The 71,563-nt window shown below is 47.2% G+C and overlaps 3 protein-coding genes across 8 annotated transcripts; 2 read left to right on the forward strand and 1 right to left on the reverse strand.

Moving 5' to 3' along the window:
• Positions 1-26,511: 26,511 nt before the first annotated feature.
• LOC123080024 (U-box domain-containing protein 45) lies at positions 26,512-30,945 on the forward strand. 2 transcript variants are annotated; one of them, XM_044502879.1, is made up of 6 exons: positions 26,512-26,666; positions 27,521-27,598; positions 27,924-28,109; positions 28,258-28,365; positions 28,525-29,732; positions 29,843-30,945. In XM_044502879.1, the coding sequence occupies exons 2-6, from the start codon at positions 27,548-27,550 to the stop codon at positions 30,702-30,704; spliced, it is 2,415 nt and encodes an 804-aa protein (XP_044358814.1). In that variant the 5' UTR covers positions 26,512-26,666; positions 27,521-27,547; the 3' UTR covers positions 30,705-30,945. The 2 variants fall into 2 exon arrangements, with proteins under 2 accessions (XP_044358814.1, XP_044358815.1); XM_044502880.1 differs by lacking the exon at positions 26,512-26,666 and adding an exon at positions 26,704-27,348.
• A 423-nt stretch (positions 30,946-31,368) lies between these two features.
• On the forward strand, positions 31,369-33,750 carry LOC123080025 (OVARIAN TUMOR DOMAIN-containing deubiquitinating enzyme 4). 4 transcript variants are annotated; one of them, XM_044502881.1, is made up of 6 exons: positions 31,369-31,846; positions 32,434-32,579; positions 32,675-32,715; positions 32,882-32,980; positions 33,069-33,213; positions 33,328-33,750. In XM_044502881.1, the coding sequence occupies exons 1-6, from the start codon at positions 31,807-31,809 to the stop codon at positions 33,400-33,402; spliced, it is 546 nt and encodes a 181-aa protein (XP_044358816.1). In that variant the 5' UTR covers positions 31,369-31,806; the 3' UTR covers positions 33,403-33,750. The 4 variants fall into 4 exon arrangements, with proteins under 4 accessions (XP_044358816.1, XP_044358817.1, XP_044358818.1 ...); XM_044502882.1 differs by having other exon boundaries at positions 31,392-31,846; positions 32,458-32,579; XM_044502883.1 differs by having other exon boundaries at positions 31,398-31,846; positions 33,069-33,233.
• A 1,816-nt stretch (positions 33,751-35,566) lies between these two features.
• On the reverse strand, positions 35,567-39,482 carry LOC123080026 (pentatricopeptide repeat-containing protein At2g13420, mitochondrial). Of its 2 annotated transcripts, XM_044502886.1 has the most exons (3): positions 38,804-39,482; positions 37,158-37,244; positions 36,776-37,053 (listed from the first exon to the last, which is right to left on the reverse strand). In XM_044502886.1, the coding sequence occupies exons 1-3, from the start codon at positions 39,404-39,406 to the stop codon at positions 37,033-37,035; spliced, it is 711 nt and encodes a 236-aa protein (XP_044358821.1). In that variant the 5' UTR covers positions 39,407-39,482; the 3' UTR covers positions 36,776-37,032. The 2 variants fall into 2 exon arrangements, with proteins under 2 accessions (XP_044358820.1, XP_044358821.1); XM_044502885.1 differs by having other exon boundaries at positions 35,567-37,244; positions 38,804-39,472.
• Positions 39,483-71,563: the final 32,081 nt, after the last annotated feature.

Consider the following 71,563-nt stretch of genomic DNA (forward strand, 5'->3'; position numbering starts at 1 on the left):
CCACTTGGGGGCTACAAGGAATTGATAAACTACAATTGGACAAAAGAGAAAAATGGTAGTTACCTCATATCGCTCCTTCATCAAGTTTACCAAACTAGCTTCATAATCACGGCTGGTATTCAGACGGTTCAAGAAGCCAGAGTGAATGTCTTGAGCATTGAGATGGGCGTAGCTTGATAAACCGGCATTCCATTTGCTTTTGCCGATAGCAGAGATATCATCCTTGGCAGTATGCTTTGACAAAGCTACAGGATTGCCAGGAGTAGTGTGGCCAGTGCCAGTAATCATAATATCATCTTCTTCTTCATCAGCAGCCTTCACTGGAGTTGGCGGTTTATCAGTGTCCTTAACTGGACTGACCGGTTTGTCATCAGTTCGGACAGGGCTGGTTGGCCGGTCAGCACAGCTGGTAGTGTCAACTTGCACTTGTTCAGCAAGGAAGTCATGGTCTTGAGGCGGTGGATCGTGAAGCATGGCATCAACATCGGTTTCTTCCACCTCTGGAGTTGTTTCCGGTTCAGCAGCTACATTATCATCAGCCGGTTTGTTTAACCGAGCTTTCTTGCTGGGTCTTGGCTTGGCGCTAAGAAAGGATAAACATAAGGATCAGTACAGTATGTAAAACACATCAAGAGTAAAGACATGTGCATAACTCACCCAGGAACTGTTTTGAGGGGTGGAAGCTGTGTGGCCGATGACTCGTCAGAGGATGAGTGAGAAGTACCCTGATAATTTGAATCAGACGGGTTAAGAGGCTGGCGAAAACAACCTGCTTTTGAGCATGAAGTATCAATGGGATAAGAGACCTATGCTTGGCGTTTCTGAACCGGACTGTTCGGTAAACCGGCAGAGGTAACTACCTGGCCGTTGTGCCGGGTTGTACGGCGAGCCTCATGCTGCTGCGTCTTCAAAAGAAAGTTTGGGTCCAAATAAGCAAGAGGGTGAGAAAATTTTACTTTCCGGTTTGCTTGACGGATTTTTGATGTTGGCAGAGGATCTGAATCGGAGGAAAGAAGGGTTACCTCTACATCCTCAGCATGACTGCCTTCAGCGTCGTCCTGATAATAATCATTGTCAATGACATGTACGAAAAATGAACCAAGAGAGTCAAGTTCTACCTCTGGTTCCGGATTACCCACATCATCATCGGCTGGTGGATCGGAGGATGCAGTAGTCCTTCTCTTGGCAGGTTTTTTAATAACCTTGGTCTTTGGACAAACTGGCTTGACCGGTTTCTCTTGCGGCTTCGCCGGTTTGTCTTGTGACGGTTTCTTGTTCCAGAACGGATCGTCACCCTGTCAGAAAATAATCACACTTTTAGAGAATATTTGGACAGAAGCAACGTCAGATAAAAAGATTATATGATTCTTACAGTTGGCGGTCTGTTGAAGGTGCAGAAAGGGAGTAGTCCGGTTTGGGCACAGACAGCCTCCGGTTCGTTCAATATCTTTTTACAGCTTCAGTGACTTCTGCATCTGTGAGCTGAATATCAATATGCCGCTGAGCATCCTTCAAACTCCCCGTGTACTCACACATCAAACCGGGGTGCTGGCTTAAGGGCAGAATGCTCCAGCTTATCCTGCAACGAGCAAGATCAACTCCTGTCAAACCGTTCGCCATGAAGGCTCTAAGCTTTGAAAGTTGGGGAGCATAGTTGGCCCGTTCTCTTGCTGTCAACCTCTGAGGAAACGGGTGTGTGTTGCTCAGGCGCTCAGGGCGGTAACCTGGCAGGGGGTTTTCGTCAGATGGAGAGGTATCCATGCAGTAAAACCAAGTTTGGTTCCACTCTTTGGGGTGACTGTGGAGTTTGGGATGGGGGAAGGTGACTTCTTTCCTCTTCTGAACCGCCATTCCGCCCAGTTCCGTATTGGGTCCATCTGAGAACTCGGTGAGACGGTTTAAGTGAAAGAAATCCCTAAACAGTTCGACTGTAGGTTCCTCTTGTAGATAAACTTCACAGAATACTTGGAAGTGGCAGATGTTGGTAATAGAGTTGGGACCGATCTCTTGAGGGCGCAGCTGAAAATTGGCTAGCACATCTCGGAAATTTTTTGAACCGGGAGGGCTAAAACCTCGTCCGAGATGATCAGCAAACACGACTACCTCTCCATCCTTGGGTGTAGGAGGATTTTCCGGGCCAGGGACCCGCCAGTGGATGACATCTTTCTTGGCTAAAGCGCCCGTTTTAACGAGGTTGTTTAACTGCTCCTCGGTTACTCGAGAGGGAGCCCAATTGCACTCATAGACTTGTTTAGCCATGACAAGGAAAATCTGAAAAAGGATTATTACCGGTTTAAGATTTACAGTGGACAACTATACAGCGGTATGAGGATACAAGCATATTGGTAAACCGGATTTGGTTATTCGTAAACCGGAGTCTGACAATGGAACGGTATAATGCATTGACGGTTCAACAGGGGACTAATGGTATCTACCGGGTCATCATTTTTTCTGTGAAGTTAAACCGGCCAATCTGGTATTCGAAGTGTGTAAGTGAAGGAAGAAACAGGTTTCACATCTTGCTATGGTAATTTCAGATCTACCGCGCGTAGGAAAACAAAATATATTCCGACCTAAATTCCAGCGTACTAAAAGTTCACCAAGTTCAGATGAGTTGGATATCAAACAGGTGCTGAAACTACTACCGCGCGAGATCTATGTGGCTTAAACTACTACTGCGCGAGATCTACGTGGTTTTTGGATCTAATCCATGGATATAAATAAGGAAAAAGAAGGGCGGCGATGAGCACTGATGAACGACAGAAACCCTAAAGTGCAGATCTATGGTAAGAGAAAGGGCAGACTTACGGATGCTGTTGAATAGCGGCGGCGCGCGGAGGAGCTCTGGTACATTCAGGTCAATGCAGCGGCCAAGGTTTGTGCAGCAGTCGAAGGTTGACGGCGGCGGCCGAGGTCGAAGGGTTGGGCGTCGCGAGGATGAAGATGAAGCGAAGAGGCACGAGGGGGAAAATGGAAAGACCCCCTGGCCCTATTTATAAGGGAGATAAACGACATATGCGAAAATCGAGGAGCCGGATTTTTGGATATGAGGTGATGCTGTCGCCTCGATTGTCGAAGGCTCGTTAATGACAGGTGACGTCACGGCGGTTTACCATGATCCTAGAAAATGATGTCATGGCGGTTTACAAGATTGTCTGAAGATATTGAAGAAGAAATTTTCTTAAGTATTGAGGATTGACATGAACCAGTTCAAATCAATCTGGGGCCTAATGTTGGGGATATTACCACTGGACGTAAACCGGCCAGGAGAGGCCGGGTTAACTTCATAAGTCGTTCATCTGTATCTGAAGCCCATGAAGACAGACGGTGACGCTTCATGAAGGCCCAGGGCCCAAAGCCGGTTTAAGGCCTATAGACTCAAACCGGCATTGAGATGTAAACTTGTGTTGTAAGATATAAGTAGCAGAGACCGAGCCGGACACGATTATGAGTCGGCCTTGGAGTCTGTAAACCGACGGGCATCAACCCATGTATATAAGGGGACGACCCGGCGGCGGTTCAGGGACAACAGACAACAACTCGAGACTCAGGCAAAGCGTATTCGCTCCCTGGTCATCGAAACCCCATCAATTCCATCACAACTAGACGTAGGCTTTTACCTTCATCGTAAGGGGCCAAACTAGTATAAAAATCTCTTGCGTCCCTTGTCCGCTTTAACCCCTTTAAGCTAACCCGTAGCGATGGCTCCACGACTAAGTCCTTTCTCTAGGACATCTGCCGTGACAAAACCACGACAAACCCTCTCCACGGGGTCCTGTTCAACCACGCCTCCACGAGCTAGTGTTCATCCAGCCCTCCACCGGCTACTGTTCTACCAGCCCTCCACTGGCTACTGTTCAACCAGCCCTCCACGGGGTCCTGTTCATCCACCAGCTCGATCGACCGGGGTATTGTTCATCCAGCGGCAACGGCCTCTACTACCACGGGGCCCTGTTCATCCAACCCCCACCGGGAACTGTTCATCCAAACCCCCTCAACAACGCTCACTGTTCATCCAGAGGCAGCATCGATCGGCTTCAGTTAGCAGCAGTAGCGAAGGAATCACACTCGGGTTCAGTTAACAGCAAGGGATCGATCGATCGCTCGGGTTCAGTAACGCGTAGCATGCAGTGCAATCGCTCGGGTTCAGTTAGAGCCCAACACCTCGCTCGGGTTAAGTTAGAGCCCAGCGCCTCGCACACACGCGCGTACGTACGAGAGAAACGCGCATCACTCGGCCCCCGACCACCCACCGTAACCGGGAACTCCCCGATATTTTCCTCACCCTCGCTTCTACCATGTTTTTCTGTCATGGACGGCCCAAAGAATGTCATGCAGCTGCGTCTCTGGCCCGCCCATGACGAAAAGCCCATTTTCTGTCATGATTTGTTGTCATAGAAGTAGTACCCCACAACATCTATGATGATACCGGGTTTTGTCACAATTATAGTCATAGAAGTGTCATAAGTATGACAGAAAAAAATTCATTCGGCCCAAAATGTCACGGATGTGTCTTTTTTTGTAGTGTTATGTTGAAGCTGATAATGAAAAAGCACGTCAGGATGCTCTTGACCTCCTGGATGAGGAGCGTGGCCTTGCGGCGGCTTGTTCGGCGATTTACCAGCAAGATTTGCGTCGTTATCATAGCCGCCGGGTTAAAACCCGGACCTTTCAAGAAGGTGACTTGGTGCTCCGGCTCATCCAGGATCAAACAGACATGCACAAGTTATCCCCACCTTGGGAAGGGCCCTTTGTGGTCAGCAAAAATCTAAACAACGGGTCATACTACCTCATTGATATTCGAGAGCACAAGGACTCACGCAAGTCTGAGGAAGAGACCCACCGGCCGTGGAACATTGGTCATCTTCGGCCTTATTAAACCCGAGCCACCGGCTCTTGTGATGTACATACTTCTACCAATGTATATATTATGATTAGTATAATAAAGCCGGCATCCCTGATTATTCAGGGCCTCTGTCGTTTCATTTCTGAGTATCTGAGTCTTTATTGTCAATTCATAAGATCACTTGGGGGCTTCATGCTCATTGAGAATAGCTATGATTACCCTCCTGATCCGGCTTGCACACCTTGTTACAAAATAACATGGGGGCTTCCTGCTCATTGAGCATAGCTATGACTACCCTTCAATCCGGCTTATACGCCTGGTTGCAAATAACTTGGGGATTTTTTTGCCTAAGTTAAACGGTTACCAAAGAGAACTTGTTACAATGTACAGTTCAAACATAGGTGACCTGCCTTGATGGCTTGTTAACAATCACTTGGGGGCTTCCTATTCAATGAACATAGCTTTATTTACCCTTTTGATTGGCTTGGACGCCAGGTGTATTCACCAAAAATCCCGGTTATCCTGTCTTTGTATGCCTGCCACTCTGACCAGGTAATCCTGGAATGACTCACCGTACTCTTGACAGTCAATCCTCTAAAGACCCTGAACTTGTCAAAGTTAAAACGACGATTGGTCATGTGAGGCCCGGCTTACAAGTTTGAATTAAGGATTAACTCAGTGGTTGTGCGGCCTTTGAATAGCACTTGATATTGAGGCTTGGCAGCCTATGAAGGCCTTGTTTTTCTGATTTGTATTTACTTTGAAAGTTTTTTTGGTTCATCTTTTGTACCGTATTGATATATGGTTTAAAATCAATTCGGGCCATGTCGCCTTGATCCTTATGATTCATATTTGAATCTATCCGGAGTTTTCATAACCCGGCCTGGTTTGGACAATAAGTCGCCAGTGTGCTTTGATTATGCGCTTGGAGTTCTGCGCTCTAAGTCTTTGGGCTGTTACCCTTGCTGCATATGGCGTGGTAAGCCGGCAGTATGAATAAATTGCACAGGGCACTGCGCTCAGTCTTTTGGTTGTTACCCTTGCTGCATATGGCGTGGTAAGCCGGCAGTATGAATATATCACAGGTATGTTATTTACTTGTTATGAATATACGAGGTTTTGAATAACCTGCCCTGGTTATGGACTATACAGTCACCAGTGGATTTGTTATGAGGCATTATGACCCGCTGATACGTCTCCAACGTATCTATTATTTTTTATTGTTCCATGCTGTTATATTATCAATCTTGCATGTTTTATAATCATTTTATAGTCATTTTATATCATTTTTTGGTACTAGCCTATTGACATAGTGCCAAGTGCCAGTAGTTGTTTTCTGCATGTTTTTTACATCGCAGGAAATCAATATCAGACAGAGCCCAAATGCAACGAAACTTCACGAAGATTTTTTATGGACCAAAAGACACCTAATGGGCCAAGGCTGTGCTTGGGCTGCTCCCAGGGGAGCACAACCCACCAGGGCGAGCCAGGAGGCCCAAGTGCGCCCTGGTGGGTTGTGCCCACCTCGGGTGCCCCCCGGACCGCCTCTTTGCTCTATAAATACCCCAATATTTCAGAAACCCTAGGGGAGTCGACAAAAATCAATTCCAGCCGCCGTAGAGTCCAGAACCACCAGATCCAATCTAGACACCATCACGGAGGGGTTCACCACTTCCATTGGTGCTTCTCCGACGATGCGTGAGTAGTTCTTTGTAAACCTTTGGGTCCGTAGTTAGTAGCTAGATGGCTTCCTCTCTCTCGCTGAATTCTCAATACAATGGTCTCTTGGAGATCCATATGATGTAACTCTTTTTGCGGTGTGTTTGTTCGGATCGGATGAACTTTGATTTTATGATCAGATCTATCTTTTTATATTCATGAAAGTTATTTGAGTTTCTTTGATCTCTTATATGCATGATTTCTTATAGCCTCGTATTTCTTCTCTGATATTTGGGTTTTGTTTTGCCAACTTGATCTATTTATCTTGCAATGGGAAGAGGTGCTTTGCAGTGCGTTCGATCTTACGGTGCTTGATCCCAGTGACAGAAGGGGAACCGACACGTATGTATCGTTGCTACTAAGGATAAAACGATGGGGTCTATCTCTACATAGATAGATCTTGTCTACATCATGTCATCATTCTTATTGCATTACTCCATTTCTCCATGAACTTAATACACTAGATGCATGCTGGATAGCGGTCGATGTGTGGAGTAATAGTAGTAGATGCAGGCAGGAGTCGGTCTACTAATCTTGTACATGATTTCTATATAATGATCATTGCCTGGATATCGTCATGATTATTTGAAGTTCTATCAATTGCCCAACAGTAATTTGTTTACCCACCGTTTGCTATTTTCTCGAGAGAAGCCACTAGTGAAACCTACGCCCCCCGGGTCACTTTATCATATTATTTGCCTTTGCATCTACTATTTCTTTGCTTTTATTTTTAGATCTATTAAACCAAAAATACCTTGCTGCGTTTTATTCTTATTTATTTTATTTGGCGTTCGATCTATCAATCTACTACAATTTTATTCACGTCCGTTTGCCAATTTCTGGCGCCGTTACCCGGAAGGGATTGACAACCCCTTTAACAAGTCGGGTTGCGAGTAGTTGTTATTTGTGTGCAGGGGCTGTTTACGTTGTGTTGCTTGGTTCTCCTACTGGTTCGATAACTTGGTTTCATCACTGAGGGGAGTACCTACCGTCGCTGTGCTGCATCATCCCTTCCTCTTTGGGGAAATACCGACGTAGTCCTAGCAGACATCAAAAGGAATATCTGGCGCCGTTGCCGGGGAGGGATTGACAACCCCTTTAACACGTAGGGTTGCCAGTAGTTGTTATTTATGTGCAGGGGTTGTTTACGTTGGGTTTCTTGGTTCTCCTACGGGTTCGATAACCTTGGTTTCATCACTGAGGGAAATACCTTCCGTCGTTGTGCTGCATCATCCCTTCCTCTTTGGGGAAACACTAACGTAGTCCTAGCAGACATCAAAAGGAATTACTGGCGCCGTTGCCGGGGAGGATCTTCAACATATACCAGGTGCCTAATCACAAATCTCATCTCCTCGCAATTTACATTATTTGCCATTTGCCTCTCGTTTTCCTCTCCCCCACTTCACAAAAATTTGCCGTTTTATTCGCCCCTCTTTTCGCTCGCCGTTTTCTCGTTTGCTTAAGTTCTCTTCTCTGTTGGCATGACCGATCCCAAAAAGGCTAAGGGTTTTCTCCCGAGTTTTAATGCTTTGGATAGCCCCTCTGTCCTCTCTAAGCTCATAAATAATGATGCTATAGAAGGACTTACCGGGGTTCTTAAGGAAAATCTTAACAATTTTGATGAAGACGATCCCGGAATTTTTCGTCATTTACTTGATGAATCTTTGAAAGATGCTTGGGATAGGCTGTTGAGAATTCGAGCTAGCTATGTGCCCCAATATCAGATAGAGATATACTTGAAAAGTTTTTATGTTGGTTTACCTTCTTCCTTCAAACAAGTTTTGGATTCTATATTTGAAAACGGTTTTCTTGGAGGGGATGCCATTGATACTTATGAAAAGATAAAAACCATATTTGGGCACCCAAAGGAGGATAAGGTTGAATCAACTACCCTTATGTGCTTTCATCAAAATTAAATAATCAAAGAGATGAAGGCTAGTTTAGATACGAATCTTCGCAACGTACTTAATCTTTCTTCTACTATCAATGGCCATGTGCATTCACAAAATAGAAAATTAAATGCCATTGATAGGAAATTTTCTCTTTGCTTTCGAAAGGACAAGGATGACAATACTTAGATCCTTTGCTTTATGCCTAGCTAAGGGCGTAAAACTATAGCGCTTGTTGGGAGGCAACCCAATGAATAAATTTTATTTTTGCTTTCTGTTCTTGAGTGTTTGCACAATTATGCTACTGTTATGATTGTGTTTTTTGTGTTTTAATTAGTGTTTGTGCCAAGTAAAGCCTTTAGGATCTTCTTGGGTGATAGTTGTTTGATCTTGCTGAAAAACAGAAACTTTTGCGCTCACGAACACAATTGTCAAAAATCACCAGAGAGTACTAAAATGCCAATTCTTTTTGCAGTAGATTTATATACAAATTGCTCAGGTTGTCCTAATTTTTCAGAATTTTTGGAGTTACAGAAGTATTCGAAATAGTCAGATTGCTACAGACTGTTCTGTTTTGACAGATTCTGTTTTCTTTGCGTTGTGTGATTGTTTTAATGGCTCTATGGTTTTATTTGATGAGATTTTGCCATAGAAAAGTTGGATTACAGTAGATATAATGCAAAAACAAAATATGAATTGGTTTGATACAGTACCTATAGTAGTGATTTGCTTTCTTATACTAACGGATCTCACGAAGGTTTTGTTGAGTTTTGTGTGATTGAAGTTTTCAAGTTTTGGGTTATCTTACGATGGATGAAGGAATAAGGAGTAAGAAGAGCCTAAGCTTGGGGATGTCCCGGCATCCCAAGCTATTATCCAAAAGAGAGCAAGCAACTAAGCTTGGGGATGCCCCCGAGTGGCATCCCCTCTTTCTTCTAACGACCATCGGTATTTTACTCGAAGCTATATTTTTATTCGTCACATACTATGAGTTTTGCTTGGAGCGTCTTGTATGATATGATTCTTTGCTTGTTCTATTTTGTGTTTTAAGTCTTGATTCCTTGCTGTACACACCTATTTGAGAGAGCCAAAATTATGTCATGACTTGTTAGAATTGCTCTCTATGCTTCACTTAAATTTTTTATGAGCTGTGAACTTGCTCTAGTGCTTCACTTATATCTTTTTGAACACGGTGTGCTATAGTATTTTTAAAGAAATGCTCTCTTGCTTCACTTAAATTTATTTGAGAGTTAGTAAAATTTTCAAGAAATTCTCTCTTGCTTCACTTAAATTATTTTGAGAGAAAAATTATGCTCATGATCTTCACTTATATCTGTTTGAGCTTATCAAAAGCAACACATAAAAATTAGTCCCAAAGTGATACGTATCCAAGAAGGATATAATAGGAACTTTCATGAAGATCATTGGACAAAATAAACTTGATTCCTTGTAATAGTTTTGAGATATGATGATGTGATATGTGAGTCATGTTGATGAGTAATTATGCTTTAGTAAGAATATTGGTGTTAAGGTTTGTGATTCCCTATGCAAGCACGAAATTCAATAGTCATGCAATGAAATAATATCCTACTTGTGGTGCATTATTCGGTGTTAATTATGCTTAATTCTCACTTATGAGATTATTCGTTTCTTGGTTGGTCGCTTCTCAATCTTTTGCTAGCCTTCATTTTGCACTAAGTATGATCTCTACTTGTGCATGCAAAACCTTTAAACCAGTTTTGCCACATCAGTCCACTATATCTACCTATATGCGGTGTTCTTTTTCCGTTCTAAGCAAATTTGTATGTGCCATCTCTAATTTTCGAAATAAAATCCTCTTTTGTGTGTCCATACTGCTCGCGGAGCGGTGAGGGGTGGCTAATATTTTCCATGCTAGACGTGTTATTCTCAAGATGAGTGTTTATTCACTTGCCATTGCACGAGAGTAAGGCAAAGGTATTAGGGATGCCCAGCCCCGAAATGAAAAATATATTTACTTTATGTTGTCAAATAATAAATTCCTTGGAAAGTGTTGGTATGGAAGCCGTGGATTCGGCTGGCCATGGAAAGTGAAAGTATGGTGGAAAAAAGAATAAACTTTATTTTCTGTTTGGGAACCGCCTATGATATATTTAGCATGGAAAGTGTTGGGAACTCTAAGTCGTTTCCGTTGGTGGGAAAGACACACCTCCCAAAATGTTTTAATCTCTATGTTTTTCACTTTGAGCTCTGGCACCTCTACAAATCCCTACTTCCCTCTGCAAAGGGCCTTTTTTTATGTTTTGCAATTTTTATTTTGAATTTGAGTCTCCATCTTCTTTTATAAAAGCACCAACTAGGAGGTAATATGATCGTACTTGAGTATTGGGTGTAGCTAATATGCGAGTGAGTTTCATGAATGGATCAATGATTGAGCATGATGGGCTATGGATAACTTAATTTAGCGTTGATATTTTGAAAGACATGGTTGCTTGTTGATATGCTTGAGTATTTAAGTTATCATGTCAAAACTAGACTATTGCTTGAATCACATAAAAGTCCAAATGTCCATGCTATAAAGAAAAGAATATGATATAACATGTTAGGCAGCATTCCACATCAAAAATTCTGTTTTTATCACTTACCTACCCGAGGACGAGCAGGAGTTAAGCTTGGGGATGCTGATACGTGTCCAACGTATCTATAATTTTTTTATTGTTCCATGCTGTTATATTATCAATCTTGGATGTTTTACAATCATTTTAAAGTCATTTTATATCATTTTTTGGTACTAACCTATTGACATCGTGCCAAGTGACAGTTGCTGTTTTCTGCATGTTTTTTACATCACAGGAAATCAATATCAGACGGAGCCCAAATGCAACAAAACTTCATGGAGATTTTTTATGGACCAGAAGACACCTAATGGGCCAAGCTGCGCCTGGGGGGTGCTCCGAGGGGAGCACAACCCACCAGGGCACGCGAGGAGGCCTAGGCGCACCCTGGTGGGTTGTGCCCACCTCAGGTGCCCCCCGGACCGCCTCTTTGCTCTATAAATACCCCAATATTCCAGAAACCCTAGGGGAGTCAACGAAAATCAATTCCAGCCGCCGTAGAGTCCAGAACCACCAGATCCAATCTAGACACCATCACGGAGGGGTTCACCACTTCCATTGGTGCCTCTCGGATGATGTGTGAGTAGTTCTTTGTAGACCTTCGGGTCCATAGTTAGTAGCTAGATGGCTTCCTCTCTCTTGCTGAATTCTCAATACAATGGTCTCTTGGAGATCCATATGATGTAACTCTTTTTGCGATGTGTTTGTTGGGATCGGATGAACTTTGAGTTTATGATCAGATCTATCTTTTTATATCCATGAAAGTTATTTGAATTTCTTTGATCTCTTATATGCATGATTTCTTATAGCCTCGTATTTCTTCTCCGATATTTGGGTTTTGTTTGGCCAACTTGATCTATTTAACTTGCAACAGGAAGAGGTGCTTTGTAGTGGGTTCGATCTTACGGTGCTTGATCCAAGTGACAGAAGGGGAACCGACATGTATGTGTCGTTGCTACTAAGAATAAAACAATGGGGTCTATCTCTACATAGATAGATCTTGTCTACATCATGTCATCGTTCTTATTGCATTAATCCGTTTCTCCATGAACTTAATACACTAGATGCATGCTGGATAGCGGTCGATGTGTGGAGTAATAGTAGTAGATGCAGGTAGGAGTCGGTCTACTAATCTGGGACGTGATGCATATATAATGATCATTGCCTGGATATCGTCATGATTATTTGAAGTTCTATCAATTACCCAATAGTAATTTGTTTACCCACCATTTGCTATTTTCTCGAGAGAAGCCACTAGTGAAACCTACGGCCCCGGGTCTCTTTCTCATATTATTTGCCTTTGTGGTCTTCTTTTCCTTTGCTTTTATTTTCAGATCTATTAAACCAAAAATACAAAAATACCTTGATGCGTTTTATTCTTATTTATTTTATTTGGCATTCGATCTATCAATCTACTACAATTTTATTCACGTCTGTTTGCCCATTTCTGGCGCCGCTACCCGGAAGGGATTGACAACCCCTTTAACACGTCGAGTTGCGAGTAGTTGCTATTTGTGTGCAAGGGATGTTTACGTTCTGTTGCTTGGGTCTCCTACTGGTTCGATAACCTTGGTTTCATCACTGAGGGAAATACCTACCTTCGCTGTGCTGCATCATCCCTTCCTCTTTGGGGAAATACCGACGTAGTCCTAGCAGACATCACCCGCCCTGGGGTAAACCGCCAGGGCACATGTTATTTGCTTGGGTGCAGGGAATATGATAAACATGGTCTGCATGATTGATGATATTATAAGCATAAGTAGCAGATCTTCGACATTAGATCGGCAGTTCAAAAGTGTTATGCAAATAAACATGCACGATGGCATGGCAGATCATTGTTTTCAAACTAGCCTATTACAAGGCATCCTGCGGCCCAAAAGAATAAGTGTTTTAATATACACAACATCCCATGCTGTGGATGATAAACCGGCCCTTGCATCAGTTGTCTTGGCCCTGGCGTGTTGAAGATTCCGGGTTATCTTGTGTCGGCTCTTCTTCTGCTTCTTCATCACCTGTTAGCTGGAAGTCAGATGTGGCCCAATTGATCCCAGTCAAAGCTTTGAAAACAACTTCATCATCTATAAGGGTTGACGGGTCAACGTCAGGAGCAAACGTATGCTTACGTGTTGGCGGGATAAGGTCCACGGCCTCATGAACCGGCGCCTTCACTTTGGCATTTTCAGCATCATAAACCAGATTATATTTGGAGATATCAGTTTCCTCAGCCAGTTTGCTTGCCAAAGGACACATCTCCCTTACTATATTGGTAAAATCATCGGCACTAAAGGGAGACCCATCTTCTTTTAAGCTAGGGAAACCAGTGGCTAGCTCTTCCGGGTCAAGTTCTGCTTGCCATGCCTTTGCCCGGCTTAGTGCGGTGATGGCACCGGCTCTAGCAGCTGATCGCTTTAAATCCTCAAACCTTTGGGGCAGCACAGATAGTTTCTCCAGCACTTCCTTAATGAGGGAAGGTGGATGTTTCTTATGAGAGGCAGCAGAAATAGCCCGTTGAGCGCCAGTGAATAATTGCTCTACAAGAGTGTAGGCGGCTTTTAGCTTCATGCGCATGTCTGAGCCAAGGTGGGAAACTCTTGAGCCTGCATTACCAAAGATATTGATAAGCCGGTTGAATGATAATTCAAGGCATTGGTGATGAAAGATTGAAGTGCGGGATTACTTACCAAAGATGGCGGCTGTCATGCTATTGATTTGATATTTTAAACCGGACAACTCATCAGTTACCAGTTTAAGGGTAGCTTCGGCATCTTCTACTCGTTTCAATAGAGCTGCTTTCTCGGTATCCCAACCGGTTCTCTCAGCACTGAAGCCCTTTTTCAGCTTTTCAATGTTTTACAAAGCGGTCTTCAGTTCTGACTTGGCCTTTGAAGTTTCTGCTTGTTGGGACTGGATGTTTTGCCTCAGATCCACCACTTGAGATTCTTTCATGTTCAGTTCAGCCTACAAGATAAGGCGAGTTAGCAGCAATATATGGTTATGATAATCACTTTATTTGAAGTCCCAAGCATAATACAAGTATTTTACTTGGCACTTGGGGGCTAATGTCATTGCTCTTTTTCAAGACAATTCTATGATGACCCGGCTAAATTTCTACAAGTATAGTCGGTTCATGGGGGCTACATACTTGGATTTCAATCATAGTTTTGGTGATAAGTCCCAGCTTAGCCATGCCGATTAAGCCGACCCTTGGGAGCTATAGGTGCAAAACTGATCACTATTATTTGAAGTTCCGGCTTAACTTGTCAGTTTAAGCCGGCCCTTGGGAGCTACATATGTGAAGTTGAGAACTACAATTTGAAGTCCCGGCTTTAGCTACGCAGCTTAAGCCGACCCTTGGGGGACACTCATTTTGATTCTCCAACTACAATATGCCATGACATGAATGTAAGACTAAAAAGGTTATCTAAAGTCTACATCATATTCAATTTTCTCATATCCAGTAGACTTGGCGGCTGGCAGTGATTTATTTATATGGAGAAGATTGTAGTGTTTATCTCAAAACGCTCCTTCATGAGGTTGACCAGGTCGGCTTCAAAGTCACAGCTAGTGTGAAGGCGGTTTAGATAGCCTGAGTGGATCTCCTGAGGATTGAACTGGGCATAACTTTCCAAGTCCAGGTTCCATTTGCCCTTATCAATACCTGAAATTTCTTCCTTGGCGCTGTGCTTGGATAAGGCGGTGGGATTACTTGGAGCTATATAAGCTGTCCCAGTAATTGTTACATCTTCAGCTTCTTGAGCCGACTGAGCGGGGCTGGGCGGCTTAGTATTCTCCGGATCAACAGTTATGGAGTCCATAGTGACATGGTGCTCCTCTAGTGGCGGATCATCCATGGCTGCTTTAGAAGTCTGATGCAAAGACTCGGACATTGTTTGCTTCTCCGGATCAGCAACCTTGGGATCTTTGGCCGGTTTATTAACCTTCAGCCTCTTGCTGGGTTTGGCCATAGCACTGAAAGTGAAACACATGAAGAGATTATTATACCAATTGAGTAAGGTGTTAAGGCAAGCAGGTTTAAATGTTCTTACCCAGGAACAGTCTTGAACAGAGGAACCTGAGTCCCAGTTGAATCGCCAGATGAAGAGTGAGAAGTTCCCTAATAGTTCAAATTAGAAGGGTTAAGAGGCTGTCAAAAAAGATCCGCCTTGCGAAAAGCTAAGTCGGAAATCTGTGAAACCTCTAGACGACGCTTGCGGGGTGACGGCGTGTTGGGTAAGCTGGAGGAGAGAACCCCACCACCGCTGTTCCGGGTTGTCCAGCGAGCTTCGTGTTGCTGCTTCTTCAAAATAAAGTTGGGATCCAAGTAAGCTAAAGGGTGAGAAAACCTTACTTTCCGGCTTGCTTGACGAACTTTCTGTCTTGGCAGAGGTTCTGAGTCGGAGGAAAGGATAGTTACCTCTTCACCATCTACGTGGTTGCCTTCTGCGTCATCCTGATAGTGATCATTGTCAATAATATGTACAAAAAATGATCCAAGGGAATCAAGTTCTACCTTCGACTCATCATCGTCCAAGTTAAATAACTCGGAGGGTTGGTCTTCTTTTTGGCAGGCTTTTTAATAGCCTTATTCTTTGTCCGGGTCTTCTTGGCCGGCTTATCCTGCAACATCCTATTCCAAAAAGGAGAATCGGCCTGTGGAAACCAAATGGTTATAAGGGGGCAGTTTAAGTGAGGAAATGATTAAACCAGAAATTGTTTAAAAGCTTACAACTGGAGGCTTGTTGAGAACGCAGAAAGGATTCAACCCTGTTTTGCTGCAGTCTGCCAAGCTCTCGTTCAGCAGGGACTTGGTCATATCATTGATATCATCATCAGTCAGCTCTGTTTGGTTGTGGCGCTGGGGGTCTTTGACGTCTCCAGTATACTCGCACATTAAGCTGGAGCGGCGGCTTAAGGGCAAAATTCTCCATGCGACCCAACATCAAACTAGGTCGATACTAGTCAAGCCATTAGCCATTAAGACTCGGATCTTTGAAAACACGGGCATATATTTGGCCCGCTCGTCTGTGCTGATCCGTTCCGGGAGGTGGTGCCTGTTGCTAAGCCAGTTTTCACGATAACCCGACAGAGGATTTTCCCCTTCTGGAGAGGTATCTTGGCAGTAAAACCATGTTTGGTTCTAGTCCTTAGGATGACTGGGTAACTTGGCGGCTGGGAAGGTGGCTTCTTTCTGCCTCTGAATTGAAATACCGCCTAACTCTAGGCTGGGTCCGTCTGTAAAATCGGTTTGCTAGTTCAGGTAATAGAATTCCCTGAACAGCTCTACAGTGGGCTCCTGTTGAAGGTATACTTCACAAAACACTTGAAAGTTACAAATGTTTGAGACAGAGTTTGGCCCGATGTCTTGGGGATGAAGCTGGAAGAAGTGTAGTACATCATGGAAAAACTTTGAGCCGGGTGGGGAAAAACCCCGGAGCAGATGATCAGTGAAGACAATCACTTCACTTTCCTTGGGCTCAGGAGGGATTTCTATGCCTGGGACCCTCCAATGGATGACATCTTTCTTGGCTAAGACGCCCATTTTAACATACTCGTTCAGAGTTTCTTCAGTAACCCGGGAGACGACCTAGTTGCATGAAGTGACAGTCTTAGTCATTTTGAGGACGAAGGCCTAGAAAGAAATGATTCCGATTTACGATTATGCTGTTAAGCCGGCTAATGATCAAAAATAATTGTTACAAAGGTTGACATGATTAAACCGGAAGGCAATACTGGGTTATACGGATTATGAATATATGCTGGCGGCTTAAAAGGGGACTAATGCTATATGGAGGGTTATGGTTTATCATGTAAGCCGCCCGTATGGTCGCAGTGTGACAGATCTAAAAGTGAATTTTTTGCTAAGTAATGGACAAACAGATTCCACAGATTGATGCTACGATTTCGGATCTGCAGCAGTTTAGAAAACAAAATAAATTCTAGACCTAAAGTGAAGGCAGTGGAAGAACTCATCTGTTCGGATGGATCTTATATGGAAAAGGTATCTATGGCGATTGGAAAAAGGATGCTAAACTACTACCGCGCGTATTCAATACCATGTTCAGATTCAACTACGTGATCTAAAGAAGGAAAGGAAGAACAGAGAAGAACTCCAACGAATTGGGCAAACCCTAATGGAGATCTGCTACGTGAGAGGAGGAGTACTTACTGATGCCGCTGAACAGCGGAGGTGCGCCGCAGTGCTCTGGTCCGTTCAGGTTGATGCAGCGGCCGGAGTTGAGGTAGTTGACGAAGGCCGACGGCGGCGGAGCTTGGGCACGCAGAGGCGTTGTGAAGAGGAAGACGAAGATGAGGGGGCAAGGGAAAAAATGAAAAGGGCCCCTGTCCCTATTTATAAGGAGGTGGATAAATGGCACGCGCGGGAATCGAGGAGGCCGAAAACAAAAAAAATGATTAGGTGGCTGCGCAGACGCCTTGATTTTTGGGAGGTCCATTAAATATAAAGATCTGTTGAGATGTTCTAAGCCTCGTGCGAAGTTAATGCGAGATGACGTCATGGCGGGTTAACACAATTCTGTGAGCTGACGTCATGGCGGGTTATAACAAGTTCATAAAGTTGACGATGGAAGATTCTGCTAAGTCAAGTACTGAAGATTGATGTGAAGAAGTTCAAATCAACCTGGGGCCTAATGTTGGGGATATAACTACTAGGTATGACCCGCCCAAGAGGGGCCGGGTCATGCCATTGGCGACTTAATGATGAAGATGGCGGGTCATGAAGCAAGCCTATTGAAGGTCCAAGACCCAGAGGCGACTTGAGGCCCAAAGGGATGAACCGCCATATGTTTAACTTGTACTGTAAGACAAGCTTAGTTGGAAACCAAGCCGGTCACATTCGTGTGAGCCGGTCGGAACTCTGTACGCCGCCGGGCATCAACCTGTGTATATAAAGGGGTGACCCGGCGGCGGGTTAACTCAAGAAACAACTCACCGAGAACTAGGTCAAGCGTATTCGCTCCCTGGTAATCGAAACCCAAGCAATACGACCTAAAGCAGGAGTAGGCTTTTACCTCGTTGAGAGGGGCCGAACCTGGGTAAACTCTTTGTGTCATTTGTCCCGTTTAACCCCTTCAAGCTAACCTAGTTGCGATGGCTCCACACCTAAGTCCTTTTGCTAGGACATCTGCCGTGTTAAGTCCACGACGGGAGGAGTACTATAATAATATATCGCTTTGCGTACTTCAAATGATTAGCATCATCCGGGAGTTTGTTAATCTCGTTACCGCATTTCTTTACTACATAGAAATTTAAAGATATGCAATGAGGTACAAAATTAGATACGGAGATATTCGAGTTAATATCCCTCTCATGCACGTGGCATACTGATAACCATGCTTGTCTTTTTTCCCCTGAGTTAAGTTGTGTTTGTAATACTTCCCCCAAAAAAGTTGGGCCCTTGGTAGGAAAATTATGATGAGAAAGCCGAAATTATCTCATTTTACGGATATTACTATTTCACCATGCCTTGATTTTAGGGTTAATTACAATGTGATATCATGCTTTTCCTGTTTTGCCTTACTCCTTAACTGTAACGCCCATTCTTCTAATTTGTACGGGCTACGTCTCCCTTATCCGTTCTCCTCATCACACTTCGCACCTCTAGTTATGGCTACGTGTTGCGTTGTAAGACAAAAGTTTGAACATGAGTGCATCATATATTTCTTTTTTTTTTGAATGAAGGCTACTCGGGTTATCTCCTTTCTATCGTGAGTTTTTCCTTATTCTCTTAATGTGACCGACCATATAATTTTATAATTCATCTCGTCTCAAAAGGCTTCTATATATCATTAGGCTTATGTGAAGATGACGCAATGATCCAACGATGCGAGAATGGTGGTTTCACTTGACACAAAGAAGTCCCGTTCATGATTGAACAAACAGAAATGCGAAACGGAGGGGGGGGTCAGCTAGGGGAGTTCCGTTGACATGTTATTGATAAGGCATACCTCAAAGCTCATTGCATCAGCTGGTAGTTATTAAGGGTGGCATGAGGTCCAAGGATGACGTATGCTAAGTTTGAACATTAATGCATCATATATTCCTTTTTATTCTTCTTTTGTTTGAATGAAGGCTACTCGGGCCATCTCCTTTCTATCATGATATTTGCCTTATTCTTTTGTTGTCACCGACCATATAATTTTATGATTCATTCCATCTCAAAAGGCTTCTAAATATCATTAGGCTTACACAAAGATGAGGTAATGATCAAATTATGCAAGAATGGTTACGCTCGACACAAAAAAAACCCGTTCATGATTGAACAAAGTGAAATGGGAGGGGGTGTGGCCAACTAGGTGAATGCCTTTTACTGGTTTTTATAGAGAAGGCAGACCTCAAAGCTCATTGCCATCAACTGGTGGTTATTGAGGGTGGCATCAGGTAAAAGGATGACATATGCTCACCCAAACATGAGGAGGTCTGTGTTGACAATGGGATGTACGAGGACACAATGGTGCAAGCAAATACGACGGCCATGACCCATGGGGCCATGACGAGGAACAAAGAAGGTATACCGCCTCTAGTGTTCATCTTTTCTTCCATGCACACGAAGATAGTGGCAGTGATAACAACTCTGTGGACTTAGAAAGAGTTAGTTTTGAATCAACTATAATTAATGTTTGTTGTGGTATTTTCTCATCACTTTTGGCAATGGAACTATCGATTTTACCGCCATTCACTCGTGTGTGACCATTGGACAACTGGTGTTTATGGGTAACGAGGTTGATGAGGAAGGTGTGTTGGCACCTAATTCTGAGACTCATCCCGAAAGAGCTTTGCGACTTGTTCGCTTGCTTGGAGGCGCCTAGCATTGGATCTGACAAGACGATTGCTTGCCTCCTTCCGAGGAAGGCTACAAGGAACAAAAATCAAGAAGGTGGAGAAGGCTCTCATGATCAAAGGCAAGAAGAGTAATGTTGTAGGAAAGACGCTTGCGGCTGCTTAATGGATGATCACAATCTTCTGGGCCACCCTCATGGCTTGTCTTTGTCTCCGTGGATTAAGAGGCATCCATTGTCTTAAGCCGAGGCGTTCTCGTTAGGGGTTTCTGTATGACACAAAAGTGTTTTTTGTTCTCTTTCACTAATGAAGGTTCGGCGACGGGGTGCATTGTGGTGGTGTAAGAACTACTATGGTTTTCTTCATGAAAATTGGGGGAACTCCTCTCACTAAAAATAACAGAAGTGTGGGGGTTTATGGTTTTTGCGTGTTGTGTATGTTTGTCAGCTTGATCATGAGGTTATGCACACCCGGTTTCTCATTAATTAACCAAACAATTCTCTTTTGTTTAATTAATCTATGAGGTAATTTTTTTACCATGGTTTCAATTTTTTGTTGTTGCGAGCACTGTTTCCCCAAGTGTGATCTCACATCCCTGGGGCGGTGGCGACTTTAAAATTGCCCCCCCCCCCCCCCCCCCCCCCGCCCTTTTCTACTTCACATATAAGATTTATCTGAAGTCAGACTTCGTAAAGTTTGACCAACATGTATCATGAATATGACTTTCATATTATTAGATGTATCATGAATATGACTTCACATATATGAAAGTCAAATTCACAATATGAAATCAATATTATTAGATGTATCATGAATTTGACTTTCATATTGTAGTATTGTAGATGTTTGTATTTGTTTCCATACAAACATGGCAAACTTTACGAGATCCGACTTGAAACAAATCTGGTATGCAGAGTAAAAAGTACACCAAAACCACACCCAAAAGAAACATGTATTATATCAGACCAAAAGGTTCAAACCGAAAATCCAGATCTGGATCCGGTTTACAGGCTGAGCGACGACGGTTTCGCGCGCGATGACACCATCCATAATACATGCTGAGCACCACCCAATGAGGGTGAGGTGACCCAGAGAAAGAAAGAAACCCAAGTGGAAATGGCCAAATGGGGCGGTACGTAGGGCCAAGCGCGAGAAGTCAGAAGAGCGAATAGTTTTGTGGCGCCATGTCCCCCGCGACCCCCCAAGCCCTGCTAATGGCTGTCGGTGGCCGGGTCCGTGGCGCCATGTTACGCCACGCGATTGGCAGTGCCCTTGCCTCGCTTGCTCGACACTATTTCCCCTGGCTGGCTAAATATCTGTGGAGGAGGGACTTCCTCCAAGGCTCCAACTCCACACGATCGATCACCACCAGACCAGAACGCAGCAGGAATCTTGCATGTGGCGAGATCGATGCCCCGGATCAGGAGAGGGTTTTGGCGCGACAAAAGCGAGCTTTTTATTCCCTCCGGAAACGAGATGGGAGATCCGTACATACATCGTGAGCCGGGCGTGCTTGCCTGATCTATCTCGTTCCCCCGTAAACTACATGCTCCTACGTGGGTTCGTAGTGCAGCCAGAAAGATGCCTGCCGGCGGCGGCAGAACTGGGTTCCCGGTCTGACACACGGTGTCAGGGCCGGCTGAAGTGAAAAGAAAGGCAGAACATTTTCGTGCAGCCGCAGAGGAGTGCATGGCGGCAGGATGAAGGAAATGCGGTTGCATGCAGTGCAGGCGCAGCCACGAGGTCTGCGCGAGGCCGGCCGGTACGTGCATTGCATGCATGAGTGGTTTGGTTGGTTGGTTTCGTGGTTTCCGTTGGCCATCTTGGGCCAAATCAAATCACCCACCATCGATCGATGGTTGGAGAGAGGGTGTCGCGCGCGTCTCCGTTGCTTCGAGTAAAGGCGACGGAACACACCGCCATGCCGTTTCGGCTGCAGCTGCATCCGATGCATGCATGTCAGCATGTGGCGTAACGTGCTCGCGCGCGTGCTCTGCCTCGCCGGTTTTCGTGTGCCGACTTAGGCTCGTGTAACTACATACGTCGGCGAATAATACCGCCATGCCGCCATGAATGAGAACCATTGAGGTGTAAGTCGACTGAAAAGATAATTTGAGCCGTCCGACTTGTTTTCAGCCGTCAGCCGTCCAATGCAAAACAAACGGCCAAATGACCTCCTTCAACCTCCTGACGTTATGTTCATCTTCTTTCATACCACCCCATGGACCACCTACCGAACTGCCAGCCACCGTCGTCCGTGGATGGCGGCGCTCCCATGCTAGCCTCGTCGCCCGCCCTTCCCTCACGTCGTGCTGGCGCTGCCCTCAGGCCATCCCTCTAAACCGGCGAACGACCACATTATTTCGCCGAGCCTTGCACCCCCTCCCCCCCTCGCCCTGAACCGTCAAGTTACTTAATCGTATATGTCGGTTGCAGCTCGTTCCTAGCCGAGGCCTTGCTGGTGTCCTTGGCCCCGGCACCGCCGTAAGCGGCTTCGGTATTGCGCGTCGTCGCCTATTCCTTCTCCACCGAATCGACTGATGCAAATTGAAAATCAAGACGACTGACGTCCAATTAAACTGTTCTAAAATGTGTGAGGCAAGACTCTTTTTGAAAGGATTGGAAGAGAGGAAAACAAATCGTAAGGCCTCCTTTGATTTGTACAAAGTTTGTAGGATGGGATTTCTATAGGAAATTTTCCTTTAATGCCATTTGGTTTGCAGGAATGGTTGCTATCCTTCACTTTTCGAAGGAAAAAAAAGCATTTACTCCGACCAAGTAGAAAATTTTCTATCCTATCCAATAACATCCCTTTCCTATAGGAATTGAGATGTATGTCATTACATTTTTTATGATTTTTCTATTCCTATCCTATGAACTAAAGGAGGCCTAATTTCGGATAACGAAATATAAAGTTAGCACAAAGTTGAGACATTTATTTTGAAACGGAGGGAGTAGTAAATTTTTCGGCAAAAAAAATGCCATCCAAATTAATACTCCCATGTTCCTCCATGCAAACAAAAACTACAGTTTTCGCTGGTGTTGCCCCTTGTGCTTATGCTATTCTGTCGCTGCTGGTCCAAAGAAAAACGTGCCGCCGGGCGGCCCCAAACAGTGGCGACAGCGCACACGCTACAGCGCCACGTATGCCCCAAAGGAGAGGACGAAGGGGGAGGCGCGGGCGCTCCGTGATGGCCGCCGCGTGTACGGCCGGGCTGAGCTGTCCCATTGATGGCCGCAGCCAGCTCACGACGCGCCGCAGGGCGCCCGCCCGCCCGCCAGCCAGCTTGTCCACGGCCGGCCGCGGGGGTCAGCGAGGGCCATCAACTCGGCTCGTACGGCGCGCGCTGCCGGCCGTCCACGTGTGCGTCCCGCCACGACACCCGGCCGCCGGATCCCCAGGATCCCGAACTCATTGATGGCCCCTGGACCGTACGCCAAGCAGAGCCTATTCGCCGGTGGCGTGGCAGGCCAACGGAGCGAGCAGATGCATGGCTGGCTGCCATTGAGGGGGAGGAGAGCGCACACCGGAAGCGTGCGAGGAGGGCGGCGGCGAGCGCTGTCGGCGACACGGACACGGTGGCCCTGCTGCAGGCACAGACAGCAACCCGTCGGACGGGACAACGAGAGACCAGTGCCCAGTCTACCCGGGCTGGGCTACTGGAGCCACTGTTCTGCTGTGCTGCTTCCTCGCATCCACCACGGCCAGGACCAGCCTCGCGTTGACCCTGCGCTAGTGGCGCCAGTAGCAGTAGCAGCTGGGTGCGCGGGAAATGAGACGGAGGGGCGCCGACACTTGGCGTGGGGCGGCAAGGGCCAAGCGGCAGGGCGCCGCCCGGTTTAACTCGCTGGCCGCCGCGTGCGCCACTGCCGCAGATGCATCGATGGAGGGGGGCGCTTGCGCGGCGCCTGGCTGGCCGTGGCCAGTTGGCATCCGAGCATCTGGCAGTCCCAGTCACGCTCCGCTCGTGGCTGGCTGGCGCCACTCCCACTCCCGCTCCCGCTCCGCTTGCTTCCATTTAAACGCGACATCTCTCTGCTGGAGTAGCATCTCGTACGAGCGCGTTCATTCATTAATCCATCCATGGCTCCGATCAGCCCGAGCCCCGAGGCGAGCAGCTGGGCCGACTGACACCGGTGACGTAGGCCTAGTACGATCCTCAGCATAGAATACGTGGCGCTGCCAGCGGATCGCATCGACCCCTGATCTATGCGCCGGCCAATGCAACGCTGGCACACGCACAAAAACCCAGGGTTTCTGACATCTACTATGAGTATTGTCGATCCAAAAAGAAAGAAGAAAAATGAACTGTGATTAACTAGTGGACAGCATGATAATTCAACAGAAATGAAAGGATGTGGTTTGGTCTCAAGCGACTAAGATTTAGCCAAGTCTCAATCAAGTGGCATGACATGTACTGTAAGAGAGAAGACAGAAAAACTGGAAATAAAATTTTGCACGGATCTCAATGTAACACCTCATCGACTAAGACTTCGTTAAGTTTTAGTCGACTGAGACTTAGCAAGAATAAAAATCTAAACACCGGTAGTGGACACTACTATTACTCGCGTCAAGATTGCTGTTGGCGCAGAAACATCCAGCACTTCCAAAAGTAAAAAAGTAAAAGTAAAGCAAAGATGAAAGCATAAGAATGAAGACCAGCTAGCTAGGTCATGAGATAGACCGGCTAGCTGACATATAACAATGCGCCGGATGCGCAATTCACATCATGCAATTGCAAAATGAGTGGTCAATTATCCTCCCCTCTTCTCTTTTTCTTTCCGTCAGTGTAGTGCAGTCCATGGAACGATGACCATCGCACCCAGGGCAAACAGTAAACCTTTCTCCACATTCTCTGCTTTCATAAACTTATAAAAAGGTTCGCTAATAATTCCTCGACACGCTCGTCCCTGCCTCCAAGTGCCTGTCGCTTAATAAGGCCAAATCGCATCTCATAATTTTAGAAAAACACATGCGAACTCCTGGCCACCACATACCGGCGCCCTTTTTCCAACGACAAGTTAAATTAAATACGGATTCAAATCAGGTCGGGTCGACGCCATGATTTGATCTGCGCGCGTCGATCCAGGATCAGCTCGAAAGCAAGGGCTGATCTAACTCGGACGGTTTTTAAAATTCCAAAAGCGGGGCGCATGGAATCACCGGCCAGTGGAGGGGCCACTCAGACACATAACTAATCAAGCATTCCCTGGATTAATTAGTGCGTGATAATTTAATTAGCAGGTCAAGATCGGTTTCTTTATCTCCCTCCTGTCTGGGGCTCCGCTTGGTCTCGTCATCTGATGGGATCAAAGATCCCCATACAAAAAGGCCCCAACTTGGAGAGGGAGAGGTGGGCACTATGCTGGCACTAGCTACTATAGATCTCTGTGTTGATCTCGGTTTCACTTGTTAAATCTGGGGTCGCAATTAGTAGCTTGCTGCTGTGCTGCTCCATCACCAGTGGATGGACACATTGTTTAGAGAGAAGATAGATGCCAATGCCATGCCATGGAGGGTGGCAACTTTTGGGCACAAGGCAAGTTGGGCTTGCGCTTTGGGGAGTGACACAATCATGCGTTGCTTGCCCTGCAACTTGCGCCGAGCCATCACAGCAGAAACTAACTTCTACTCCCTACGTACCGAAATATATATATGTCGCTGGAGTAGCTGATATAAATGAATATGTATTTTCTTTTTCTTCTTCTTCTTCTTCTTCTTCTTCTTCTTCCTCTTCTTTGTTGCTGTGAAAACAAGATGGAAACATGACAGCAATTTTGACCAAGCTGGCTGTTTAAACATCGGTGTCATTCATGACAAGGGAAATGGCAGGAGAAAGAAACTCGACGGAACGACATGCCATCCAAGTCATCTCGTTCCGATTGGGATCGTTTCCTACTACATGTATTTGACATGTCTTCATAAAGATATCTCAGCTACACGGACCCTAATCAAGAGGAAACTAAGAGCCGAAATAAACCCCTCATCAATCTTTTCCGGGAATCTCCTACGTTTATATAAACAGAAAGGTATGTACTTTTTGGTGCAATTATTGATAACTATATTCACATGAAATTCTACAAATACGTACTAGTATTTGTTATGGTTATCCCAGTACGGTTTGCTGTTGCAAATCATCTCAACAATAAAAATATGGTTGCTTGCACTCCATGATTTGCCTTCGAGATAAACAAGACAAAAGCACATCCAAAACTCCCATAATCTAAGGAAAGAAAACACACACACCCAAAAAAGGAGGGGGGCACCCAACCCCCAAAGTTTCAGCATGAAATTTGTTTTAAATTTTTTACAAGGCACACTTGTGGGCCAACACATGCACACTAACCAACCACCGGACGTCCACGTCTCTCATATCGGGCGAAACTAACAATCAAGCTTATATTTATTTCGATGATGGAATAGATATCTTATCCGGGTCTCATCAAGAGCATAATAAATATGTGGAATGAATAAACAGGAAAGCTCCAACCGTATTAGTTCCACTAATAAAGCATTTAATTAGTTATAAATTAAATGAAAACCCCAGAGAAGAGAAGATGTGGCATATCCCATTCTTTTTTTTCCCAGTCGCTGCCCCCCTGCCCCTGACATCTGAATAAAATCCACCACTCCAACGCCCCCCCGCTCTGCATTATTCCTCTCCTCCCCTCCCCCTCCTCCTCCTCCCCCCGCCTCTCCCCACACCACGCCGCCCGCCGCCAGCCGCCGCCGGCGACCGAACGAGGACCCGCGGGGAGAGTTCCGGCCGCCGCAGCGGCCCTCCCGAGGCATTTCCCCCCTCGCTCTCTTCGCTCTAGACGGTGCGTGTTCTGACTCGTCTCTTGCCGCCATGGATCGTTCCTCGCCTCTCTTTCCCCCGCTGTTCGGTCCGGGAGCTTAGGATTTAGAGTAGGCTTTGCCGGGGCGGATGTGGCCTGAGCTGGCTGCGTGTCTCTCTGTGCGCGTGTGTGCTTCTCCGCTCCTTTTTTTCCGCGCGAGCTCCGCCATTGGGGATCTCCGGGGAGGGAGCCTGCCGTGTTCGTGCGGCTCCACCATGCTAGTTTTACGCAAAAAAAGGCCTCATCCCGATGGATTTCTGGCATTTCATTTGAGGAGCTCGCTCAAATGGCAGATTTGCGGGGCTGAAAACGATGTTTCAGAGCGCTCCTTATCTTGTGGCCGGCCTTGCCCACTCCGGAGGAAACTGCTTTAAATCCCACACTGCTTGTCAGGCCGAGAGAAACTCGAGCGAGCTGCCGACCTCATCTTAATTTCTTCTGAGTTTTTTTTTCTGGGGGACGCGGTGACCGAAATGCGCGGCGCTGGCTGACTGGCAGTGCCCGTGGCCCCTTGGATTTGCTGGGGAAAGAGGCGAGCTTGGTCAAAATCATGGGCTCCAGGGAGCTCCGCGCGTCTCAAAATTAGCAATGGAAAGGTCGTGCTTGCTTGGTGGTTTTCCGAAAGGTGCCTCCTGGAGAACACTGCGTTGTAGGCTTGCAGCGGGTAGATTTTTTACCATTCCTATCCCCTCTTTTCGTACTGGTTCCGGGAGCGTTGCCTTGTCCTATCCTCCCAAGTCCAGGCCTGTTGTTTTCACCGGTCTGAAATGCTTGCAACTGAGAGTGATGTGATCTGCCGATCTGACTTTTTTTTCCCTTCTGAATCTTGCAATCAGATGGTGGAGCTCACGAGATAGTCAAGCATGGACGCAATGGAGGTCGAGGAGGGTCCTCTTCTGGCCATTGATGCCAAGGTACCATCTTAACTGTGGTTTTATCTTGATTTTCAGTGATAATATCTGTTGTTCAAGCTTAAGTTGTCTGCAGATTATTTGTAGTTAATAGTTTAGAATATTTTTTTTTGTTGATTAATGAGATCTATTTGGATTTGCTTTGTAAACTTACATCTTAGTTTAGCAGCACTCTTAATTCCATTTTACTTCTACATGGTGGGTATTTTAACAGCTTTGTACTGTATAAAGCAAAGAATGTTAGAAATTACTGGAACCTTGTATTTTCTCCTTTTTCGGGGTGATTTGTGTATTGTTGCTTAATCTGAAGAAATTGTGGTTTTTGCAGTTACACGCTGGAATGTGCAGAGCATTTCATCCTGCGGTTTCTAAACTTTTAGCGATTTTCCCGTTCATCGAAGCATCAAGGCCCAGAAGCAAGTCTGGCATACAGGCACTGTGTTCACTACATGTAGCTCTGGATAAATCCAAAGGTCTTCTTCAACATTGTGCAGATTGTAGCCGGCTGTACTTGGTAAGATGTTGTACCCCTCCCTGCAGAGCACTCTTGATATAATTAGTTGCAAACCTGCCATGGGGCATTTGTGGCATTGCTTTTCAATATTTGTGTCTTTAGAATAATTAAAATGCCAAACTCTTACACTGATAATATTCACTTTCAGGCCATCACCGCAGAAACTGTGCATTTGAAGTTTGAGAAATCAAGAAGCCAACTTCAGGAAAGTCTTCGGCGTGTTGAAAGCATAGTAACCGAAGATATTGGCCATAAGGTATGTTCTGCAAAATTCTAATTAGCACAACTAAATTGTGCTTCTGTTTGGTTTCCTTGGACTACAAATCCCACATTATGCACCAGTTGTTTTATGGTTAAACCATTTAGTAAATTTGCGTGGTATGTCCTGACTCCTGATCCTGTCTGTGCGCAACAGATTGTGGAGATCATTGGTGAGCTGGAGGAGGTTGTATTTACATTGGATCAATCAGAGAAGGAAGCTGGTGATGAGGTGATCAATTTGCTCCAGAGAAACAATAAAATGAACAGTTCCAGCGACAGTGGGGAGCTTGAGGTCTTTCATATGGCTGCTCTGAAGCTGGGAATTACTTCTTCCAGGGCAGCATTGACTGAGAGAAGAGCCCTCAAGAAGCTAATTGAAAAGGCTCGTTCTGGAGATGATAAGCGGAAGGAGTTTGTTGTGTCCTACCTATACAATCTCATGAGGAAATACTCGAAATTTTTCAGAAGTGAAGCAGGCGATGATACCGATTCACAAGGATCAGCCCCATGTTCACCTACAGTATTAGGCATGGATGACATGTATGGCCCCTGCGGAAATAGCCGAGCATTCAGTAGACAGCTTTCGAGTATTCAATCATTTAATTCGAGGTTTGGGTCTTTCAATTCGAGGCTTGGATCATTCAATTGTAGGCCTAGTGGTCCAAGGTCCGAAAACATGTCGATCCCTCCTGAGGAACTCAGATGTCCCATTTCCTTGCAGCTGATGTATGACCCGGTTATTGTTTCGTCTGGTCAGACTTATGAGCGTGTTTGCATTGAAAAATGGTTTAATGATGGTCACAGCACATGTCCCAAGACTCAGCAACAACTGGCCCACTTGTCTTTGACTCCAAACTACTGTGTTAAGGCCATGATTTCCAGCTGGTGTGAGCAGAATGAGTTTCCAGTTCCAGATGGTCCACCGGGATCCTTTGATGTAAATTGGAGGCTTGCTTTATCGGACTCCCAGGCAACAGGCTGTGTGTCTGTTGATAGTTTTGACACCAGCAACATCAAGGGTGTCAAGGTGGTTCCCCTGGAGAACGAGACAAGAGAAGAACCGGCAAACAGCGAATCAGGCACATTGGATGATAGTTCTTGTTTTGAGTTTGATATGAATGAGGGGTATCGGAACTTGCTGCTGGTGCTTAATGAAAGAAGCAACATACTGAGCCAGTGCAGATTGGTTGAGCAGATAAGATATCTGCTGAAAGATGATGAGGAAGCAAGGATCCAGATGGGCTCAAATGGGTTTGCTGAGGCTCTAGTTCAGTTCTTAAGGTATTCCGTGGAAGAAGGAAATGAGAAGGCACAAGAAGTTGGTGCCATGGCTCTTTTCAACCTTGCAGTCAATAATAATAGGTATGACATGTATTTTTCAGTTAAATGGTGCTTGTCACTTGCAGCTAGCTGACCTTGAACTCTTGAATTTACATTTTTTGCTTACCAAACACTATGCTTGTTTATTTCAGAAACAAGGGACTTCTGTTGTCTGCTGGAATAGTCGAACTACTTGAGCAGATGACCTCGAATCCACGCCTAGCTGCTGCAGCCACGGCGCTCTACCTTAACCTTTCCTGCCTCACCGACGCGAAGAGCGTGATTGCTTCCACGCAGGCTGTGCCATTCCTAGTGGACCGTCTGTACAACCACGATGCCTGCGACCCGAAAGCCAGCTCCTGCAAGCATGATGCCCTCTACACGCTGTACAACCTCTCCACCCACCAGGCCAGCATCCCGTCGCTCCTGTCGGCCGGCATCGTGGATGCGCTCCACACGCTCCTGACGGACTCCTCGGTGTCCGAGGGCATCGGGTGGACGGAGAAGGCCCTGGCGGTGTCCATCAGCCTGGCGGCGACCCAGGCCGGCAGGAAGGAGATCATGTCCACCCCGGGGCTGGTGAGCACGCTGGCGATGCTGCTGGACACGGGGGAGCCGACGGAGCAGGAGCAGGCGGTGTCGTGCCTCCTGGCGATGTGCGCGGCGGACGACAAGTGCATTGCGCCGGTGCTGCAGGAGGGCGTGGTGCCGTCGCTGGTCTCCATCTCGGCGACCGGCACGGGGCGGGGGCGGGAGAAGGCCCAGAAGCTGCTGAAGCTGTTCCGGGAGCAGCGGCAGCGTGACGGTGGGCAACCGCCCGCGTCTCAGCAGCAGCAGCAGCAGGCCCCGTCGTCGGAGGCCGGGAACGGGAACGGGAACGGGAACGGGAACGGCGGTGGGGTGATGGTGTGCCACCGGGAGTCGAAGCCGCTGTGCAAGTCCAAGTCGAGGAAGCTGGGGCGGACGCTGAGCTCGCTGTGGAAGAACCGCGGCTTCTCCCTCTACCAGTGCTAGCCTAGCAGGCAGGTTTTTGGGGCCTGGTTCATCATCGTCAGTAGGATCTGTACATCTCCTCTTTCTTGTTTCTTTTTTCCTTGGGTCTTCTTCCGCTTTGGCGCCTTTGGGTTAAGTAAGTTGAAAGAGACTACTGCTTCTTCCCCCCCTGCTCGGTGGGGTGATGTAGGGCATTTTCCCCCTCTTTGCCGCCTTCTCATGACATTGTACAATGTATATATAGCCTGCCTTGTTACGAGATGATGCTTGTCTCCCTTTTCAGTCAAGCAACCGTTTGTTCTCTCTTGTCAATTCGACGATCCTCTGCTCACTGATATGTGGGCCCCATGATGGTCCTGTAAAGCTATTTTGTTCTTGAGGGAGGCTCAGCTCCCCAGCAAGGAGATTTATTTATTTTCTCACTATAATCCCGCTGCTTGCTCATCCAGGTGAGGTGGGTTCCTTTTTGTCCTGTCACCGATTATCATCGGCTGCTGATGCATGAAAGGATCCAGAGGCCTCGCCAAGATAACGACGCACTGACATGGCAAGGGCCGGCATGAATGGATGCATGAGAGGGGAAAAAAAGGAGTGGCCACAACGGCTTGCGTCTGACAGCACGGAGGAAGGAAGGGTTCATTTTCACTCACGTGCTGTCCCGTTCTTGGCACGGGATGATTGTGCTTTCGTTTCGAGTTCGGCAGGACCAGAAAATTTGCCATCATCCGTTGAGTCTCATTTTCAGTTGCTCGAGCGGTTCTGACGGAGGGGAGCACCGAAAGCCGCCGCTGGCTCCGAAGGGGATTTAATTAGGAGCCCCCGGTTACTTGTGGCGGGAAGCCAGCCGCGGAGGGAGGGAGGGAGGGGGCGTCGGCCGTCGGGTCGGTTCGATGGGACGCGGCGGCGGCGAGGGCCTCCACCCAGCCAGCCCCGGCGGCCTGAAAAGTGAATCCGATTCCATGCCCGTCCCCCCCTCAACCCGCCACTTTCTGTAGCAACATTCCTGCCTCCCTCTCGCTCTCCGTTTCTGCTTTGCTTATTATTCCTTCCACCCGCTTGCTTCCCCTTCCCCTCCCTGCCCTGGAAGAGGAGGAGGGCAAGGAAGAGGGCCGACCCATCGTCGATGTCGGACCGGGAGCTCCCGCCGCCGCTGCGATCCATCCGTACGCCCTCTGTCTCTCCAGCTTGATTATCGCATGCATGCTCCTTGTCCTTATGAAAAGGGGAATTGTTTTGATGATGATCATGACAAAAAGAGAGTTTCTTCTTCTTCCTTTTTGCTTCTTTTCGCCATAATTTGTGTGTCTGCGATCAGTACGGTCTCGAGCCTGGTCTAGAGGGGAGGAAATTAAAGAGCGGGAGAAAGAGGATTTAGGTGTTGATTTGAATCGGTACTAAACTAATCGGCTAGTTAAGATGCCTCCCTGGTCTTATTCGCCTTCCATATTTTGCTATCTCTGTCCACTGTACGACTAGTTTAAAGCAGCAGTCTTTGCATAACTGGGTATCTATCCATCTATGTATCTCTTTTGAGGCTTTGACATATTCACCAGGAAGATCAATATGTAACTATAATTTATGAACGAAAAAAGGATGACCCCACCTGCGATGTGTGCTAGTACCGCGCATCACGCTTACGTTTTTTTTTTGGTTCCTCTGAAACTCTCCAGGTGGTTGATTCTGATGTGGTTTTCAGACTGATCGAGCTGGCCATCTTAGTTTCTGAGCATTGGAAACTGAACTTATGCAGTTATGCTGCCCTTGACATCTTCAGGAATCACAGGGGACGGGAGATGCCTGTTCCGGTCCGTGGCTTACGGCGCCTGCATAAGGAGAGGCAAGCAGTCGCCGAGCGACAGCGTCCAGAAGGAACTCGCCGACGAGCTTCGAGCAAAGGTGGCTACGCAACCGGTTCATCACTTGATGATTCCGTTCCGTTCCATGCAATTTTAGCAAAAGAGATTGCTGACCCACCTGTTGGCCTGTTTCAGGTTGCAGATGAGTTCATCAAGCGAAGAGGAGATACCGAATGGTGAAGTCTTCTTTCCTCCTCTTACCATTTGTGTACATCAGAGCCGTTTGTTTCATGCAAAAAAACATGTGCTTAAAAAAGAGAATTAAGCATGATCTCTTTTTTTCCCTGCAAAAACAAAAGTAACATGATCATTTTTCGATGTGAATCTACGGTGCGATGATAGGTTCCTCGAAGGCAATTTCGAGAGCTATGTGCGTAAGATGAGAAAGCCTCATGCCTGGGGTGGAGAACCTGAGCTGCTCATGTGCTCCCACGTCCTTGGGTAGCCACCTTTCTTTCTTATGTAATCAATTCGTAGGTTTATATTCTGAAACGCAATTGCTTACAAGGAATGTCAACGCTGCTTGCAGGATGCCCATCACCGTCCACATGTACACCAAGGGCGCCGATAACCCCAGGATCATAGCAGAGTATGGCCAGGAGTACGGCAAGGACAACCCGGTCCGTGTTCTATACGACGGTTATGGGCACTACGACGCGCTGCAGCCATCTCTTGTAAGAACACAACCAAGACTGTAAGTTACTAGTACAACACTGCGCAAAATCCGACAAACATTTGGCCTATTCTTTTGAGTTGAGGAACCAACGTTCCCTCCTGTGGATTTGCAGGAGAGGAGCGTAGCTAACCGGAGAATGACGCGCTATGTAAGCTTCTTCTACTACTTCTCTAGGGCCGCCGCATAAACTCCGACATCTGCTGCAACTTGGTTTCGTTCGAGTTGGCAGATCGCGGTATAGCACATATGGAAGTTCAGCCCGGGTTCGCTGCTCTGTCGTTCGATCTTCTTCGAGGCTGACGTATAAATAAGCTTCGCGTGTGTAACTCCTGATCCAGTCAGGGAATTTAACTGCATAAACTTACACTGCGTCCAGCTTAAAATGGAGTGTTTTGTGTAAATTCTGGAATGTTTTATTCTGAAAGCTTGCTGATGGACATATGATTCGCCGACAATTACTTCGAAGCAACTGAATTCTCACGGCGAATGTGAATACAATCTTTTTCCAGAGTGTGAATACAATCTTATTTTGTTATGTTGGCCGCTGATTTTCCTCTAGGATTGGTACATAGAAAATAAAATGTGTGCATAATCATCATTTGAGGGCTCTCCTTAGACTGATATTTGGCCAATTTGACACATGCCTATCCAGTACTGGTGAACTACTAACCAACACAGTGACGATTAGTAAAGAACTAGCCCGGAATCGGAATCACCAGAGGAAAAACCCTAGAACTATGGGGCACGTTCAAAGGTGGCTCTTTTCGACGAAGATAGAAGATGCTTGGAAGTACCAGACAAAAAGGTGGCTCTTTTCTACGAACATAGAGGATGCTTGGAAGTACCGGGGTCGGCAGAGTTGTTCTCAAAGAGAAACGGCGCAGAAAAGGCTAGATCCCAGCTCGGAGGTTCCGAATGGATTTGCTCAGGAGTACTGGACCTATAATGAGACTCAAAGGGCTGAAGCAAATTGAGAAGGGCTCGAAAGTGCCAGGAAGAAGTTATGCTCAAATGTACAAGAGCTAACAAAGATGATCTCAAAGGAAACATAGCTCGATGGTACCGGAGAAATTTCTCGGCAGTTCTTACTAGGGAAAAATAGGGCTCGCTCGACAGAGCACACACCCTACTCGCAAGCTCAATAGTACTGGGTAGAATTACTCGAAAGTACCAAGGCTAGGAAAAACAAAGGATTGAGTGGCAGGAGTAAAATTCTTCGGGATTTTGGTCGAGGATTTTATCTTGGAGTTCAACCATTGTTCTTTTATTTGTGCCCTTCTGATAGTATAATTGGAACATTGATGTGAATTTTGGATTCAACAAAGATCTATAAATTACATCCTAAGAGTTTGAAGGAGGTAACCACCTGAAGATGTAAAAGTAGGAGTCACAGTCAAATATGGGGACTAATTTACTGAGATAAATTTGACGAAATGTTAGTCATATCAATTGTCTTGCCATTAATCACGAAACCCCGATAAGATGCACTTTCAATTGGCCATATAGATCCAAGATGTTTAATGAAAGGATAAGGATGAAACAATGTGCCATTTCACCCAATCTTTTTACTAGAGGTCAATGTCTGTAAAATGGACATCTCGCCTTTTTTTCATGAATTTTGGAGAGGTAGAACTATATTTGAGAATTTATTGGCAAATGGGAATTGAAACGGATTTTCTTAAGATGCAAATATTGGACTTGACATGATTATGTTTTTGCTGTTTTTTTGTGGGGGATTTATCACAAGTATTGTGGTGTCCTCTTTGGAAAGGCAATATTAGGATTTAAGATTTCCAAAGGATTATACTTACAGTTTGAGGAAAAGCTCAAGGAGATGGGACCCCTGGGTACCAATAATTGGTGGGAGATATTCTTGTCTTGGATAAAAAGAATCATTGTGATCGAAGACCACCACAAGATCCTAACTCCAGTTAAAGAAGAACAAACATATCTAGATTGTTCTCATGCACGCAATGATATCTCTTTCTACAACCTTCTTTCCACATACAAAAGGCCAAATTATATGAGAACATTATTACCAAACATAATCATCATAATACATGCAGCCTAAAGCCTGGGAAGAAAGTACACGGTGGCTAAGGTGACAAAATGTTGGTCATGTTAGGGCTTAGGACAGGCTTTTGACCAACAATTACTCTATGTTGACATGTATACTTTATGTGACACCAAACTGATGTCTTAGATTCATATTCCATGTACTTCATGTGACAGAAAATCCATGTCATTAGACTCATATTCCAAAGTACTTTATGTGACATAAAATCCATGTCAATAGACTCATATTCCAAAGTACTTTATGAATATGACAAAGTTATATATTAATAGTGTAATTTTTGGTCAAAGGTACTAACGAGACCTAATATGCGAAGTAATTTGAAAAGAGGGAGTATAAGACTATAAGTACAACATTAGAAAAAAATAAGGGAGGGCTACAATTTTCACAGGTGAATAACTTCTTGCTATACTAGATACCCACAGCATAATAGTACATGATTGTTGACTAAAACGAAAACAACTCTATGACTAAAGGCTAACTACAAACGACAAATTTTTTGGGACATCTGCATGTCCTGAAAGTTTGCATTGAAGCCAGCACCATCAAACAGATGCCTTGGGCGCAAGAAATTCGGCAGTAGAATTTCCCCACTCCGCCAATAATCTGATGTCTCTGAGGGGAACACCTTTCTGCTGTAGCTCACATGAAATTAAAGATGAAGATCCGAAATCAGTAATACAGTACTTCACCTTCAACTTCACCCAATCACACCAAAGAATCATTATACCAGATTACTATATAGACAGCAGATGCATGCGTAACTGCAATTTCAGTCCGATGAAATCAGTGTACCAATGGCACATGTCTGCTCGCCCTTCCTTTTTTCCCGCCTCAAGTGCTCCTTAGCTTATGTTTGTTATAAAGATCATCTCGGAATGATAGTGCCATGATACATCTACCAACTGTGCCCCAATCAAGCTGGCATACAACGGCAGGATTGCAAGAAATTAAAAGAATATACAGATCATCTTTTCGATGGCAACATATCACCTCTTGTAAGGCTTGATGTGATATGATTTGTATTCATCGCCAAATTTTGCTGATTCTTCATCAACCCTTTTTTTCAGCCTTCTCCAGGTCCTTAACATGTCCGCTTGTATAAGACCGCGATACAGTGTTTCAAAGGTGATCTTCTGGGGAAGAAAACCTTTCTCTATCATTTCCATGAAGAACTGGCATGCCTCCTTCCATTTTTCCTTGACACAAAAACCATGAATCAGCAAGGTGTATGAATCAAGATCAGGACCCACGGTGCTCTCACACATATCATTCCAAAGTTCCATAACAGTTTCATGTCGGTCCAACTTGATGAACATTCCAAGCAATATATTGTAGCTATGAATATCTGGTGCAGTTGGTGAACAAGGAGCCTTCATCTTGTTGTACAATTCAAGGGCGCCACTAACATCTTTTCTCCCTCGGTACTCTTTGAAGAAGCAATTGTAGGTCGCTGGGGAGGGACACACCCCCTCACTAACCATCTCACCGAGCAACTTCTCAGCATCTTCCAGTCTCCCACACGAAGCAAGGCACTTGATCACAGAAGTGTAGGTTGCCACTGTGGGGCAAATGCCTCTATCCTTCATCGAGCGGAACATACACAAACATAGCTCAGCTTTATGTGCACGACTGTAAACATGCAGGATGATTGAGTAGCTCGTTACATCTGGTTCAATTCCCCTGTCACTCATCTCCTTCAAGAGATTCTCAGCTGCGTTAACTGTTCTATCAAACCGGTTATCAGGGTGCAAACTTGCATGCCTACAGATACCATTTAAGAGAATGTTGTATGTAACTAGGTTCGGCTCTATCCCATGATCAATCATATCTTTTAGGAATTTCTGAGACATGTCACTTCGGTTTACCTTGCACCAGCCATAAATTAGGATAGTGTACATCTTTTCATTTGGTTCATATTTGTATTTTCTTTTATTGAATATCTCCACAGCAACCTGCAATGGCGACATAAATGGCGGTGGGCACATTAGAGAATTATTATCAGACCCTCCAAACGATGCACATAAAGTAGACTACAACTGTGTGACAGCTGATTAATGCAATTCAAACACTTGTTGGGCAAATAGTATATCTATTTTAGATGAAATAGAGAAACTTTTTAGTTAACAGTTTCTATTTCGTCTAAAAATATCTCTACAACATTCTACACATACCTTATTTGACTATCAAACTGAAGTAAGAACTTCCAGCCAAACCATAAGCATTAGGATGCAGGAACTTAGTAAAGTTGATCTATTCTGGCATCACATAAGTTACATGTCCAAGAAATCCAAAATACTTCTCTACTGGCTACTGAAGCTACAGATACAAAACATTTACGAGGACATGAGGGCAAACCACTTCATTGGCACCATATTCCCAGACAAACAAACAAAAATCAGTTCAACATTCACAGGAAGATATCCAAATGAGACTAAAGCCAAAAACGACAATCCCATTCATCTAAGTCCCAGAATCCAAGCATTAAAAACATATGCGGATGGAAACTCCAAATCCATTGCTCAGCATAGTCTTTGTACACGCGGAAATGCCCAAGATCAAATATCTGGAGTAGAAATCTTACTTTTATAATGCTCATAAAAAACCTAGAAATGCATGATCAACCAAGGAAGCAATTTAAGCACTTGATCCTTTCTGCCATCTTGCAGGCATGATCTAATTGTCATGCCAGGTATTTCATCAACCTGACATGATAATGCTTCTGCTGAAATCCTGATCAACAAGCTTGCCTCTATATATTAATTTCTTCAAATTAGTAGTTTTTCCTTTCCAGAAAATGAACTGCGATACTGTGGTTGCTCTCTGAAGGATTGTCCACAGAGATACTAAAATTCAGGTTTCAGTTTCTTGTAGATCTTTATCACCACGGGTAATTAGACTCGCAAGAAGCTGAAACTGAAGCTTATGTCGTCTAGTACTTACAAATTGCACACCAGAAACTGCACAGAATAAGAAGCAAATCCATGACCGACCCATTTCATACACAATAACAAAAAAAACAGAAACAATGCAGATTGAATCGGCCTAATTGCAACTGCACCAATTCACTACTATGAAACGTCTCATCAAACTACAAACAATGTTCACTCTGAACCTACCAAACTGCAGACCACAAAAACAAATCACAATGCGCGGCCAAGAGTTTCATGCTGCACTACAAACAGCTTAAGGGGCAGCATATTCATATATTTATAGACATAGAAAGGCAACACAATCTTCACTTGAATGCATTCTCATCGCAAGCTCACACTTGTAACTTGAAACAAATCAATGAAAATCGCCCTTCATTATAAGTTCATAACAGACATTTGGATATAGATTAAGAGGCTACAAGCTACACCAGGCATAGCACAAAAACCAGAAATACAGTGTTGACTGACCTTACACTAGACTAGTCCAGCTCAAGAATGACGTAAATGTACAGGTCTACAACAGACCCAATCATGCGCAATCAAATCAAGAAAATTAACACTTAAGCATCCAGACCACGAACCTTGGGATACTTGTACTTGCAGAGCGTGTCGAGAAGAGTGGTGAACTCCTGCGCATCGGGCTCTCTCCCTAGGAAAGCCTCCATGTCGTCGAACGCGCGCACCGCCTGCCTGGTCAATCCCGCGGCGACGTACCTCCTGGCGAGCACCGCGAACGTGCGGGGCGTGGCGGCGCCGTCCGCCGCGGCCTCGACGACGAGCCGCCACGCGGCGTCGAACTGGTGCGCCCGGCCGAGGGCGTCGACGACGGCGTCGTAGGCGTCGGCGTTCGGCGGGGAGGAGACGGACGGGTGGAGGCGGACGGCGTTGAGGAGTGAGAGCGCGAGCTTGGACGCGCCGCGGAGGCGGAGGAGGATCTGCACGAGGAGCTCCTGGGAGAGGGAGACGCCCCCGCCGGAGAGGAGCTGGAGGGGCGACTCGGACGGGTGGAAGGGGTTGTGGTGCGCGAGGAGCAGGCGCGCGAGCTCGTCGGCGGTGGGCGACGGAGTGACGGCAGGCAGAGCGAGGAGGTGGGTTAGGGAGGGGGCCACATCTGCGGTTCCCGTGCATAGGAGGCGGCGGGTGGCTGCCATGGCGTTGGCGGCGGCCGCGAGCGAGCGCAGCATGGTGGGCGGCGGCGGCGGCCTGCGGGTATTGTGGTGTACTAGAGGCAGAAGCCCAAGCCCAAAAGTCCAAAACGAACCACCTTGCAAACTAAAAACCTGTCTCACCCCTAAAAAAAACCTGTCTCTTGTCTAAAAAAACAAAACAAAAAACAAACTAAAACCCTGTCTCATTCTTTTTTTTTCTTAGGGAAATGGCCTTGGGCGAACTTTTTTTTTTTTGCGAGAAAACTTCCGATCTATTCACCTTCAATCATGGTAGTACAACGAACACCAGAAATAATAAAAATTACATCCAGATCTGTAGACCATCTAGCGACGACTACAAGCACCGAAGCGAGCCATCATAAAAAAACTAAGCATCAACATTCATCCTGTAACTGCTAAGGTTTAGTTTGGTCCATAATATTTATTATGTGGTTGTGACAAACCCGAAGCTGCTGAAAAATTGAAGCAATCAAATTGATAGCCAACGCCGTTCTCACCGGGGATGCCACTGCATTACCTTTTACTACCTCCCTTCTTTGCCACCATATGTATCAAGCACCAACGACAATCGTTTCTGCAAAACCGAGCTGAGAAAGGATCGGTCTCTGGACATGTTTACGCCGCAGCAGCTCTTCCAGCACCACACTTCCCAATTGGGCAACTGACGAAGCCTCCTTTGTTAATTCTGATAGTCCCAGCTCTCGCCAAAAATACTTAGCTCTTTGACAAGAAAATATCATGTGCCTTACATCTTCTGCCCCATTGTTACACAAAGGACACTGCAATGACATCTTGATATGTCTATGGGCCAACGCTGCACGAACAAGAACAGTACCTTGCAAAGCTTTCCAAGCAAAGATTTTGACCTTACTAGGCCTCTTTAATTTCCGTAAATTTCCCATACTGGATTAGTTGTTGATGCTCCTTAGGCATCGCTCATCCTATTTCATTCCTTCATACATCAAAGTAGAGTGAAATGGCTTGTTAGTCCATGAACTTAAATAAAATGCACGCATTAATCTATTGACTAAAAAACCACACATTTTACCAAATAAGCTAGTTCAAGTAATACACTTTAATCCAAAAGCGATTTAAGATAGAAAATGAAGAAAATATGCCCTAGAGGCAATAATAAAGTTGTTATTTTATATTTTTCTTATACCATGATAAATGCTTATTATTCATGCTAGAATTGTATTAACCGGAAACTTAATAAATGTGTGGATAGATAGACAAAACACCGTGTCCCTAGTAAGCCTCTACTAGACTAGCTCGTTAATCAAAGATGGTTAAGTTTCCTAACCATAGACATGTGTTGTCATTTGATGAACGAGATCACATCATTAGAAAAATGATGTGATGGACAAGACCCATTCGTTAGCTTATCATTATGATCGTTCAGTTTTATTGCTATTGCTTTCTTCATGTCAAATACATATTCCTTCGACTAAGAGATTATGCAACTCCCGGATACCGGAGGAATGCTTTGTGTGCTATCAAACGTAACAACGTAACTGAGTGATTATAAAGATGAAGGAAATATGCCCTAGAGGCAATAATAAAGTTGTTATTTATATTTCTTTATATCATGATAAATATCTATTATTCATACTAGAATTATATTAACCGGAAACTTGATACATGTGTGGATACATAGACAAAACATAGTATCCCTAGTAAGTCTCTACTAGACTAGCTCATTAATCAAAGATGGTTAAGTTTCCTAATCATAGACATGCACTGGTGCACGTCGGTCCTAAACAAACTGGTTTTAACCCATTTCCGCGACGGCGAACCGTCGCCAAGTGAGTGTGTGCGATAGGGGGTCCTTCCCACACGACCCAGAAATCGTCGGGGATATGGAACAGTGATCCAGAGGCCTTCCAAAATGTAATCGTGTGCGATGCAACACACACGAAATTCTTTCGCACGTGTGGTATCGGTGATTAAGCGTTTCTAATGACGCAGTGAAACCATACGGTCTGTCGTAACGAACCGTTTGGGAAACAGTATGTAAGGCACACGGGCCAACATATGAACTGTGTGCGATTTGTGCCCTATCGCACACGAGTTTTCTGCGTAACCTGTCTGCCATGCTAGACACACGTTTTCCAACAATTACCGTCTGCGATAATGTTCTATCACAAACGGTTCAGGAGCCCCTTCGCACACATACAAGTGCTGCATACCGTTTGTGATTTGTTAGGTATCACCGACGGTTGCCGCAAGAGTGACGTGTGCTTTTCGTTTGGGATCCCACACGTTTCCTGAAAAAAATACGACTGGGATTGTATTTTGCATTGGGCACAGTTTACTCCCAGTTCTCGTGTGCGATAACGCGATATCACAAACGGTTCCGGAGAACCTATGCACACGTAGTAGCGCTGCAAATCGTTTGCGATCTGCTGTGTATCACCGACGGTTCTGCTACGATTGACGTATGCCGATGTGGATCGCTGATACGTCTCCGTCGTATCTATAATTTTTGATTGTTCCATGCCAATATTCTACAACTTTTACATACTTTTGGCAACTTTTTATACTATTTTTGGGACTAACATATTGATCCAGTGCCCAGTGCCCTTTCCTATTTGTTGCATGTTTTTTGTTTCACAGAAAATCCATATCAAACGGAGTCCAAATGGGATAAAAACTGACGGAGATTTTTTTTGGAATATATGTGAATTTTGGGAAGTGGAATCAACGCGAGACGATGCCCGAGGGGCCCACGAGGGTGAGGGGCGCGCTCCAGGGGGTCAGGCGCGCCCTGGGCCCTCGTGGCCACTCCGTAAGGCGGTCGGTGCCCTTCTTTCGCCGCAAGAAAGCTAATATCCGGATAAAAATCGTGTCCAAATTTCAACCCAATCGGAGTTACGGATCTCCGGGAATATAAGAAACGGTGAAGGGCCAGAATCTGGAGCGCAGAAACAGAGAGAGTCAGAGAGACAGATCCAATCTCAGAGGGGCTCTCGCCCCTCCGCCGCCATGGAGGCCAAGGACCAGAGGGGAAACCCTTCTCCCATCTAGGGAGAAGGTCAAGGAAGAAGAAGAAGGAGGGGGGCCCTCTCCCCCTCTCTTCCGGTGGCGCCGGAACGCCGCCGGGGCCATCATCATCACCGTAATCTACACCAACACGTTCGTCATCTTCACCAACATCTTCATCACCTTCCCCCATCTACCTACAGCGGTCCACTCTCCCGCAACCCGGTGTACCCTCTACTTGAACATGATGCTTCATATTATTATCCAATGATGTGTTGCCATCCTATGATGTCCGAGTAGATTTTTGTTGTCCTATCGGTAATTGGTGAATTGCTATGATTGGTTTAATTTGTTGTTCTTTGGTGCCCATCATATGAGCGCGCGTGTGGATCACACCATAGGTTTAGTTGTATGTTGATAGGACTATGTATTGGAGGGCAAGAGTGACAGAAACTTCAACCTAGCATAGAAATTGATGCATACGGGATTGAAGGAGGACCAATATATCTTAATGCTATGGTTGGGTTTTACCTTAATGAACATTAGTAGTTGCGGATGCTTGCTAATAGTTCCAATCATAAGTGCATAGAATTCCAAGTCAGGGATGACATGCTAGCAGTGGCCTCTCCCACATAAAACTTGCTATCGGTCTAGTAAAGTAGTCAATTGCTTAGGGACAGTTTCGCATCTCCTACCACCACTTTTCCACACTCGCTATATTTACTTTATTGTGTCTTTATCTAAACAGCCCCTACTTTTTATTTACGCGCTCTTTATCTTCTTGCAAAACTATCCCACAACACCTACAAAGTACTTCTAGTTTCATACTTGTTCTAGGTAAAGCGAACGTCAAGCGTGCGTAGAGTTGTATCGGTGGTCGATAGAACTTGAGGGAATATTTGTTCTACCTTTAGCTCCTCGTTGGGTTCGACACTCTTACTTATCGAAAAAGGCTACAATTGATCCCCTATACTTGTGGGTTATCAATCGCACACACTCATTTAGTTGAACCGTGTGTGGAGCAATTGCCAGGTTAAAACAAAAATATCCCATTTTGAATTGGCACGCAAAAAGAAAATTCGCCAGAATATTCAATTGAACAAATAAACAAAAATATCCCATTCTGAATCGGCACGCAAAAAGAAAATTCACCACAATATTCAATTGAACAAATAGTGTCCACAGGAAGAACATTCATCAGATTTCGCAACAATTGCAATTGAACATATGGTAGCTAAATTCCAATGATTTGTCCACACATATATGCATTGTTGGGGAACGTAGCAATAATTCAAAATTTTCCTACGTGTCACCAAGATCAATCTAGGAGATGCTAGCAACGAGAGAGAGGGAGTGCATCTTCATACCCTTGAAGATCGCTAAGCGGAAGCGTTACAAGAACGCGGTTGATGGAGTCGTACTCGCGGCGATTCAAATCGCGGAAGATCCGATCTAGCGCCGAACGGACGGCGCCTCCGCGTTCAACACACGTACAGCCCGGGGACGTCTCCTCCTTCTTGATCCGGCAAGGGGAGAGGAGAAGTTGACGGAGAACTCCAGCAGCACGACAGCATGGTGGCAATGGAGCTCGTGGTTCTCCGGCAGGGCTTCGCCAAGCACTACGGAGGAGGAGGAGATGTATGAGGAGGAAGGGGGCTGCGCCAAAGGAAGGGTATGGCTGCCCTCCCACCCCTCACTATATATAGGGGGAAGGGGAGAAGGGGCCGACCCCTCTAGATGGATCTAGAGGAGGAGGCGGTGGCTAGGGGAAACCCTAGATGGGTTTGGGCGCCCCCACCCCCTAGGAAACTTGCCCCCCAAGCCGGGAGGGGCGGCTGCCCTAGGGGTGGCGCCCCCACCTCTCCTGGTTACGTGAGAGGGGTTGGGAGGGGCGCACAGCCCCTTAGTGGGCTGGTTTGCCCCTTCCCCTTGGCCCATAAGGCCCCCCAACGCTTGCCGGGGCCTCCGAAACCCCTTTCGGACATGCTGGCCATAGCCTGGTACCCCCGGAACAATTCCGGACTCCAATACCCTTCGTCCAATATACCGATCTTCACCTCCGGAGCTCCTCGTCATGCCCGGGATCTCATCCGGGACTCCGAACAACCTTCGGTAACCACATACTATTTCCCATAACAACTCTAGCGTCACCGAACCTTAAGTGTGTAGACCCTACGGGTTCGGGAACCATGCAGACATGACCGAGACACCTCTCCGGCCAATAACCAATAGCGGGATCTGGATACCCATATTGGCTCCCACATGTTCCACGATGATCTCATCGGATGAACCACAATGTCGGGGATTCAATCAATCCCATATACAATTCCCTTTGTCTATCGGTATGTTACTTGCCCGAGATTCGATCGTCGGTATCCCAATACCTCGTTCAATCTCGTTACCGGCAAGTCTCTTTACTCATTCCGTAACGCATGATCCCGTGGCTAACTCATTAGTCACATTGAGCTCATTATGATGATGCATTACCGAGTGGCCCCAGAGATACCTCTCCGTCATACGGAGTGAAAAATCCCAGTCTCGATTCATGCCAACCCAACAGACACTTTTGGAGATACCTGTAGTGCACCTTTATAGCCACCCAGTTATGTTGTGACGTTTGGTACACCCAAAGCATTCCTACGGTATCCGGGAGTTGAACAATCTCATGGTCTAAGGAAACGATACTTGACATTTGAAAAGCTCTTAGCAAACGAACTACACGATCTTGTGCTATGCTTAGGATTGGGTCTTGTCCATCACATCATTCTCCTAATGATGTGATCCCGTTATCAATGACATCCAATGTCCATGGTCAGGAAACCATAACCATCTATTGATCAACGAGCTAGTAAACTAGAGGCTCACTAGGGACATGTTGTGGTCTATGTATTCACACATGTATTACGGTTTCCAGTTAATACAATTATAGCATGAACAATAGACAATTATCATGAAAAAGGAAATATAATAATAACCTTTTTATTATTGCCTCTAGGGCATATTTCCAACAGTCTCCCACTTGCACTAGAGTCAATAATCTAGTTCACATCACTATGTGATTGCAATGAATCCAACACCCATGGTGTTTTATCATATCTCGCTTGTGAGAGAGGTTATTAGTCAACGAGTCTGAACCTTTCAGATCCGTGTGTGCTTTACAAATCTCTATGTCATCTCCTAGATGCAGCTACCACGCGCTATTTGGAACTATTCCAAATAACTGCTCTACTATACGAATCCGGTCTACTACTCAGAGTCATCCAGATTAGTGTCAAAGTTTGCATCGGCATAACCCTTTACGACGAACTCTTTTACCACCTCCATAATCGAGAAAATTTCCTTAGTCCACTAGTTACTAAGGATAACCTTGACCGCCGTCCTATGATCCATTCCTGGATCACTCTTGTACCCCTTGACTGACTCATGGCAAGGCACACTTCAGGTGCGGTACACATCATAGCATACTGTAGAGCCTACGTCTAAAGCATAGGGGACGACCTTCGTCCTTTCTCTCTCTTCTGCTGTGGTCAGGTATTGAGTCTTACTCAATACTCACACCTTATAACACAGCCAAGGACTCCTTCTTTGCCAATCTATTTTGAACTCCTTCAAAATCTTGTCACGGTATGTATTCATTTGAAAGTACTATTAAGCGCTTTGATCTATCCTTATAGATCTTGATGCTCAATGTTCAAGTAGCTTAATATAGGTTTTCCATTGAAAAACACTTTTCAAACAACCCTGTATGCTTTCCAGAAATTCTACATCATTTCTGATCAACAATATGTGAACAACATATATTCATCAAAAATTCTATAGTGCTCCCACTCACTTCTTTGGAAATACAAGTTTCTCATAAACTTTGTATAAACCCAAAATCTTTGATCATCTTATCAAAGCGTACATTCCAACTCCGAGATGCTTACTCCAGTCCTTAGAAGGATTGCTGGAGCTTTGCATACTTGTTAGCATCTTTCAGGATTGACAAAACCTTCTGGTTGTATCACATACAACCTTTCCTCAAGAAAATCGTCGAGGAAACAATGTTTTGACATCCTATCTGCAAGAATTCATAAATAATGCAGTAACAGCTAATATAATTCAACAGACTCTTAGCATCGCTACGAGTGAGAAAGTCTCATCGTAGTCAACTCCTTGAACTTGTCGGAAAACATCTTAACGACAAGTCGAGCTTTCCTAATGGTGACACTTACCATCATTGTCCGTCTTCCTTTTAAAATCCATCTGCACCCAACAGCCTTACGACCATCAAGTAGTTCTTCCAAAGTCTATACTTTGCTTTTATACATGGATCCTCTCTCGGATTGTATGGCCTCGAGCCACTCGTCGGAATCTGGGCCCACCATCGCTTCTCCATAGCTCGTAGGTTCATTGTTATCTAGCAACATGACTTCCAAGACAGGATTACGTACCACTCTAAAGTAGTACGCATTCTTGTCGACCTACGAGGTTTGGTAGTGACTTGGTCCGAAGTTTCATGATCACTATCATAAGCTTCCACTTCAATTGGTGTAGGTGCCACAGGAACAACTTCCTGTGCCCTGCTACACACTAGTTGAAGTCATGGTTCAATAACCTCGTCAAGTCTCCACCATCCTCCCACTCAATTCTTTCGAGAGAAACTTTTCCTCGAGAAAGGACCCGTTACTAGAAACAATCACTTTTGCTTCCAGATCTGAAATAGGAGGTATACCCAACTGTTTTGGGTATTCTATGAAGATGCATTTATCCGCTTTGGGTTCGAGCTTATCAGCCTGAAACTTTTTCACATAAGCGTCGCAGCCCCAAACTTTTAAGAAACGACAGCTTAGGTTTCTCTAAACCATAGTTCATACGGTGTCGTCTCAACGGAATTGCGTGGTGCCCTATTTAAAGTGAATGTGGTTGTCTCTAATGCCTAGCCCATAAACGATAGCGGTAATTCGATAAGAGACATCATGGTATGCACCATATCCAATATGGTGCAGTTATGATGTTCGGACACACCATCACACTATGGTGTTCCAGGCGGTATTAGTTGTGAAACAATTTCCACAATGTCTTAATTGTGTGCGAAACTCGTAACTCAGATATTCATCTCTATGATCATATCACAGACATTTTATCCTCTTGTCACGGCGATCTTCAACTTCACTCTGAATTTTCCTCTTGAACAGGTTCCCTGTTTTAGTTTTCCACAATGCGAGTACACTGCAAATGATGATGAATTTTGACAACATTAATTATTGAACCAGATATGAATGCAAATTAATTTCAACATCATAGAATTCAATACCTATCCAAGAATTGCTGAAGATGCGTCAGATCCTAAGCGTTTGTTGACTCTCTGAGAGAATCGATGTAGTAAACTGTGTTCTTCTTTGGAACAATGAATACCAATATCCAGTGATTGCTACATATTAAGAAAGCCATGAACTTACGAATGATGTCAAAATCTGAAAGACAATCAGTGTATGCGTGGTAGTTTACTTGACTTACCGTTCATGATATGGCCAGAGAAATGATTCTGCATGGGACGTGTTTTCGAAGATACGGACGACCGTGTTAACGGCCTAGTCCCGTCGGTCTTTTTCATGTAATGTTGTGCCATTTGCTAATGCAGGATCTATGAAATACACACTCTCACTTTATCTTCTCTGCGCGTTCAATCCCCTAAGAGGAATAAAATGCAGTTAGCTGTTTATCATTTACTGCCTTGTATCACTGGTGCGCGTCGGTCCTAAACAAATGGTTTAAAACCCCTTTCCGCGACGGAATTTGGAACCGTCGCCAAGAGTGTGGGCGAAGGGGGGGGGTCCTTCCCACACGACCCAAAAACCGTCGGGGATAGGGCCCCTACAGTACTCCTACTCGTTTCTGCTCGCATTCCATCGCAGTTGGTATTCTGCGGTGCTACGTTTACGATGCGCGGCCCATCACAAATGGTTCACTATTATAGAACGTTTATGATGCGCGGCCCATCACAAACGGTTCACCGTTAAGAAGATTAGCTAATCGTCGTACAAGTGTCGGACAGGATTACGAAACGTCGGACCGTCGTAACATCGTCATATACGACAACTATCGCACACGCTATTCTGTGGTGCAACGTTTACGATGCATACTTCATCAGAAACAGTTCATGGTTGCGTATCGTGTACGATAAGGCAACTAACACAAACATTTAGTTTGCCCGCACCGTTTGTGATATTGTCTGACACCGCACACACTTTGCAAACGGCAACTGTGTGCATGCTTGCACACGTTTCCTCTCTGTGAACCGTCTCGGATTATGGTGCATATCGCAAGCGTCTGTGTTTTACCAACCGTGTGTGCCGTAACAACCTGGAGAGCGTAATTTCACCGTAGTTTAATTGCTGCTTTTCCAGATTGTACCGGATTTGGATTTGAATTTGAATGTATGCTACAGCTTTATTCATATCCATCAGGTTCAAACAACCAATGCATTATTCGATTCATAGGTACATATGTACAAGAATTACATAAGAACCAAATAAAGAATGATGAACCATAGTTGTATACTTGTACTATTAAAGATGGTAAAGAAAGAGGCGAAATATATTCTGGTTGCTGAACAAGGTGAAGCGGAATGCCCATATTGTGCCCACCTCCATGCAGAAGGCACACACGACTCTAGTCCAACCCCTTGTGATGGCCGACCGCCCATCCTTCACGGTCTTCATGAAAACATCTAGATAATCATCGTGTTCTGGTAGAAATACTTTAACCTTTGCATGCCCACCAATCATGTAGTTTGAGAGGTAATCTTGAGAAAACTGCTTTGGCAACCACTACAAAGGAATAAGATTTTAGACATTGTCATCTAACACAACTCATTATGGGCAATAAAAAGAAGGTTGCAGAGTTCTTACTTACCATCCTGCAGTTCGCTGTTGTCTTGGATAAAGTGTAAACAAATAGTTTAATTGCCCTCTTTGGACCCATTTTACTAACAATCTTTATCAGCTTCCTCACTTGATGCTGGTTCAGCGATATCTCATTGCCCCATACGCAGAAAGGGTCGAAACACGTATCTTTACCAATGACATATGTACCTAAAAGCACCAAGTTAATATTAGAAGCTAAACAGCAATGGCACAATGATGTAGTACAACACTCTTTTATAATATGTCTATATACATCCGTATGTGGTAGTCCATTTGAAATCTCTAAAAAGACAAATATTTAGGAACGGAGGGAGTATCTTATAACATCCAATATACTCACATATTAGATGAATTAACATCTTATATTATGGGCCGGAAGGAGTTTAGTTCGTTCTTAAAAATTATCTGCTGCTGTATCCACGAGTTACAGTTAGTTTGAGCTAGTTCGGGCTCAAATAGCCCTAAAGTATATCTAAACATGAGGGCTTGTTTGAGCTAGTTGCATCTATAACCCACCCAAAAAAACTAGTATCCAACCCAAGAGGTGCTAATTGGAGCTAGTTCTCCTAGTGCATTTATTGTCAATCTAACCCTGCCATCCAAACAACTCTTTGGATGGAGTTAGTTCAGGGTTAGTAATGAGCTAGAAACTACCTCTAACCTCTAGCTAAGTTGAGTATCCAAACAGGGCTGTGTTGTTGCTGTTGCTGCTGCTGCTCTTCTACGTATATCTAGACATCATTAGAACATTAATGTAACACTCTTCCTTGTTGCTATGTAGCCTAGGATTGCATATTTAGACATTAAGTACAATGCATGTTGCAATGTAGCCTCAGATATATTACATATGGCCCTAGTTAACCTAAGGAAAAATGGGTTGCTGTTATATTCAGTTAAAAGTCCGATTCACCGATTAGTCTCTTATCAGCCGCCGGCCTATATGGTACCAGCTACAGATATCCTGAATAGTGAGCAGATATAAGCCATGAGATGAAACTAACCTCGATGGAAAACAACAGTCGTTCCCAAAATTGTCCTGTGTAGGTACATCAAGAAGCATGTTAAGCACAACAGGCTAAACATCAACCAAAATTACACATGCCAGACAAATAATCTCAAAAAGATAGCTTCAGTGTGCAGGTTTAAGCACGCTAGTAAAGCAAAATAAGTGGAAAGGTGTGCTAACTGCAACAGGCCTAACATTTAACAACAAGCAAACATGGTCATTCAAACTGGTATTGTCCCGGTCTAAGTACACTGTTTATGGTTAAATAAAAATGGAAAGGCGTGTTAACTACAAGATGTAGCAACCAAATGTAGTCATTCATAGTGGTATTGTTGAAACTGGTACTGATGAAATTGAACTGCACAGTTCATACTTGCACATATAGAACATCACATTGTGAATAACTGGAATAAACAAGGCATACTACGAACAACCAAATATAGCATTTGAAACTGAACATATGCTAACTACAAACAACCGAACAATCAAAAAACTTTAAAAGAGGCATATGCTAGCTATAACAGGCTTAACAGCAAGCAAATATATGCATTCCTATTGGTATGTTTAAAACTGGATTGATGAAATGTACTGCACAGTAAATAATTGCACATATAGAGCATCACATTGTGAACAACTGAAATAAACAAATCATGGGTTTCCTCACTTGTCACAGATGGGCTCGTTCCCGAGGGAAGAGCACGGACCCTGGATGCGCTCCATGTTGTCGCAGATGGGCTCCTTCCCCTTGGAAGAGCATGGCTGTAGGGTGCCCTCCCTGATGTCGCAGACGGGCGCTTTCCCCTTGGAAGAGCAGATGGGCTCTTTCCCCTTGGAAGAGCCGGAGAGGGTGCCCTCCTCGTGGTCGCCGTCGATGAGGTCTGACTTGGAAGCTGTGGATCCCAAGCCAGCTGAGGGAGTCCTGGAATAGGGGGTCCTCGGACAGCCGGACTATGTGCTTTGGCCGGACTGTTGGACTATGAAGATACAAGATTGAAGACTTCGTCCCGTGTCCGGACGGGACTCTCCTTTGCGTGGAAGGCAAGCTTGGCAATTCGGATATGTAGATCTCCTCCCTTGTAACCGACTATGTGTAACCCTAGCCCCCTCCGGTGTCTATATAAACCGGAGGGTTCAGTCCGTAGGACGACAACAATCATAATCATAGGCTAGCTTCTAGGGTTTAGCCTCTACGATCTCGTGGTAGCAACTCTTGTAATACTCATATCATCAAGATCAATCAAGCAGGAAGTAGGGTATTACCTCCATCGAGAGTGCCCGGACATGGGTAAACATTGTGTCCCCCACCTCCTGTTACCATCCGCCTTAGACGCACAGTTCGGGACCCCCTACCCGAGATCCGCCGGTTTTGACACCGACATTGGTGCTTTCATTGAGAGTTCCACTGTGCCGTCACGATAAGGCTTCAAGGACAGCATTACCTCTGGGGGAGCCCTGGCTGCAGGCCAAACTCTCCGACTAGGCGGCTTTGTCATGACCGCCGGTTCGGCCGTCGCCGACGATGACTTCTCAGGTCATCAAAAACAGCCTCCACGTCGGCTCGGAATTCGCCGAGCAGATGGACCCAATGGAGCTCTCTTCTTTGAATGAGCTCTTGGATCACATTGCCGCCCTGGGAGTCGCTACAGACTATGATCGGATCGGGATCAAACCCGACCAAAGGGAGATTAACTCTCCGCCGGTCACCAATCAGATAGCGGTGGTGGAGGAGCAATGTAGCGATTCTTCCTCTATTTTGAGGATGAACTATGTCCGGATTCCCGAGCTCTCCGTGCTGGATACCCGTCTACGGGAGGACATGGCCCAAGCTTCGAACTTAGAATCAGGCATGGGGCCAGAACTATTGGGCAACATCCCGGAGCCCGAACTTCCAAGCTCAGAAACTCCTCCGCCCCTGGGTTCCAGATCGGGTCAGGGTTTGGACCTAAATCTACCCACCCATCCAGACATAAATGATCTTTCCCACATTAGACAAGAGCCCCAAGAGACAGTACATCACTATTGGGTCAGATTCCTCCTTGTAATGAACAAGGTCAAGGACTGTCGCGAGGAAGACGCAATTTCATTCTATTGCAAAAATTGCACGGACAAGGGAATCCTCAACGCCATAAGTCTCCGTGACATAGCACACTTCGCTGACTTGGCGGCCATAGTACGCAAGTACTGTGCGATGGAAAGCGCCTGGAACACCCAAGCAAAATTCTGGGATCCCCCGGCTCTCACTAGAAACCCGTCCGAATTAAAAGGGTGTACTCTCGTAAGTCACCCGATCCAATTACAAAGAAACCAAAGCCCACTACGGGGCGTGGAACTATATTGGAGGGATGGCTCAATGGGCCATGCAAAATTCACAGTACACCGGATACCATACCAACACACAACCTTAGAGCATGTTGGATACTCCGGTAGGTGGCCAAGAGCGGTGAGGATCTCCTCATCAACAATACCACAGAGCACCATCCCGTGGAAAATAACAATACAGTATTGACAGTCTTCGAGACCTTCGCCTCAAACAATAGGCGCAAGCGAGCACTCCGCAGCCTTGCCGAAGTCTGCCACGTCGCAGCAATAAATCCATGGAACGACACGGCTATAACCTTCAATGCCAGTGACGAGCCTCCATTCCGAACAGCCCGAGCACCAGCCACCTTGGTCCTTAGTCCAATTGTGGACGGCTTCCGGCTTACTAAAGTGCTCATGGACGGTGGCAGCGGATTAAACCTCATCTACGAGGTGACTCTTAACAAAATGGAAATAGACAAGAGCCGCATTGAGCAAAGCAGCACGACCTTCAGAAGAATCATCCCTAGTCGGGAGGCACGATGTACGGGAAAAAATCACACTAGATGTGGTATTCGGCATGCCGGAGAATTATAGGTCAGAAGAAATCACATTCCAAGTGGCCCCGTTCAGTAGCGCATACCACGCCCTTTTAGGGCGGGAGGCATTCATGATCTTCCAAGCTATACCCCATTACGGGTACATGAAGCTCAAAATGCCCGGGCCCAAGGGAATCATCACTCTAGCTAGTGATCCGGACATTGCACTCCGCGCCGAAAATAGAACCGCCGCACTAGCCCTCGAGGCATTATCCGAAGCCCTTGCGGCCGAAGAACTAACTGCGCTGCGCTCCACAGTGGACAGGGACGACGTGATACTCGACAAAAGACCCAAGTCCACCTCTTTTAAACCAGCGGACGAAATAGTCAAATTCCAGGTCCACCCAACGGACCCTACAAAAACAACATCCATCGGGGCACAGCTGGACCCCACAACAGACGCCGCATTGCGGGAGTTCTTGCGTGAAAATTGAGACATATTCGCCTGGCATCCTTCAGACATGCCAGGAATCCCACGCAGGCTGGCCGAGCACAGCCTTAACATTTTAAAGGGGTTCAAGCCGGTCAAGCAGACTCTCCGGCGTTTCTCTGAGCCTAAGTGACAAGCCATGGGAGAAGAGCTAGCCAAGTTACTTGAGGCCGGATTTATCATAGAAATGAAACATCTGGACTGGCTAGCAAACCTGGTGATGGTACCAAAGAAGGACAAATCCTGGCGCCTATGTGTCGATTTCAAGGACCTTAACAAGGTTTGCCCCAAGGATCCCTTCCCCCTCCCCCGCATCGACCAAATTATCGACGCTACCACAGGACACGATTCATTGTGTTTCCTCGACGCATACTCCGGATACCATCAAATTAAGATGGCGGAGTCCGATCAAGCCACAACGGCATTTATCACCCCATACAGCCCCTTCTGTTTTAACATCATGCCTTTCGGTCTCAAAAACGCCGGTGCAACCTATCAACGCATGATTCAGACATGCTTGGAAACACAGATCAGCAAAACAGTGGAGGCATACGTAGACGATGCGGTCATTAAAACCAGACACGTCGAATCCTTAATAGACGACTTAAGGCTCACGTTCGACAATCTCCGAACATACGACATCAAGCTCAATCCGGAAAAATGCGTCTTCGGCGTGCCCGCCGGAAAGCTCTTAGGCTTCATCGTCTCCAATAGAGGAATTGAAGCAAATCCGGCTAAAATCCGAGCTTTGTCACAGTTGGCTATCCCAACAGACCTCAAGCAAATCCAGAAACTAACTGGATGCGTGGCTGCCTTAAGCCGCTTTATCTCCCGATTAGGAGAAAAGGCACTACCTCTTTATTGCCTTCTTCGACGCACCAAACACTTCGAGTGGATGGATGCGGTCGCGATCGGATTGGAAGAAATAAAAGCCGTTTTGTCCACCAACCCAATCTTGGCCGCCCCAAATGTCGGCGAACCAATGCTGTTATATATAGTGGCAACACACCAAGTTGTAAGCGCAGTGCTCGTCGTCGAACGAGAGACGGACGGACATAAGTTCCCACTTCAAAAGCCAGTATACTATGTATCCACTGTCCTCACCCCATGCAAATCACGGTACCCACATTATCAAAAGATAGCATACGCGGTCTTCATGGCATCTTGGAAACTACGACACTACTTTCAAGAGTGTTCAATTACGGTGGCCTCTGAAGTACCACTCAACGACATAATAAACAACCGCGATGCCACGAGCCGGATTGCTAAATGGGCTATTGAGATCCTCCCGTTCGACATAATATACAAACCACGGCGAGCCATTAAGTCATAAGTACTGGCTGATTTTGTCGCCGAATGGACAGAAGCCGAACTCCCTAAAGAGTACGGCGCGTACTCCAATTGGATCATGCACTTTGACGGCTCTAAAATGCTGGCTGGTCTGGGGGCTGGCGTCGTCCTAACATCCCCCACCGGAGATACAGTCCAATACGTACTCCAAATACTATACACAGACTCCAACAACGCAGCAGAATATGAGGCCCTGTTACATGGTCTCCGGATGGCAGTCTCCATGGGCATTCAACACCTAGAGGTGCGTGGGGATTCGAACCTCGCAATATCTCAAATAAAGGGAGACTTCAACGCCAAGGATCCGAAAATGGCGGCTTACCGCAACGCCGTCCTCAAGATGTCAGCTCGGTTCGAGGGGCTTGAATTCCACCATGTGGTCCGGGAAAACAATCAAGCGGCGGATATCCTCGCTCGCATCGGCGCTAAGCGCGACCCTGTCCCACCTAATATCTTCTTGGAAAGGTTGTTTAAGCCATCCGTGGTATGGGAAGGAGAGACCGGCAACAATAGTCCGGACCCGGCCACAACGCCAGATCCCGAACACTCTGACATAATCGGAGGCTCTGCCACCGAAATAACACCTTCGGCCCATGTGATTATGGCTGTCATCGCCCCGTGGACAGAACCCTTCTTGGCTTACCTAACTAGGCAAGAACTCCCCGAGGACCCAAACGAGGCACGTTGCATTGTGCGGCGGTCTAAAGCCTACAAGGTCCACGAGGGAGAGCTTTATAAGAAAAGCGCTACCGGAGTACTTCAAAGGTGCATCTCCGAAGAGGAAGGACGGCAACTATTGGCAGAAATTCATGCTGGACTTGGCGGCCATCACGCCGCAGCCCGGGCCCTTGTAAGCAAGGCCTTCCGCACAGGTGTTTACTGGCCGACGGCCCGAGCAGACGCACAGGACCTCGTCCAACGTTGCGTCGGTTGCCAGCTTTTTGCAAACCAAAGCCATATGCCACCTAACGCTCTCCAAATAATCCCCATTACTTGGCCCTTTGCGGTCTGGGGGCTTGATATGGTCGGACCCCTTAAAGGGGGAAGCCATAAGAAAAAATACCTATTGGTCATGGTGGATAAATTCACCAAATGGATAGAAGCCAAACCAGTTAAAACGGCCGAATCCGGACCAGTGATAGACTTCATATCCGGGGTTGTACACCGTTACGGCGTCCCCCACAGCATCATCACCGATAACGGCTCAAACTTTACAGCCGACGAGGTAAGAACTTGGTGCAACAACATGGGCATTAAGCTCGATTATGCCTCCGTCTATCACCCTCAAACTAACGGTCAAGTCGAGCGAGCAAATGGTCTTATCATGAGCGGCATTAAACCCAGATTAGTGCGATCCTTGAAGGAATCAGATACGCACTGGGTTGAGGAGCTCGACTCCGTACTATGGGGGCTGCGGACCACGCCGAATCGCACTACCGGATACACACCGTACTTTATGGTATACGGCGCATAGGCGGTACTGCCCTGCGACATAATTCATGACTCACCTCGAGTGCGCATGTACGAAGAGAAAGAAGCCGAGCTTGATCGGCAGGACAGTTTGGACGCCCTGGAGGAGGAGCGTGACGTGGAAAAAGCCCGCTCCGCATTCTATCAGCAACAGGCTCGACGGTATCAAAGCAGAGAAGTACGGGCCAAAACTTATAACGTTGGCGAACTCGTTCTACGCCTACCGGAGAATAAAAAGAACAAGCTCAAGCCCAAATGGGAAGGTCCCTTCGTTATCGACCAAGTTTTGACCGGTGGAGCATACCGCCTGCGGGATGCATCGGACAATCGACTCGAGCCAAACCCATGGAACGCAGCCAGACTCCGAAGGTTCTACGCCTAGTTCCGGACTATGTGTTCGTCTCCTTACCTCCGTCAATTTTTATATATATCCGCTATCTGTCTTTTCTCTCTTTCTTCCCTTTTTGTTCACAACCTTAAAAGGTTAAAATGTGTCTTGACTACACAATCTTGACGCGCTAGGCGTGCTCATTATACCTAGGGGCTTCTTATACAGAAGCTTAAATTATGTTGCGGCTTTATGCCCCCCGCACATGTGTTACTTTTCCACATGTACCTTTTTTTCGCCATTATATGCATCGATATGACTTAAGTTTTGGCCAAGTTGGGTTGCCTGGCTCTTGTGTTTATGCCCTACGTTCCCGTTAATTCGGCTAGGGCATAAGGGGAGCACCTCTGCGACTGTTACTGCTGGGTCAGCCGGATGTGTACCTCAGACTGGGTGAAGCCGAAAGCTAGCGTTCTTAAGGGAATATTCGGTCGGTGAACAAAAGATGACTTTTACTTATTGTAATACATGCCCCCAGATGTTTATATCCCGCGTCTCTTTTCGCAGTTCGGACATGCACATTAATGCATGCGTACCCAGGGAAAGGAACCCTTAACGGAACTATTTTCCCTGGAAGATGTTTCTTACTATCCATGTAATATAACATAGCTAGTTGGGTACTTGTCTGTTCAAGCACTTATGACCCCTACGTCTGGTTTCCACGCGTACCCCGGTTTTTACATAACTGAGCGGGTATTCGGATACACTCCGGACTGTAGGGTCCGGAGGTTGAAGCGAAAAGGTCCGCCATGACAAATGATTTACAATCCGGCTAGGGACAATATATGTCAATTGAAGTACACAGTCACTTAGACTGACTAAATTCTTCTTCTATACCATCCAACAGGCTGTCTAGCCTACAATCCTGTTGGGAATACTTTGCGGCTAATTTCACCTGGTCATACACCAAACTGACGGGGATTTCTTTCCCATCAGACCCCATAGGTCCGACTTCGGCCATATGGTTCGGGTCAGCCTTGGTATATCGAGTCTTCACCATGGCCCAGGCTTCCATCGCACCTTGTCGGCAGGCAGATATCTTCCATAATCGGAAGCGCCGCCGCGCTCCCTTGAGCATCTCTACGAGCTCCCCCATGCCTCCTGGCAGGGAGGCGGATGGCCACAAGGCCTGGGCAATGCCCTACATCACCTGCCGAACTTGTTCGTGCAGTTGTGAGAGCTCGGGCAGAAGATCACCTGCAGACCCGGGCATCTCTTCTGCGGGATGACCCATCAGCATACCTACAGATATAACTCTGTTAGCTGGTTTCTTCGCCGAACTCTATAAAAGTTCATTTAAGCACTTACTAAAAATGCCGCATCGAAGCCTCTTATTATCCTTTACGGAGTCAGCAAGCTGGGCCCGAACATCTTCCAGTTCAACACTCAGCCGGATATTGGCATCTTGGAGATCGTCTTTCTCCCGCCTAACCTGCTTAAGCACGCGCTCGCTAGCCTTTAACTGTCATTGAGCATGTTGCTCATCCCCTCGCACGACCTCCGGATTCATTCCAGGATCATCTGCAGAATCTATTGTTAGATTTGCAGGCATGCCACACACTAACCGGTACATGTCATTCTTTTTGATAGAGACAAGTGTTACCAGAGGGGGCCTTCTCGGACTCCTTCATTGCGGCAACTGTGGCCCGTAGCTGGGCTTTGCACTCCTCCAGCTCTTGAGACAACTGGGTATTCTTCTCCGTAAGAACCTACACAAATAATGATCCTTAAATCAGTTGTGTCAACTGTTTCAAGTCTCAGGGGCTACTGATATACATAATCATTAGATTTTCTTACACGTATATCCTTGACATACTGGTCCGTGGCTCTGGCAAGACCATTTTGAGCAGCTCGGATGTACGCGTCTCCTGAGTTGAAGGCATCGAACTCCTCTTCAGAGAAACCAGGGTCGCGAAGTATGGCCCGGCGACGCCTGTGATTCATGGCACTCTCCACTTCGGAATTTGTAGCGGACAGCTTATCCGCATCCTCTGTAGGAGGAAGATCCGGCGTTGTCCTCGCGTTACCATCTGCCTCTGGGTCCGGCTCTGAAGCCCGGCTAGTGGAGGCGTGGCCGGCAGGATCTCCGGATATAGTCCGGCGAGCATTTTTTCTGCCAGGAACCATGGACATTATTATATTTTAAAGACGACAACCACGGAGCAGGGTCCTTTTTCATACCTCTGCGACGGTGTCTCAGTCCTGACCGCCTTCCTTTTAAGCCTACCCGGTTTCGGTGCCCCTTGTTGGTGAGTCACTGCGGGTTCGGCATGGCGTCCCGAGGGCCTTTCCTGTAAGACACCAAATGTGTGCGGTAGGTGAAGTGCAAAAAACGGGATCCTTCTCGGAAGTTGGGACTCCGGTTTTACTTACATGCGATACAGGGAGCAGTCCGGGATAATCGGCTATGATGGCCACCAAGACACCGTCGCAGCTTAACTGATAGAACGTCCTGTCGATGAGCTCCACAAATGTGTCCAGATCTTCTTCGAGTCCGAGGTCGAGGGCCCGGTCAGGGTCCTCTGGTTGTGGAGACGGGCCGTGGACCTCCCTCACAGCTTTTCGCAGTTCCTGCTATGAAATAGCAAGGTAAATATTTATGACAAAGAGTGCGGGAAGGTCTGGAGTAAAAAGTAGCAGCTCACCCAGTTTGGGGGGTTGTACATGGAGAATCCATCCCGTGGCTTGATGCGGATGAACTCCTCTTCCTCTCCTTTATATAAATCGGACAGTATTTTTGCTAGAGCAGCGACGGAGTCCGGACCTTTACGACCGCAGTGGGTGGCATCGTCTTCTCCATTGAAGTGCCACATGGGTTGTCCCCGATATTGAAGTGGCTGCACCCCCCGCATTATACATATTGACATAACCTCGATTATTGTCAATCCTGATTTGGCCAGCATTTGTATCCGGCCCATCAGGTAAAGGACCTCTCTGTTATCTTCCTCCTGGGGGCTCCAAGGGCGCCAGCTGCGGCGTTTCTTCAAAGGGGCGTTATTAAACTCAGGAAGGCCCATCTAAACAGGGTCCGGAAGGGGGACGTCCTCCATATAAAACCACTCCTAAGGCCAGCCTTCGGATGTCTTCTTTGGAGTACCGGACAGGTATCCGGTCCCGGCGATGCGCCATATCTCGGCTCCGCCCACTTGATATATTGACCCCTCCTGTGTACGGGGTACGAGGCAGAATAGCCTCTTCCATAGCTTGAAATGAGCTTCGCAGCCCAAAAACAGCTCGCAAAGGGCGACATAGCCAGCGATGTGTAATATGGAGGCGGGAGTAAAATTATGCAGCTGGAGGCCGTAGAACTCCAGGAGCCCGCGGAGGAACGGATGGATTGGAAATCCAAGTCCCCTTAATAAGTAAGGGACAAGGCATACCCGCTCCCCCATAGATGGATTGGGAAAGCTCTCCGCTTGCTCCCCGCCATTGTAAGTGGCTAGTCCGGCTCGGACGGGGACCATATACGCAGGAGGGAGAAACCCCTGGGTCTATAACTCTACTAACTGTCTGTGGGAGACGGAACACTTCTTCCAATTGCCTGGCTTAGGGCTACGGGAGCGAGAGGAGGAGCTGCGATGGCCGGCCATGATGGGATGGATTTTTTCGGGCGCGCTCCGGTGGATACTCGTTGAGGGAGGATGGTGTGATCTGGATCTGAGGATCCCCGGTCCCTTAAATAGACGATTTACTCACATGGTTAGGGTGGCAAGTGTAAAAATGCCCCGACTTCTCGCATTCGCTCGACATGTGGAAGATAGCCATTATTAGGCGCGAAAGCCAAGGAGTGCAACATTTATGGGAAGCTGAACACTACTCGGCAGGTACTCAGAATTTGGAGAAGAACCCGCCTTGCAATGCCGAAGACAATTTGCACGCCGGACTCATCGTCATTGAAGCCTGGTTCGGGGGCTACTGAGGGAGTCCTGGATTAGGGGGTCCTCGGACAGCCGGACTATGTGCTTTGGCCGGACTGTTGGACTATGAAGATACAAGATTGAAGACTTCGTCCCGTGTCCGGACGGGACTCTCCTTTGCATGGAAGGCAAGCTTGGCAATTCGGATATGTAGATCTCCTCCCTTGTAACCGACTCTGTGTAACCCTAGCCCCCTCCGGTGTCTATATAAACCGGAGGGTTTAGTCCGTAGGACGACAACAATCATAATCATAGGCTAGCTTCTAGGGTTTAGCCTCTACGATATTGTGGTAGATCAACTCTTGTAATACTCATCTCATCAAGATCAATCAAGTAGGAAGTAGGGTATTACCTCCATCGAGAGGGCCCGAACCTGGGTAAACATTGTGTCCCCCGCCTCCTGTTACCATCCGCCTTAGACGCACAGTTCGGGACCCCCTACCCGAGATCCGCCGGTTTTGACACCGACACCAGCGTCGCAGAACGTGTCCTTCAGAAATGATAAAAGGGGCTCGATGGCGATGTAGAATGGCAAATTGTTGACAGCTAGCCAGAGGAGATCAGCGGCGGGGCCATGGATGAGATCGACGACGGTTGAACCCGAGGGGTTGGGGTGGGCTACTTAACCTGTGACACAGCCCGCCTCAGGGCATCACTGTCGATGACCTCGATGTCGTAGCCGGCGGACGAGACATGCCCGCATACTCTAGCCCGCTGCTTGAGTGCCTGCCGCCAGTAATGGTCGTCAGCTTCCTCGGCGACATCGGGCGAAGAGACCGCTATACACCCCTTTTGGGCCAGTCGCTCCTCAAGCTCCACGGGAAGCATAGCCGGGCTTAGGCTGCGACGCTCTGGAGTGGGGGATGGGGATGGGGATGGGGATCTGTGGGAAAGGGGCGTTTGGCAGGCGTCATCTAAGAAACTCAGGGCGTCCTGGGTATGGAGATCGGTGGGTAAGCTGCACGGGCAAACCGGCAGATGTTGACAATGGAGGCCTTGCGGCGGCGGCGGCAGCGGCGGCGGGGACTTTGCTAGGGTTTCGAGCGAGGGAGGGTGTGTGTGTGTGCGCGCGCATGCCCGAGGAGGTTTTGGTGTATGTGTGTGGAAGGGGGGGCGTGGGGTGTTTGAGGAAATGACACGGGTACTGAAAATTTTACTACGCGGGAGTGAAATGCCGGGCTATTGAAAATTTGATGAAAGTGCATCGCACACGGTCCGGAGATAACAACCGTGTGTTATGAAAAAGAAAAACCCTTGAGGCGGGCATATATTTTCGATGCAGGCGGGATTGGGAACAAGAAACATTGCACACGGTCCGGAGATAACAACCGTGTGTTATGAAACAGAAAAACCCTCGAAGTAGGCGGATATTTTTGAGAGGGGGGCCTCGTGGAGCCCAATGTACTATGCGGATGTGTGCGTGACAGGTGCACCGGCGTGGCAGACGGTTAGTTTGAGTGAACCGTGTCTGTTGCGTCATCCGACTTTTCTAATGTTCATAAATTTGGCGAAAAATGACGTGGGAGAGGGTTAGAACACGAACACACTTGCATGTGGACCAAATTTATGTATCAAAAGGGTGGTTTGATTTTCAAACACCAAATGCAACTTCGATGTGGCACCTCTCTGGCAAAGCACACGGTATAGCTTGCTCCCACCCTCTCGTGTCGGCACGAAGGGAATCCTAAGCTATGAATGCATGCCCCCTCCCCCTCAACCGAGGTTCACCTAGCAAAGTGCGAAGTAGCTAGCAGCCCCCCTCCTCCCTCGTGTCGGTACGAAGGGAATCCTAAGCTATATATGAATGCATGCCCCCTCCCCCTCAACCGAGGTTCACCTAGCAAAGTGCGAAGTAGCTAGCAGCCCCCCTCCTCCCTCGTGTCGGCACGAAGGGAATCCTAAGCTATATATGAATGCATGCCCCCCCAACCGAGGTTCACCGTAGCAAAGTGCGAAGTAGCTAGCAGCCCCCTCCCTCATGTCGGCACGAAGGGAATCCTAAGCTATGAATGCATGCCCCCCAACCGAGGTTCACCTAGCAAAGTGTGAGGTAGACACTACAAAAAAAAGACACATCCGTGACATTTTGGGCCGAACGAATTTTTTTCTGTCATACTTATGACACTTCTATGACGATAATTGTGACAAAACCCGGTATCATCATAGATGTGGTGGGGTCCTACTTCTATGACAAAAAATCATGACAGAAAATGGGCTTTTTGTCCTGGGCGGGCCGGAGACGCAGCTGCATGACATTCTTTGGGCCATCCATGACGGAAAAAACCGTGGTAGAAGCGAGGGCGAGGAAAATATTGGGGTGTTCCCGGTTACGGTGGGCGGTCGGGGCCAAGAGATGCACGTTTGTCTCATACACGCACGCGCGTGGGTGCGAGGCGTTGGGCTCTAACTGAACCCGAGCGAGGCGTTGGGCTCTAACTGAACCCGAGCGATTGCACTGCAGGCTACGCGTTACTGAACCCGAGCGATCGATCGATGGCTGTTAACTGAACCCGATCGAGCGATTCCTTCGCTGCTGCTGCTAACTGAAGCCGATCGATGCTGCCTCTGGATGAACAGTGAGTGTTGCTGGGGGGGTTTGGATGAACAGTTCCCGGTGGGGGTGGATGAACAGGACCCCGTGGTGTTGCCTCTGGATGAACAGGACCCCGATCGATTGAGCCGGTTGGGGCTGGATGAACAGGACCCCGTGGAGGGCTCGATGAACAGGACCACCCCATGGAGGGCAGGATGAACAGTAGATGGTGGAGGGCTGGATGAACAGTAGCCCGTGGAGGGGTGGTTGAACATGAGCCCGTGGAGAGGGCTGGTTGAACAGTAGCCGGTGGAGTAGCGCGCGGTGGAGGCTGGATGAACAGGAGCCCGTGGATGAACATTCGCAGGTGGAGGCTGGAGGAGGTCGACGGTGGATGAACAGTAGCCCGTGGAGGCTGGAGGGGGTCGACGGTGGAGATGAACAGTATCCCGTGGAGTCCCGTTTTGCGGTACGCCACATCCCTCCCGATGAACAGGACCCCTGTTTCGACCGTAGCGCTCCAACACAAGTCCGTTTCCTTCGTTTTGCGGTACGCCACACCCCTCCCGATCAACAGGACCCCCGTTTCGACCGTAGGAGGTCCGTTTCCTCCGTTTTGCGGTACGCCAGACCCCTCCCGATGAACAGGATCCCGTTTCGACCATGGCCGGTCGAACACAAGGCCGTTTCCTCCGTCCTGCGGTACGCCAGGCCTCGTTTCCATCGGTTGTTCCGTCCAAGCCCTCCCGATGAACACGACGACGCATTCCGTTTCGACCCAGCCGGTTGGCTCCCCATGAACACGACGACGACGCAGTTTCTCTGTTCCGACCCAGCCATGTACACGAGCCCTGGTCGTACATATGCGCGAGTAGGCGTTCGAGACCCTGCCCGTATGTACGTACGTGGCCGTATTTACTTTCTTGCACACTGGCCGTTGTACGTACGTGTACATGCTACGTGCGCGCCTCTACTACGACACGTGTGCGCCTCTACATCGACCAGTATGTACGTACACGTTCGCGACCAGAATAACAACGCTACATACGCTTCGACCAGGTGGGTCCCGACTGTCAGACACTTCCTTGCGTGCGAAGATGTAGCTGGTGGGTCCCAGCAGTCAGGGGGCGACTCGTTTTTTTTGCCCGGACGCACTTCCTTGCATGCGAAGATGTAGCTGGTGGGTCTCATCAGTCAGGGGGAAATGTTTTTTTCATGAAATACGGTGGCCTGTCTGGTGGGTCCCCGCTGTCAGGTGGAGGAATAATTATTTTGCGCGTAATAAGGAGGCACTTCCTTGCTGCGGCCGTGGACCTAGCTGTCAGCCTCTCCACGTACAGTCCACGTCCGTTGGAAGCCGTTCCTTGACCATGTTGACCACGCCGCGCCGAGAGCACCAGGGCGGTGGACGACGGCGAGGCCTAGGTAGGGGACGACGCGGAGCCGGGGAAGACGCGGCAGTGGATGCTCACGCGTAGAGGAGTACGAGGGTTCACTGGTTCGCTGCGGTGTGAGGCTGCCGTCGCCGCAGAATAACAGGGGATGTGGGTGAGTAGAGGGATGGCCTGGCCAGTGGTGGGAATAGTAGGGGGCGGTGAGGCCTCCGCGGCAGCACAGCCGGCCACGGGAGGCAGGAGCATGCAGCACGACCGGCGCTGCTTTGGGCGGCTGGAGCAACAAGACCAGAGGTTGAAGAAGCACTACGGCCGTTGGATGGACATTGTACGGTCACTGGAGCTAGAATCGTTCATATTGACTAAGTTGACAAAGCACTCCGTCCCCGTCAACTTAGTAGCCCACAAGTCAGCCTCCAACCAAGGTGGGTCCCAACCAGCAGGGGGAGAATTCATATTTTTGTGCGTAATAAGGAGGCACTTCCGATGGGTCCGAGCTGACAGCGGGGGGAACGTTTTTTCGCGCAATACGATGGCCCGTCCGGTGGGTCCCAGCAGTCAGGGGGGAAACATTTTTTTTTTCGCGAAATACGGTGGCCCATCCGGTGGGTCCCTGCTGTCAGGTGGAGGAATCATTATTTTCCGCGTAATAAGGAGGCACTTCCTTGCTGCCGTCGTGGACCCAGGTGTCAGCCTCTCCACGTACAGTCCACGTCCGATGGAAGCCGTTCCTTGACCATGTTGACCACGCCACGCCGAGAGCACCAGGGCGGTGGACGACGGCGAGGCCTAGGAAGGGGACAACGCGGAGCCGGGGAAGACGCGGCAGTGGAAGCCCGCGCGGAGAGGAGTACGAGGGTTCACTGGTTCGGCTGCGGTGTGAGGCTGCCATTGCCGCGGAATAACAGGGGGTGTGGGTGAGTAGAGGGATGGCCTGGCCAGCGGTGGGAGTAGTAGGGGGTGGTGAGGCCTCCGCGGCATCATAGCCGGCCACGGGAGGCAGGAGCACGTGGCACGACCGGCGCTGCTTTGGGCGGCTGGAGCAAGAAGACCAGAGGTTGAAGAAGCACTACGGCCGTTGGATGGACATCGTACGGTCACAGCAGCTAGAATCATTTATATTGACTAAGTTGATAAAGCCCATGGTACGCGTCAACTTAGTAGGCCCACAGGTCAGCCTCCGAAATGGTGCGCCCCAGATGTCAGGGGGAGGAATCATTTTTTGGGTGGCTGAAGCAAGAATATCCGAGATTGAAGAAGAAGCATGACATCCGTTGGATGGACATCCAACGGACACAGCTGCCAGAACCGTGTGTTGTTGACAAAGCCTTGCATACGCGTCAACTTAGTTTTTTTAGGGGACGCGTCAACTTAGAAGGCCCACAAGTGTGTGGCAGAGAACATATAGCCCATTTGCGATTTGTAAGAATGTACAACCCATTTTTTAATTCTAATGAAATTTACTACAGCCCATTTACAGTTTGTTAAAAGTACAGCCCATTTTCTAGCTAGGACAACGATTAATAATTTCAACCAACTGCTCAAAACAGAATTCAAAAAAAATTCCCACATTTTATGGGATCCGATATATTTTTATCCGAAATTTCTAGTCAGATTAAATATAATTTCAAAATAAAGTTGTATTACGTTAAAATCCAACGAAATATTGCGCGCGCAACAAGTAATGAAATTAAAATTTTCAAATTCCGAAAATAATATATTTTTTAAACTAATTACGCGTTTGGTGTATTTTTTTATAGTTACTGCCCAGTTATTATAATTACATCCCTTTTATTATTTCTTAAAGTCCATTTTCTTGTTAAGCTTAATGCATACCTCCTAGGAAAGTTTGGAGCCCAGTGGGGCGGAGAATAACAAGTTGACCCGGATATTGTGTACAACTGTCGGCCCAGTTGCATTGCTGATGTTGAAAAAAAGGCCTGTGTAGTACAGTACAACCTAACATGGCTACTCAGCCCACATTCAGCGACACCGGAAAGGCCCAAACAAGGCTTCTGTACAACTTTTTGAAGTCAATGAGCTCAATTAATAACTTAAGAAAAAAGTTAGATTACAGTGGAACCTAATTAAAAGCTGTCACGAGCAAAGAAATAATTCAATGGGTCCCACTTGTGCGTGCGTGTGTGTGTGTGAGAGAGAGACCCATCGGCCGATGCTCGTAAATACATCTTTCAGCCATATGCATTGCTGATGCTCAGTAAAAACTTATATAGTTGACACAATCATATAGAACATCATAGCACACTGAACTTGCATACAAAAATTTCACGCAGGCGGCACAATCAGGATGGAAGCAGTGGATCGCTACGGGTAGGGCTATGTTGAAACCAACGAACTCGTACATAATGGTTCATCGTCTTTGTCAATGACAGGGAAATATCTTGAATGCTGTGCAAATAAAACAGACAGACAACACAATAAGTTCTGCTAGCACATTAAGTTGACGTACAACCCTTTCTAAAAAAAGTTCAGGTACAAAATTAGAACAGGTCACAATCAAATGTACTGGAACATCAGTGCTTCACACCCATAGCTCGGATTTAACTAGTATCTGACAAGATTCAGTTGTTACCTCAAATTAGAGCACATCCAGGCAGCCAGCCTTGCCACTTCTCCTAAAGAAGCAGTGGCCTCCGCCGCGCGATGGAGTAGGTCCTGTGCCATCCATCATTCCGAGCAACACGGGGAAAGTCTAACATTGACTCCTGTAATGGACGTCGTCGACGGACCCTGGCACCAGCGGCGGCGGCAGGACCTCGATTGATGGATTGACCACTTCTTCGACATGCACGAACACTCGATACAGGTACATCCCTAACGTGGTCCGCGGCGGCCTTGGTGGCGACGAATAGTACAACCCCAGTTCCTGCACCGGTATCTCAACACCAATCACCTTCGGTATGGTGGACGGCTTCTTCATCCATGCCATAACCGTCAGAGCCCAGTTGTCTGGAGGAACAAACATACTTACGAGCTCACCTCCAAGGTCGTTGATAAGCTCATTCATGGACTCGCTGTTCCAAGCACGTCGAGGCATGCCGTGGAAGGAAAGCTTTGTTAAAAACTCAAGCTCAGAGGGCACCGAGCCCCATCCTGGGTGCCACCGATCAAAGCTCACTAGCGCGCCATTGCAGAACAAACGCCGGGAAGATTCGAACACACGACTGTAGTCGAAAGTTGTCCGGAACCTGACGAAGAAATCAGCCGATGGTGGACAGACTTCGACGAGCAAGTCACTTATTTGGATGCCGTGCGCAATGCCAAGAGCTTTGACAAGGTCGTCCGGCGAGACGGGAGGCCGGTCGCCGTTGATGGTTACCATCAGCACTTTGCCAGCAAACTGGTCGTCAAGCGCCGCCATGCCACTGTTGAGCGACAACACGCAGCGACCGAAGGCAGGACTAACCTCAGGATCTCCGGCTCAGAGATCCGCGTTGACCGGTGATATGATAGTGAGCTTGAGTACAGGGAGTACAGGAGGGGGATTTGGGGGAACTGGAGTAGTTATCGAGATTCCAGAGGTGGGGGAGGGTCGGGAGATTGGGGTGAGGGAGTCCTGGATTAGGGGGTCCTCGGACTGCCGGACTATATACTTTGGCCGGACTGTTGGACTATGAAGATACAAGATTGAAGACTTTGTCCCGTGTCCGGATGGGACTCTCCTTTGCGTGGAAGGCAAGCTTGGCAATTCGGATATGTAGATCTCCTCCCTTATAACCGACTCTGTGTAACCCTAGCCCCCTCCGGTGTCTATATAAACCGGAGGGTTTAGTCCGTAGGACAACAACAACAATCATAATCATAGGCTAGCTTCTAGGGTTTAGCCTCTACGATCTCGTGGTAGATCAACTCTTGTAATACTCATATCATCAAGATCAATCAAGCAGGAAGTAGGGTATTACCTCCATTGAGAGGGCCCGAACCTGGGTAAACATTGTGTCCCCCGCCTCCTGTTACCATCCGCCTTAGACGCACAGTTCGGGACCCCCTACCCGAGATCCGCTGGTTTTGACACCGACATTGGTGCTTTCATTGAGAGTTCCATTGTGCCGTCACCATAACGCTTGATGGCTCCTTCGATCATCTACGACGATGCGATCCAGGGTGAGGTTTTTCTCCCCGGACAGATCCTCGTATTCGGCGGCTTCGTACTGCGGGCCAACTCGCTTGGCCATCTAGAGCAGATCGAGAGCTACACCCCTGGCCGTCAGGTCAGGTTTGGAAACTTAAACTATACTGCCGACATCCGCGGAGACTTGATATTCGACGGATTTGAGCCTATGTCAGGTGCGCCGCACAGTCACGACGAGCATGACTTAGCTCTGTCGTCGGACGGTGTTCGGGAGATCACACGTGTGGCTACTCCGGCCCTCAATCTGGAGCAGATGGCGCCGTCCGAGGACGGGTGGATGGACCCCTCCACGGAGGCCGCACACTCAGTGGCGATAGAGCCGAATACTGACTTCACCTCCTACGAGACCTGTGTTGCCGGATCCTTGGATTCGTCCCCGGCCACGGGCTCCGAACCGCTTGTGTCCGTGCCTAGCGAATCTGATTGGGCACCGATCATGGAGTTTACCTCCGCGGATATTTTCCAGCATTCGCCCTTGGGCGACATGCTAGATTCTTTAAAGTCTCTCTCCTTGTCAGGAGACCCTCGGCTGAACTATGTCCAGCTCGAGTGGGAAGCAAATGACGAAGAAATTCGGTCCCCACCCACCACCCACTTAATAGCCACCGTCGACGATTTAACCGACATGCTTGATTTCGACTTCGAAGTCATCAACGGTATGGACGACGATGCAGGAGAAGAACAGGAACCACCGCCCATAGGGCGCTGGACTGCCACCTCATCATACGATATATACATGGTGGACACCCCCAAAGAAAACAACGACGAGGAACGGGAAGAAGCAGGGAAGGATAGTTCCCTCGAGAAGCAACCAAAGCGACGACGTAGGCACCGCTCCAAACCCCGCCCCGGCAAAAACAGCAACAACAGCGCAAGAAAGAATAATACCCCGGTCGAACTCCAGAGGAAACGACGACCACATAGACCCAGCGACAGAGCAGGATGAGTTAGCGGACGGTGAACATAGTATGGAGCCGCTGTCCGACAACGGTGACGCCGAGGGTAAAGCTAATCAACCTGTCTCCGGAGAGGAGAACACTCCAGACGACGATGCACACATCATCCCGGAAAGGCACTTGGAGCAACAGAACCTCCATAGAAGGCTTCTTGCCACCGCGAGGAGTCTAAAGAAGCAGAAGCAAAGGCTCAAGGCCGCGCAAAATACACTCAATAGTAGGTGGAACAAAGTGCTCGACACTGCAGAAAAGTACGATGGCAGTCGCCGCAAAAAGAGCTATCCAAAGCGCAAGCTGCTGCCTGAATTCGATGACGAGGCTTTAGAGCCTATACAGCCGAAAAATAAAATGGCCGATCAGCCGGATCGACCACCCCGTGGCCGCGATAGGGTGGCTAACGATGTTGGTATGACCAGGTCCATCTACGGATCTAGGAAGCGTGCTCCGGCACAGAATCAAAACCGAACACTACAACCGTCAGAACGTCATGACACATCCAAGTACAGGGGTGTCGTGCACCCCCTATGCTTCACCTATGAAGTGCTGGATCACGAATTTCCAGAGGGATTCAAACCCGTGAACATAGAGGCGTACGACGGAATGACAGACCCGGGGGTCTGGATCGAGGACTTTATCGTTGATATCCATATGGCTCGTGGAGATGATCTCCACACCATCAAATACTTGCCCCTCAAGTCGAAAGGACCAGCTCGGCATTGGCTGAAGAGCCTCCCCGAAAACTCAATTGGAAATTGGGAAGAGCTTGAGGATGCTTTTAGGGCTAATTTTCAAGGGACCTATGTCCGGCCTCTGGATGCAGACGATTTAAGTCATATAATTCAACAGCCCGGAGAGTCAGCCCGAAAGCTTTGGAACATATTCCTCACTAAAAAGAATCAAATTGTCGACTGCCCGGACGCCGAAGCCTTAGCGGCTTTCAAAGACAGTGTCCGGGACGAATGGCTCGCCAGACACCTCGGCCAGGAAAAATCGAGGACAATGGCAGCCTTAACAAGCCTTATGACCCGCTTTTGCGCGGGCGAAGATAGTTGGCTAGCCCGTAGCGGCACCAGCGACCCAGGCACATCCGAAGTCAGGGATGGTAATGGGAAACCGCGACGCCATAAAAGCAAGCGTCGAAGCAATGAAGACAGCCCAGACAACACGGCGGTAAATGCCGGATTCAGGGGCTCTCAACCCGGTCAACGGAAAAAACCATTTAAAGGCAGCCGAGATGGACCGTCCATCCTAAACAAGATTCTAGACAGATTATGTCAGATTCATGGCACCTCCAACAAACCTGCAAATCACACCAACAGAGAATGCTGGGTCTTCAAGCAAGCCGGCAAGCTAAACGCCGAGCACAAGGGGAGGGAGACACCAAGTGAAGACGAGGATGAGCCTCGCCGGCAAAACACTGGGGGACAGAAAAAATTCCCACCAGAGGTCAAAACAGTGAACATGATTCACGTAACGAAGAGGAGGAGCAAACGCGCACTCCGAGACGTATGCGCTGTGGAGCCCGTCACCCCCAAGTTCAACCCTTGGCCGGCCTACCCGATCACTTTCGATCGCAGGGATCACCCGACTAGTATCTGGCACGGAGGATCTGCTGCTAGGGGTGGAAATGGATCGGATGCGGATCGGATAGTGCTCTTACCACTTCCATTTTCATATTTTCAAAACAAATACGAATACGAATACGGATGTTATCGGATACGGATGCGGCTCGGATATTATTCGAATACGGATACGTATCGGATATTTTCTTGATTCGGAACGGATACG

Source organism: Triticum aestivum, chromosome 3D (assembly GCF_018294505.1).
Source record: "Triticum aestivum cultivar Chinese Spring chromosome 3D, IWGSC CS RefSeq v2.1, whole genome shotgun sequence".
Classification (NCBI taxonomy): domain Eukaryota; kingdom Viridiplantae; phylum Streptophyta; class Magnoliopsida; order Poales; family Poaceae; genus Triticum; species Triticum aestivum.

Coding starts and splice junctions, on each gene's coding strand:
- LOC123080024 (XM_044502879.1), top strand. CDS start 27,548: ATGGACGCAATGGAGGTCGAGGAGGGTCCTCTTCTGGCCATTGATGCC. Junction 28,366..28,524: donor CCGAAGATATTGGCCATAAG/GTATGTTCTGCA, acceptor TGTGCGCAACAG/ATTGTGGAGATCATTGGTGA. Junction 29,733..29,842: donor CTTGCAGTCAATAATAATAG/GTATGACATGTA, acceptor TGTTTATTTCAG/AAACAAGGGACTTCTGTTGT.
- LOC123080025 (XM_044502881.1), top strand. CDS start 31,807: ATGTCGGACCGGGAGCTCCCGCCGCCGCTGCGATCCATCC. Junction 32,716..32,881: donor CGAAGAGGAGATACCGAATG/GTGAAGTCTTCT, acceptor GTGCGATGATAG/GTTCCTCGAAGGCAATTTCG. Junction 33,214..33,327: donor ACGCGCTGCAGCCATCTCTT/GTAAGAACACAA, acceptor GTGGATTTGCAG/GAGAGGAGCGTAGCTAACCG.
- LOC123080026 (XM_044502885.1), bottom strand. CDS start 39,406: ATGCTGCGCTCGCTCGCGGCCGCCGCCAACGCCATGGCAGCCACCCGC. Junction 37,245..38,803: donor GCAAGTACAAGTATCCCAAG/GTTCGTGGTCTG, acceptor TCGCCATTGCAG/GTTGCTGTGGAGATATTCAA.